The 60,948-nt window shown below is 43.0% G+C and overlaps 1 protein-coding gene and 1 pseudogene across 1 annotated transcript; one reads left to right on the top strand and one right to left on the bottom strand.

Moving 5' to 3' along the window:
- Window positions 1-541: 541 nt before the first annotated feature.
- ATP12A (ATPase H+/K+ transporting non-gastric alpha2 subunit) lies at window positions 542-34,357 on the bottom strand. The gene is made up of 22 exons (XM_087813746.1): window positions 34,124-34,357; window positions 31,465-31,524; window positions 28,782-28,985; window positions 27,876-27,989; window positions 26,461-26,595; window positions 25,908-26,025; window positions 25,394-25,701; window positions 23,830-24,028; window positions 23,554-23,663; window positions 21,445-21,579; window positions 18,217-18,409; window positions 16,280-16,455; window positions 14,787-14,923; window positions 5,203-5,353; window positions 3,894-4,062; window positions 3,650-3,804; window positions 2,288-2,411; window positions 1,975-2,120; window positions 1,406-1,539; window positions 1,173-1,274; window positions 653-744; window positions 542-570 (listed from the first exon to the last, which is right to left on the bottom strand). Exons 1-22 carry the CDS (start codon window positions 34,355-34,357, stop codon window positions 542-544), a joined length of 3,225 nt encoding a protein of 1,074 aa, XP_087669872.1.
- A 24,626-nt stretch (window positions 34,358-58,983) lies between these two features.
- On the top strand, window positions 58,984-59,962 carry LOC107529937 (archaemetzincin-2-like; annotated as a pseudogene).
- Window positions 59,963-60,948: the final 986 nt, after the last annotated feature.

Here is a 60,948-nt window from a genome sequence, read left to right as displayed (position 1 = left end):
TGAGGTGGTGCAGCTAGGTACCCGATGGAGGAACTTTCAGAAGGACATCTCAGAGTCAAAACAGACGTTGTCTGTGTTGCAAACCTTCAGTGGCACTGGCCTCTTTTGAACAAGGTAACTATGAAAATATAAGTTTTCTAGGAATTCAAAGAAATCTTTGGGAGGTCGTTGAACTTTTAACATGGTGTGGGATGGAGGTCAGAGGAATCCTGTGGGAGCTTAGGGAGAAGGGAGACCCCAGGAGATGTCTGGATTACACAAGCCTATTTCACGTGAGTGAGATTTATATACACATAAATACATCAGTTTTCCCTAAACATTACCTTGAAATTCACATCTTTTTATATAAGGAGGTGTATATAGAGAAGGAAATCATATATAAACAGTCAAATCTCTGCTTTAAAGTATAAAACATCCGGTAGTGTCTTTCCTACAGTTTTCTGCCTTCTCCCGAATGTGTTCTGATGATATCCCTGCTGCAGCCAGGAGATGGAGAGGAATGTCCCGATGCGCAGGTGGGAGGCTTGGGAAGTAGGTGGGCTTAATAATACATATTCTTATCCCACCAGCCTGCAGAGGTAGAAAGTGAATTAGAAATGGATAGTCTGTTGAAGTGGATTGGCTGAGTCTCAAAGATCATCTTACAACTTACTTCCAGGGTATAGTCTGATGAAAAGTTTCCGCAACTCATCATATACCCAGATGAGAATAGCATGGGGCACAGCCACAAACCAGTGCTGAGGCCTGGAAGCAGAAGGGAGAGGTGAGCCCAAATGCACTGAAGGGAGGGCCCAGCCCTTGCCATGGGGCAGAGGATTCCCCATTCATTTCCCTGCCTCCTTGGAAAGAACAACAGATCCACTGGGTCACACAACATGAAACTGGAAAGTTTCTTACTTAACCTGGATTGTGACCACTAGAAGTAGCATCTGCCTTTGAGGTGATCTGTGGGATGAGGGTAGAGATGGGATGGTGAGGTGTGGAAAACCCATTTCTACTTCAGGAAAACTAGTAGGTCAAAGCCTCTGACTCATATGGAACCGACTCAATTTTGTCTCTTTTGAAAGACTAGAGGGGAACCCCACCCCTCCCCCCAAGTCCTAATGTTTATTTAGGCTGTGACAGCTCAGAGCAGGACTGACCCTTTCCTCTCCACTGTTGAAGGAACTCACCAAAGCATGGTGAAATTCAGGGCTGTGATGCTTCCAAGGCCATAGGAGAGGATCAGAGCGATGATAATCTGAGAGGCGATCCCTACCCAGATGACTTTATTTCTATAAGAAACATGAAGATTGAAGATTCTGAATGCCCATGGCCCAGTACCACATGCCCAGCACCCAGGGGAGTCAGTGCTCTCATGGTATGCTGCCTCATCATCCAGGGGTGAGGTGGGATGCAGGAGTACCTGAAGAGACCCTGCTGGAAGATGGAATTCCTCCGGGTTTTCCTGATGATCAGATCTGCTATTTGCTGGACCATGATGCCAACAAAGAAAGCCGTGTAGCCTGTCCATTCTAGGTATTTCCTCTGGTAACGCGTCTGTCAGTGGACAGAGAGGAGACCATGAGAGCCCACAGGGAAAACTTCAGGGAGATTTCCAGGCAGTCCTGTGAAGCTCTATTCTCTCCACCTCCCTGAGATTGAGAGAGGATCACCTCCTTGTGTTTGGAAAGAAACATAGTTTTTTGTTGTTGTTGTTGTTTTTAACCAGGTGAGCAGGAAAAGATGCTAATTTAATTGATTTTGCCCAAATGTGGACATTGTTGGACTGGCTACTCTTCCCTAAAAAAATGGCGTCTAGGCATTGCATTCGAGAGATGAGGTGAGTCCCAGCAGCCCTGTTAACTTAGAAAACTTTCGCCTTCTCTAGGTCATTAAGGCCACCCAGGGAAACTTAAGTTCCATGTCAGCCTGAGCAGGGCAGCGACAGGAGGGAAGGAGCAGGAAGATGGTGAACGCAGAGCCCCTCCTTACCCATTCTTGTCCATAGCTATCTTCCAGGTCGTTCACAGAGTCCTGCTCCCATTCCACCCGGAGGTTAATGAGGGTGCTGGGCCTAAAGCCCTCTTGTGCATACACGGTGAAGTACACAAGAAAAGCTCCCAGGGACTGCATGAGGCCTGAGGGAATAAGAGTAAGGTGCAGGTTCCACAGTGACTTCAGAACTGCCTGTCCCCATCCTCCTCATGGTTTCTTCTCCCACCCCACCCCTGCCCCATAAGGAAAAACACAGCTTCTGACTGTGACTGGGTGGTCCCCTGGGTGACAGGACATGCCCTGATCATACCGATGTGCAGATAAGAGTACACGGCAAGTGGCTTGTTCACCAGTCGATCCTTCTTCTTGTGGCGAGGCTTCCTATTCATAATGTCACTTTCAGCTTTCTCATAAGCCAAGGCGATGGATGGAACCTGGAGGGGAAAGTCTGTGAAGCCCACCCCTTGAACACTGTACTCGACCTACAGGATGACAGTAGGGGTACAGTGTGGGGCTTGGGGAAGGTCGGGGGGCCGGTGGAAGGTGGTGGTGGGCTATGGAACTGGGCTATCCAGGGTAAAGGCAAGGAGGTAGGTGTATTGTCTGCAGAGAATTTAAGAACAGTTGGCTTTAAAAAGCAATCTACCCCCCATCATCACCATTTGCACGCAGTTCTATACAATGTGAGTTACAAGTCTGGGGTGGGTTTCTCTTACTAAACCCTCTTTTGTTGGTATGACCCTGGATCACAGTGATTCTCTGGTCCTTTGTCCTGGAGGGCCTGTTAAAAGACACATTACCTCTCCACTCCACCCTGCCCCTCACCCCCTTCCTTCAGACTTTCTGATCCACAAGGTCCTGGCTAGGGCCAGAGACTGCATTTCCAGCAAGTTCCCAGGTGACACCTGGGTTACACTGGAAGAACCTCTGCAGTGGAGAAAAATGAGCAAGCCTAAAGGGCTGGAAATGATCTGACTGTTACCTTTGGGGATCCCAATTCCCCTCTGAGGTAGAGCTATCTCTAGTCTCCCTACAATGTGGAGACTGTGTAAAGCAAGAGAGGGGCAAGGAGGCAATTTGCCGGGCTGTTGTCCTCACTTGGAATTCAGACTGCTCCATGTTGCCTTTTCTCCTTTGCCCGTGTAAGCCAGAGACACTGGCATAATGTTACAAAGATTCTTACACAGACACGAACTAGCAGAGGGGAGGGTTTAGTTAACAGCACTGTAGGTCAATGTGAGGCTTTATAACTGCGGCTTTTTATTCTGTTGAGGTGAGGGGCCTCCAGATCACAGATCCTTTTATTTAACAAGGGGCTACTATGGGTTATCACTTTAACCACTGGGCCCCCAGCAGCACAGGGACTATCTTGGTGACAGCTGCATCTTCTCAAAAGAAAAGAAGGCTGAACCTGACCAATGGAACTTTTGAAGAACTCACATTTGAAAGGCTCTTATATAAAGTGAGGTGGTTTTAATTTCCAAACATTTGACAGATGGCTCTAGTATTGGCATCATGAAAGAGCTCATTAGAAAGCCAAAGCTTCAGGCTCTGTCATGGCAAAGTTTGACAAGCATTGATTTATTCTATTTCCTTGCTCTTGAAGGCAATGACTCTGAAGTTTACATGACCTGAGCAGTTATTAGACCCTGTTCCCTGTAGTGCTACTTACGATGTCCGTGCCTAAGTCAATGAACAAGATGGTGATGGTGCCTATGGGCAGAGGCACCCCAATGATGATGTAGATCAGAAAGGGGCACAACTCAGCGATGTTCTTGGTCAGGGTGTATGCAATGGTCTTCTTGAGGTTGTCAAAGATCAGGCGACCTAAGCAAAGATGTTTCTCCTTATAGAACTGGCTTTTCTCCCAGGCGACCCCAGTTTTCAGGAAGACCACTTGGAGGAAGACTACGCACCTTCCTCCACCCCAGTGACTATGGATGCGAAGTTGTCATCCAACAAGACCATGTCAGCTGCATTTTTGGCTGCATCTGAACCTGCTATCCCCATGGCAATCCCAATATCTGCCTTCTTTAGAGCAGGAGAGTCATTCACTCCATCCCCGGTCACAGCAACGACTGCATCCTATGCAAAGGGACACAGTGAAAAAATGGGAGTGAGCAGGACTATGGGGTCTCAGGTCTGGCAAGAACACTGTCTCCCTGTTGTCTTGAGGATGGAGACAACTGGAGTGGAGACAAAGGGCCCGGTTTGGATTTTGGGGAAAAGATAAAGATGGGAAATCCCAGATGCCAGATAATGAGCTCCAAAAAAGACATGTTTAAATAATTAAAACCAATGTGTATGGCAGGTGAGAGGGATACCTTTGGCACTCCGTAGCCACAGTCTTCCCATCTGAAGATTCAACCAAGGATTGAAAATACTTGGAAAAAGTAAACCCCAGAAAGTTCCAAAGAGTGAAACTTGAATTTGCCACATGCTGAATGCTATGCTGATGCCACAAAAATTAAGTGATGTGTGGGCACACCCTGCTGTAGCCTCTGTTCAAATGTAGGTAATGTGAAAATGTTGGTTATAGGTAAATATAGGTTATAGGTAAATATAGGTTATAGGTAAATATAGGTTATAGGTAAATATAGGTTATATGCAAATAACACTCCATTTTATATAAGGGGCTTGAGCATCCATGGGTTTTGGTGCTGAGGGGAGGTGTCTTGGAACTGATCCTCTGAGGATACTGAGGGATAACTGTATATTTTATATCTTACATCTTTATATTTTTGTTCTCTATCTTACATTTTATTTTTTTATATATTTTTATTGATTTCAGAGAGAGGAAAGGAGAGGGAGAGAGAGAGAGAAACACCAATGATGAGAGAGTCATTCGAGATCGAGCCTTCAACCCGGGCATGTGCCCTGACCACGAATCGAACCTCAATCTCCTGGATCCTAGGTCAATGCTCAACTGCTGAGCCAGACCCGGCCAGGCTCTATCTTACATTTTAAATCGTTCTATACCCACACCTACCGTAGTACCAGATGCTTCACTGTCAGAACGTCCTTTAGAGAGTATGCAGCTGTGTGTGGGAGGGTCTCTAAGTAAGAAAGAATGTCAGCCTGAGAGGTGGCAATGTGAGGTGATGAGAATGGGAAAGGAACTGTCTCTAGAGGCTGAAAAGGCACCAAACCTTGACTTGGGATCTGAATCTCAGCCCTGCAGTTCCCTGCACGACGGAGGTACTCTGGGCACTGCTGCCCACCCACCTGCCTCTGACAGCCCTCTACAATAATCAGCTTCTGCTGGGGGGATGTTCGGGCGAACACAATCTCTGGGTAGCTGGTTAAGACCTCATCCAGCTGGTCTGCGTTCATGTCCTTCAGCTCCATGCCAGTCACCACTGCAGCTTTAGCATCCCTAGAAGGGCCAGAAGGAAGTGGGTGAGGCCAAAGGTCAGATCTTTTGCGGAAACACTGTTCTGGGCAGGATATGAGCTGAAGCCTCTTTGACTTCACTTGGGAACCCAATGTCCCTGACATCCAATACTCTAGTGGGATGACAGGGATTTTGAGTATTGGGGACACTTTGGTCTCCATTTCGAGACAGTAAACTGAGGCTAAAAAACGAGGCCACTTTTTCCCAGTAGGAATAACCAAGTAGCCTTTTCCTGACAGGAATGGGTGAGAAGTGATACTTCCTGGGCAATGTTTTACTTACTAAGTGAATGGAGAAATAAAAAAACCCTGTCTCTTTATATGTTTTGGGTCCTAGAATTCAGATATGCCAAAACATGGGTAACAATTTCTGTTGTTGTTTATTTCAGATTTATGGAGTATCAACAATGCAATGAGCTACGTAGGAAAAAATGTATTGAGGTCTTCTTTGAGGAAAACTATTGTCTGCTGATTCTAAAAGGAAGGTTCTAGAAACTCTGATTATTCAGATCTGATTGTGTTGTCTCCTGCTAAGATTATGAGGCTTTCTTTCCATTACACTTAGAGCAGATCTCAGGTGCAGCTGCTTAGTCTCATCTCATGTCCCCTATGGTTTGGTTCTAAGCCCACACACCCTTCACAGCCCAAAGGCCCTCACAGGTCTTGCTGTCTCACCTTCCCTTGAATAACACTCCACTTTTCAGTCTTCAAATCTCTCAGCTTAAACACTCTGTACAAAGCACTACATGCCTTTTTCTTTACATTTTTAAGGCTTTGACCTTTTTTGGGTCTGTTTTTCCCTGCTGTTGCTAAATATTGAAATTCTAACACTTGACTAAAATCACAAGTCTTGCCCTGGCCAGCTTGGCTTAGTGGTTAGAGCATTGGCTGGTGCACTGAAGGGTCCTGGGTTCGATCCTGGCTAAGGGCACATACCTTGGTTGCAGGCTAGATCATCAGACCTGACAGAGTGGGTGTGGGAGGCAACCAATCAGTGTGCCTCTCTTGCATTGATATTTCTCTCTCTCTCCCTTCCACTCTCACTGAAAAGCAATGGAAAAAATATCCTCAGGTGAAGATTAAAAATAAATAAATAAATAAATAAATAAATAAATAAAATAAAATAAAATAAAATAAATAAAATCACAAGTCTTGATAATTTGGTGATGTCGGAGGAATGGCAGTAGGAGAGAGCTCCTTGACCTCTCCCCAAGAAATTTCAACAGGTTAACTAACTATAATTTAACAAAGAATTCCGTACTCAATACAGAGGAACACTGAGAGACATTCCCATTGAAACATCTAAAGGTGGGCACCTGTGAATAAGCGGGAAGACAAGAAGGGAGGAAAGCTCAGATGGCCTGAAGATGGCCCAGAGATGCAGCTCTGCAGCTGGGCACTCAGGAGATCTCTGTGTGGCTGGGAAAGGGGAGGAAGCCAGTGACAGCATGCGCTTCCTTCAGCTGGGAGGAACAGAAAGCTGCAGGGACAGTACAGCAGGGCAAGCAGAGTGAACAGTGACTGAGCCAGCAGATGCCTATAAGAGCACAGAGTTCTGCCTCATGGCTATCCACTGTCAGATGGGGGTGATTCTGACAAAGAAATGGTACCACAGAGCTCTGCTACCCCTTGGACTCCCCAAACTTGGTGCCCTTGGTGTTAAGTTGAGAAACATTTTACCTGTAAACCAAGAACTATTGCTGTTTCCCTCTGTGACTGATCTCCAGGTTTGGTGCTTGGGACTGGACCTCATGGAGGTCCAGGGTCTGGGGTCACCATTATGGTGAGGGCAAAACAAACCCCACCCCCAAGCAGTACAGCTATACTCTCTTACGGAAGCTGTGGAAGTCAAGTCTGGGAGATCACAGAGGTAAAAAAGTCTTGTGATTCAGAGCCATCTACTGGAAAATAGTAGAAAGACCTCTTCAGGGAATGCTGCTATGGAAGGGACATTTATGCCTAGACAAAGAAGAGGAGCAAATATTATGAACAACCACGGTAAGGAGGATGATCAGAAAGCAAATGAAAAATCCCCAGAAAGAAAGCTGGAAATAACTGATATAAATGACAGAGATTTCAAGACTGCCATTTTGAAAATACTCAATGAGATGCGAGCAAATACAGAAAGGGAATTCAGTGCACTCAGAAAACCAATCAATGAACAAATCAAGTACTTTACCAAAGAAATTGAAACCTTAAAAAAGAACCAATCAGAAATCCTGGAAATGAAGCATGCAATTAAGGAGATTAGGAATGAGCTACTGAGCATAGAGCACAGAGCCAACCAGATGGAGGAAAGAATTAGTGATATTGAAGATAGGAATCTAGAAATGACAGAGAGGAAAGAGAGAGACCTGAGCATAAAGAAAAATGAAAAAGCTCTATGAGAACCATCAGAAAGAGCAATATTAGAATAACAGGCATTCTGGAAGAAGAAGAGAAGGAGAAGGGAATGGAGAGTCTATTCAAACAAATAGTAGATAAGAACTTCCCAAACCTTTGGAAAGAGCTAGATCCTCAAATCCAAGAATCAAACAGAACACCTAGTTACCTCAATCCACAGAGGCCCTCTCCAAGGCATATTATATTAAAACCGTCAAAAATTAATGACAAAGAAAAAATTCTCAAAGCAGCCAGATAAAAGAAGGAAGTGACCTACAAAGGAAAACCCATCAGAATTTTATCCAACTTCTCAGCAGAAACCCTACAAGCCAGAAGAGAGTGGAACTAAACATTGAAATGTGTGAAAGACAGAAATGACAAGCCATGAATAATATATCTAGCAAAATTATCCTTTAAATATGAAGGAGAAACAAAGACATTTCCAGACATACAGAAGCTGAGAGATTTTATCAACAGGAAACCTCCACTGCAGGAAATACTCAAGGGAGTTATTCTACCTGAAATAAATAACATAAGGTCACAATACTACGAGTAAGATCACCAGGTAACTTACAGCATAAACTGGGATAATTTGTCTCAACAAAAACATAAAAGGGGAAGGAGTAAAGGTCTGAACTGGCAAAGGAGGATGAACATCAGATGCACTCAAAAGAAAAAAAACACTATTGTATACACGCAACTTTATTTTTTATAAGCCTAATGATTACCACACACAAAAATCACCAAACCAGGACACATCGCTTAAAAAAAGAGGACACAGAGGAAAGAAGTATGAAACATCATCAAACAAAAACAAGAGACAAAGTACAAAGGAAAAGAACCAATGGAGGCACAGAGCTATAAGAAAATACAAGATAAAATGACTATAGGAAATCCTCATATATCAATAACAACCCTAAAGGTAAATGGTCTGAATTCACCAATAAAGAGGCACAGAGTAGTAGAGTGGGTCAAAAAACAAAACCCAGCCATAGCCAGTTTGGCTCAGTGGTTAGAGTGTTGGCCTGCTGACTGAAGGGTCCCAGGCTCAGTTCCAGCCAAGGGCACATACCTTGGTTGCAGGCTAGATCCCCAGCCCTGGTCAGAGCACGTGAGGAAGGCAACCAATTGATGTGTCTCTCTCATATTGATGTTTCTCTTTCTCTCTCTCTCTCTCTCTCTCTCTCTCTATCTGTGAAAAGCAATGGAAAAAATATCAATTTTTACAATTTTAATTTGTTTTTAAACACAAACAAAACAAACAAAAAACAAAACAAACAAAACCAAAACTCAGCCATATGCTGCCTACAAGAGACACATCTAAGCTGCAAAGACAAAGGTAGATTCAAAGTAAAAGGGTGGAAAATGATTCTCCAAGCAAATAACAGCCACCAAAAAGCAGGTGTATCCACACTTATACCTAACAAAATAGATTTCAAGGCAACAAAGATAACAAGAGACAAAGATGGACACTTTATAATGATAAAGGGGACACTATATCAAGAAAACACAACACTTCTTAATATATATGCACCCAACCAGGGTGCACCAAAATATACAAAGCAATTACTCACAGAACTAAAGAGAAATAGATTAAAACACAATCATAGTTGGGGACCTTAACAGCTTTAGATAGAGCAACCAAACAGAAAATCAATAAAGAAATATCATCTTTAAATGAAATGCTAGACCAAACGGACATAATTGACATTTATGAATATTAGATTATACATTTTTCTCCAGTGCACATGGACCATTCTCAAGGATAGAGCACATGCTGAGTCACAGAACTAGCATCAACAAATTCAAGAAGATTGAAATTATACCAAACATCATCTCTGACCACGATGCCTTGAAATTAGAAATCAACTGCTAAAAGGAAGTAAAGAAACCCACAAATACATGGAAATTAAACAACATAGTAAAAAATGATTGGGTCAAAGAAGAAATAAAAGATGAGATCAAAAGATATATAGACAAATGAGAATGAAAATATAACATATTAAAACTTCTGGCCTGGCAAGCATGGCTCAGTAGTTGAGCACTGACCTATGATCAAGGAGATCGAAGTCTGATTCCTGGTCAGGGCACATACCTGGGTTGCAGGCTCTATCCACAGTGGGGGGCACGCAGGAGGTAGCCCATCAATGACTCTCTCATCATTGATGTCTCTATCTCTCTCTCTCCTCCCTTTCTCTCACTGAAATCAATAAAGACATATTTTTAAAAAACAACTTCTGGATATAGCAAAAGCAGAAATAAGTGGGAAGTTTATATCACTACAGGCCTATCTCAAGAAACAAGAGAAATCCTACGTAAACAACCTAACATCACATCTTAAAGAACTAAAAAAAGAAGAACAAAAGCAACCCAAAGTCAGCAGAAGAAAGGAAATCATAAAAATTAGAGCAGAACTGAATGAAATAGAAAACAAAAAGACTATACAAAAAATTAATAGAACAAAGAGCTGGTCTTTGAAAAGATTAATAAAGTTGACAAGCCCCTGGCTAGACTCACTAAGGAAAAAAGGGAAATGACCAATATAAACAAAATCAGAAATGAAAGAGAAGTCACCACAGACATCACAGATATACAAAGGATCATACTAGAATATTATGAAAGACTATATGCCACCAAATTCAATAACCTAGGAGAAATGGATAAGTTCCTAGAAATATATAACTTCTTAGACTAAATCATGAAGAACTGGAAAATCTAAATAGACTGATCTGCAGCAAGGAAATTGAAGCAATCATCAAAAACCTCCCAAAAAATAAAAGTCCAAGACCATATGGCTTTACAAGTGAATTCTACCAAACATTCAAAGAAGATTTAAAACCTATCCTTTTCAAACACTTCCAAAAAAACACATTTTATGAGGCCAATATAACCTGGATACTAAAACCTGGCAAAGGTAACACACACACAAAAAACTACAGACCAATATCTCTGATGAATATAGATGCAAAATTCCTAAATGAAATACTAGCAATTCAAATACAGCAGTACATCAAAAAAATAATACATCACGATCAAGTGGGGTTCATTCCAGGGGCACAACGATGGTTCAACATATGTAAATCAATCACTGTAATACACCACATTAACAAAACAAAGGATAAAAGTCACATGATCTTATCCATAGAGGCAGAAAAAGCATTTGATAAGATACAACATCAATTTATGATTAAAACACTCAATAAAATAGGACTAGAAGGAAAGTATCTTAACATAATAAAGGCCATATATGATAAACCCTCAGCTAATATCATACTCAATGGTGAAAAACTGAAAGCTTTTCCTCTAAGATCAGTAACAAGACAAGGGTGTCCACTCTCACCACTATTATTCAACATAGTTCTGGAAGTCCTAGCAATAAGGCAAGAGTAATAAATAAAAGATATCCAAATAGGGAAGGAAGAAGTAAAGCTGTCACTTTTTGCGGACTACATGATTCTGTATATAGAAATTCCTAAAGACTTCACCAAAAAGCTATTAGAAACAATAAACAAATACAGTAAAGTTGCAGGATACAAAATCAATGTACAAAAATCCATTGCCTTCCTGTATACTAACAACAAAACTTCAGAAAAAGAAGTGAAAAAACACACAACACACCAATTCCTTTTGCAATTGCAACCAAAAGAATAAAATACCTAGGAATAAACTTAACAAAGAACATGAAAGACCTATATACTGAAAATTAAAAAGTATTATTATTATTATTATTATTATTTTTAATACTCACTAGAGGACTTTTTTTCTATTGCTTCTCAGAGACAAAGGGAGGGGGAGGGAGAGAGAGAGAGAGGGAGACACACCGATGTGAGAGAGACACATGGATCGGTTGCCTCCTGCACGAGCCCCGACCAAGGCAGGGCACCGAGCCTGCAACCAAGGTATGTGCCCTTGGCCAGAATTGAGCCTGGGACCCTTCAGTCTGTGGGCCGATGCTCTAACCATTGAGCCAAGCTGTCTAAGGCTACAAAGCATTATTAAAAGAGATTAAAAAAGACACAACAAAATGGAAAAAGTGTTCATGGATTAGAAGAATCAACAGAGTTAACACGGCCATATTACCCAAAGCAATATACAGATTTAATGCAATCCCCATCAAAATACCAATGTCATTTTTTAAAGAAATAGAATGAGAAATCATCAGATTTGTATGGAACCATAAAAGACCCTGATTAGCCAAAGCAATTTTGAGAAAAAAAGAACGAAGCTAGAGGTATCACACTACTTGACTTCAAATTATATTACAGAGCTATGATAATCAAAACAGCATGGCACTGGCAGAAAAACAGACACACAGGTCAATGGAACAGAATTGAGAGTCTAGATATTAAACCACATGTATGTGTGCTAATAATGTTTGACAAATGAGCCAGAAACAGACAATGGAGAAAGGAAAGCCTCCTCAATAAATGGTGCTGGGAAAACTGGAAAGCCACATGCAAAAGAATGAAACTGGATTACAGTTTGTCCCCATGCACAAAAATTAATCGAAGGTGGATTAAATACCTAAATATAATATCTGAAACAATAAATTACATAGAAGAAAACATAGGTACCAAACTTATGGACCTTGGTCATGGAGAAGACTTTATGAACTTGACCCCAAAGGCAAGGGAAGTAAAGGCAAAAATAAATGAATGGGACTATATCAAACTAAAAAGCTTCTGCACAGCAAAGGAAACTGACAATAAAACAAAGACGCAGCCACCCAGATGGGAGGTGATATTTGCAAACAGTAGCTCTGACAAAGGCTTAATTTCCAAAATATATAAAGAACTCACAAAACTCAACACCAAACAAACAACCCAATCAAAAAGTGGGCAGAGGACCTGAACAGCCACCTCTCCCAAGAAGACATATGAACAGCCAATAGATATATGATAAGATGTTTGACCTCACTAGCAATTAGGGAAACACAAATCAAAACTACAATGAGATACCACCTCACACCTGTTAGAGTGGCTATTATCAACAAGACAAACAATAAAAGTGCTGGAGAGGGTGTGGAAAAAAGGGAACCCTCATTCACTCCTGGTGGGAATGTAGACCGGTACAGTCACTATGGAAAGCAGTCTGACAATTCCTCAAAATTTAAGAATAGAGCTACCATATGACCCAGCAATCCCTCTCCTGGGTATATACCCAAAAACTCAAAACATGTATTCACAAAGATATATGCACCCTCCCCTATGTTCATTGCAGCATTATTCGTGGTGGGCAAGACATGGAAACAACCAAAGTGCCCTTCGACAGTGGACTGGATAAAGAAGATGTGGTAAATGTACAAAATGGAATACTACTCAGCCATAAGAAAGGATGAAATACTGCCATTTGCAACAACGTGGATGACCCTTGAGGATATTATGCTAAGTGAAATAAGTGTCAGAAAAAGCTAAGAACCATATGATTTCACTCATATGTGGGATATAAAACTGAAACGTGTGGATACAAACAGCAGTGTGATGGTTGCCAGAGGGGAGGGGGTGGGAGTGAAGGGGGTCCTACTATATGGGAACAGGAGAAGATATGACTTTGGGTGGTGGGCACACAGTGCAATATACGGAGCTTGTAACATAGAAGCCCACACCTGAAACCTATATATTCATATTAACCATTGTCATCCCAATAAATTTAATAAAAAATAAAAATAAAATCAAATCACAATCTTCCTAAGTTTTAGTAAGAAAATATAAAAGTAAGACAAGAAGAAAAGGGTGGTTCCTCTCCCCACTCCAGCTGCAAAAATCCACTCATTATATGAGCATGAAGCTAGAGCTGATAAAGGAGATAATTGAAACCATTCACAAAAGTAGCCACCCCACTTTCTTGTTCAGTGTGGTGACTTGTATGAAAATGTATAATCCTACTATTTTAAAAACCAAAACGAATAAACAAAAGCTCTAAACCTGTTTCCATAGATGACTGTTATTTTCACGAAGGAGAAGACACTTAGCTTTCACATACCATTGTACCCAGAGGCTGTAACTCTGTTTGGTTGTTTTAATTAGTAATTTGTTGGCCTGGTGATAATTTATTACCTGACAGCTGTGTATTCCTAAAAGGCATGAATGCTTGAATAAACTAGAAGAGATTCACTGGGCTTTTCCTGTTTCTCCCACATGCATGAATGTATAATAAAGCCAATGACATTTATTTTCACAGTGAGACCTGGAGTCTTTAATCATTTAAATTATCAGCTGACTCTCCCCATACTACCTCCTCCTCAGTCCAATGTATCTCCTTCATTGTACTCATCATAACATAGTTTTCTGCCCCTTTGGTTAGATAGAAAGAAAGCTCCCTCGGGCTGGGGATGGTGTCCGGTCTGTTTGCTTCTGTAGTTCCAGTGTCTAGTAAGGTGCCTGGTACATAGTTGGTACTCAACAACAGATAGTGGAAAGAATTAATACCAGAAAAACCGAGTCTTTCCTTAGGAAGCTTCCATTATATTTAGTTCCAAAAAGAAAAGAAAGAGAAGAGAAGAGAAGAGAAGAGAAGAGAAGAGAAGAGAAGAGAAGAGAAGAGAAGAGAAGAGAAGAGAAGAGAAGAGAAGAGAAGAGAAGAGAAGAAAAGAAAAGAAAAGAAAAGAAAAGAAAAGAAAAGAAAAGAAAAGAAAAGAAAAAGACATGCACAAAACCCAGAGGGTTCTTAATAGTTCAGATTATACAACTGGATCACTGGCAAGTAATTTCTTATCAACTCTTTGTTTCAGATTTTCTCACTCTAAATTAGGCACTTAAGTTTTTAGATCTACTTTATTGGGTTTTGAAATTTCATACAAGGAATACATAAGGGATAATTTTTGTGGTACTAATATAGTGCCTGGCACATATTAGGTGCTCAATAAAATTATGAGTGAAAGAATGAATATATGAGTTATAGAGGAAATCAGCCTAGCGTCATTCTAAGAGAGTGTTTGGCAAAAAGGAGATTTGCTCCAAATAGCACAGCTCTTTAGAACCAACAGTGTCCCACTAAACTTGAGTTTCTGCAACTCTGGTTCTGTGCTTACTTACCGTTTGTTAACTTGCTCCACAGCAATGTTGAGGCGTTTTGCAATGTCTTCCACAGTCTCACTGTTGGCTGAAATGATACCTACACTCTTGGCAATAGCTTTAGCTGTAATTGGATGATCGCCTGTAACCATAATAACCTAGAACACAAATATGAAGAAAGGCATGGGAATAATGAGGAACTGGCTGGCCAGAGTAGGGGGAGTTCTGTATCACCTACTCTACCATGACCTAGTAGAACATGGTTAGTGTTGACTGCCGTCTGCCCTTACAGACAGTTCTTGATCTTTAGATGAAAGACACAACTGCCTGTGAAGGACACGCTGATACCACTGGATTTATCCTTGCTCCTAAGCTTTTTGTATTTCCTCCTCTGATTAGAGGAAGACCTTTCCCTTTGATGTTGTTGTATTTGTGAAAGGGCTGGTAGCTGTCTACCTGGGACAGCCTCATGTGGCTTCAACAGCCTTGATATTAACATGGTAATGGAATAAAGATTTTGGTTTTGATATCATGAAGGCAAATGGATTACAGAGGCTGAAACTCAAGATTTAGTAATAAAACCTTTTATTGTCTATTAAAGTCTAGTGCAAAATATGGCTACTTCATGGCACAGGGAGTTAGCTTTCTTCTCACTGCAGTTACCATTGTGGTTTATTCCATACAGACACAATCATTTTGCTTTTATTGCAGTTATGGAAAGTTCAGTGTAGTGAAAATAGAGATTTTTAAATAGGAATTAAATCACTGGCCAGTATGGCTCAGTTGGTTGAGTGTCGTCCCATGCACCAAAAGGTCATGTGCTCAATTCCAGGTCTGGGTGCAATACATACCCAGGGTGTATGCAGGAGGCAACCGATAGATGTTTCTCGCCCTCGCCCTTTCTCTCTCTCCAAAAGAAAGAAAAGAGGGTGGAGGATTAGGTGTTTACTTGAAGAGACCTAAATACTGACTATCTCTTCTGACAAATGTTCTTAGGAAGGGATGCAACATACATGGAGGGCTTCTTTTTTTTGTTTTTGTTTTTTGTTAATCCTCACCAGAGAATATTTTTTCCACTGATTTTTAGAGAGAGTGAAAGGGAGGGAGGGGGGAGGAAGAGAGAGAGAGGAAGATAGATAGATAGATGGTAGATAGATGATGATAGATAGATAGATAGATAGATAGATAGATAGATAGATAGATAGATAGATGATAGATAGATAGATAGATGATAGATAGATGATGATGATAGATGATAGATAGATAGATAGATATAGATAGATAGAGATAGATAGATAGATAGATAGATAGATAGATAGATAGATAGATAGATAGATAGATGATAGATAGTCATCGATGCAAAAGAGAAAATCAATTGGTTGCCTTTTGCACATGCTCTGATGGGGGCTGGGGATCAAACCTGCAACCCAGGAGCCCTTGACTGGGAATTGAACCTGAGACCCATACCTGCCAGGGCCATGGAGGATTTCTTAAGTCAGGAAGATAACTCCCACCTTGATCCCTGCGCTCCGGCATTTGGTGACTGCATCCGGGACAGTGGATCGAGGGGGATCAATCATTGACAAGAGTCCCACAAAACAGAGATTGGACATGGGAAAGTTCATGGCATCGACATCAAATGAATAGGTTTCTGGAAACTCGTCTGCTGGCAGGTAGAGATGACAGAAACCTGGAATGGGCACGAATCTGGGAGTCAGTAAAACTAGACTATGGAATGACACAAGAAAAGGAGGAACATTTTCATACACTCACAGTCCTTTATTCTTTTACCAATAAAGTCTACCAGAATTCATTCTTTCAATTCCATAATGCATATTGTTTTTAGCAAAGAAATAGTTCATCCAAAAATAATTCATGTGCACATTAGGTTCTCTGTTATGTTCTAGGGCTATGAAGATCAGAGTGGACAGCCTTTACTTCTGAAGATGTCCCAGTTGAGTGTGGGGACAGAGACATAAAGAAATAAGCATAATGGAGCATGGTGAGTGTTATTGAAGGGTGCTACAGTCCAGCCACCTGGGGAGTCAGGAAAGACTTCACCAAGAAGGTCGTATGTGAGCTGACTCTTGAGAGAGGCATTAGGGAGGACTGGGGGGTGGGAAAACCATTTAGGCAGACAAAACAGCATGTGCTACTGCACAAATGGGAGAAAGGATCTGGGGGATCAGGGGAATGGTACAAAGCTTGAGCTTTAATCAAGGTAAGTATGAGAGAAAGGCCACCAGGAGTGGAGCAGAACCATTTGTTATTCAGACAGTGTCTGGCTCTCACAGGTTGAGGTGAAGGGATTCCTGTGTATGGTGGGACTTCCAAGATCATATGACTTTCTCATCTGGTGCTGTGGGCTATGTGAGGCATGCTTAAAGCATTATCACCTCATTTATATATTTTATTTGTTTTACAAACTCAAATATCTTTTAGAAACACATGTTCCACAGATTCCATCTCTACTGGCAAGAACTGTCATAATGTCTAATGAGCCTTATCATTGACCATGAACTTGTTACCTTGAATGTACCATTCTGTAGTTCAGAGGTGCCACTCTGTCAACCCAAGATTCTAATAACAAGATATACTTTGTTATATCACTGAAGTGACCACAATTCGGCTCCTGCCACAGTGGTTAAATTTCTATAGTTCCTTCTACTTCTAATGTTCCCTATCTCTGTGTCTGGTAATAACATTTAAAAAAACTTACTTTTCTCCTTTCATTGGTTGATAAGTCTTACCGATTCTGCCTCTAAGAAATCTCTGGTATCTGACCTCTCCTTCATGTTCCTATGGCCTTGGATCAAATTCCTACCCTCTGTCACCTGAACAAGAGCAGCTACCTCCTCCTGAGACCCAAGTCTGTCTGCTCCCTGATGCTGCCAAGAATGATCTTTTAGAAAACACTGACTCTGGTCAGTTTACTTGCTGCAGAGTCTCCAGTGGCTCTGCCTTGACTGCAGAATGAAACCCAGTTCCTTACCCACATAAAGCACTCCATACCTTGACCTCCAGTCTATCTTCCCAGCCCTACCTCCCAGGATGACGTTGTCTCTTCAGTTCTGCAACACTCCACAATGAGTGGTTTCCTGACAGTGCTCATACCCTGTCCCCCCTTCTACCTCTGAGCCTTGGCCTATGTTGTTCCCTTCACCGTGAATCCGATCCCCCACTTCCCTTCAAATATTGCCATTCAAGGCCCAGTTTAAATGTAACTCCTTCTATATAATCTTCCTAGATTTCCCTGACCTGGCAGCAACCTCACCCTCCTTGCTGCCTTCATGTGGTATTCTCTTAATCTGTCTACCATTCTTCTTATGAGTCCTGTGGATGCCACAGCTACTCTGCTGGATGGTCAGCCTGTCTCATCTTGTTCCCTCATGCAGCACAAAGCCTTGCACCAAACAGGTGACACATAAGGGTTCTGCCACAAAAAGCTCACCTAGCACACGCTCCCCTAGACCTCCCAGCTCCATGTACGCAGTGTGGAAGGCCTCAGCTGTTCTCTTGTCCAGAGGCTGCTCCTGGCCATTGACCATGATGGTGTTGCACTTCTCTAAGATCTTCTCAGGGGCCCCTTTCATCACCATGAGGAAGCGCTTGTCAATGGGGTCGTCTGTCTTGTGTATGGAGAGCTGGGAGGGAAGGAAGTGAGCATAAGTACAGCATGCTAGTAAATCATGACACTGTCTCCATTACTGAGGGCCTGAACTATATCAACCTTTTAATTAGCAACATGACAAGATGCAAAGCAGCCCTTTCTCTCGTTGGGCTACTGATTATCCTTGAAATGTAAAGGAGGAATTCTACACATGGGTTCTCTCCTTTTCATTTTCTAGCCAAGTGATATGTAAGAGATCTGGACTCAGCCATCTAGTCCCAGCCCAGCTTTAGGGGGGCCAGATGTAGCTGTCAGCTTGGGACATCTTATTCTGCCTTGAACAAGATCTATAGGGGTGCCCATGGGAGTTAGGGGCTGTAAGCCACCTCGTCTCAAGTCCCATCTCTACCTCCCCATTGTGAGCATCAGCCTTTCAGACTGGAGCTCTTCTGAGCTCAGAGGCATGAGGGCAGCAGGCCTTTCTGTACCTCTTCATCTCCACATAGATCCTGATTTTACTACCTGCATATGAGGGAAAATGCTAGGGTGTGAGGAAGTGGGCAGGCTCGCATCCAGGCTTTCAGGAGAACAGTTAAATTACAAGTATCACAATTCTAACACCAATATCCTTTGACCAGTAATTCTACTTCTAGACTCATCCTAATAAGATAATTGGAAAAAGTGGTAAAAAGTGTATAGACAATAATAAATGGCTAAGTCTTACATAGCCCTTATTGTATACCAGATACTCTTAAGCCCTCAAAAAGAATTTCAAGAAGCTGGAGTATTTGAAAGAGAATGAATGAGTTTCAGAGAAAAATTCTACCATTTTGGGACCATCGGTTGATTCTAAGACTTTTGGATATCAGAGATGAGTACAATAAAAAAAATAAATAGAGTGCAAGCATAGGTTTGCCAGCTTTTTCTGTTAATGGTCATGTAAAAGACATTAGAAAGCAACTAGCCAACCAAACCCAAACCCAAACCAAGAGCAAACCAAACAGAAAACCTCCCATCTACTAATGCCATCATTTTCTCAAAGGTAGAGCATTTTGACATTTAAAAAGTAGGAATAATAAATACTTATATAGAGTGTGCTGTTCTAAGTGCTCACACAGTTACTCATGTAAGTCTCAAAACTGCCTTAAGGATATGGGTATTCTTATCACTGTTTACAAGTCAGGAAACACAGGTGCAGAAAGGTTAAATGATTCATGCAAGGTCACACACTAACAGGTAGCTGAGCTGGGGTTTAATTCAGGCTGGCAGGTGCGAGGCCCTGCCCTGATCACAGAGGATAAAAAGGATAATCGTTTATATGAAACACATTCATCTTTATATAAAAACTTAGAAAATATAGTCCTAAAAATCCCATTTGCCATAAACTACTGAAAATCTCTTCATGGACTAGCCTCAGTTTGGGGAATTGCTATTTTAAGGCCAATAAGACATGGACTTTCCACTTTGTTTCCTTCAGTTGACCGAAACCCACAACCTTCCAAGGTCACAACATCTAACACTTCTTGTTCAGGGCTAACTGTTGCTCAAGTGTAGAGTTACAATGGCACCAACAACATCCAAAGAGGTGCTTTGGCCTTGTCAGCAGGAACATACACAGGCCCTCTCTCCATTCTTGTCCTAACTCGGGGTAGCCCATTTTCTCCCTGCACTTTTGGTATATGAGACCTCACGGGACCTGCTCTTTCTCATTTCTCACGTGCTGAAGGAAGTTTTTACTGGAGTAAATGAAGGATTCTGAGCCTAGTCTAGTCTGTAAGACCACAGACTTGCTGGGTCTGTGTGAGTCCTGGCTTGGCCTTCGCCAGCTATATGATAAAGTTCTGTGCCTCACTCTACCTTACAGAGCTGTGGTGAGAATTGAGTGATTTAATACATGTGGAAATTAGCATGATTACTATTGTTATTTTAGAATTGTGACTCATTCTATTTTCACTTAAGTTTTGGATGAGAGATCTGATTTCTTGGCTTTAATATTTGACATCACACACTTTTGTCTGTTGTGTATTTGGCTAACCGCAATTCTTCATTGGCCCATTATCCACAAAGATGTTTGCAACAAAAGTTCTTTTCCATCCAAACAAAATGATAGGGTAGTCACCAGAAACTTTGGCACAAACATGGCTATCCTATTTATACACTTAACTGTTGATGCAAAGGCCAAATCATAATGCCCATTCTCAATTCTGGAGTCTACTGAAAAGCCCATCAGCAGCAGGACCTTGGGTTACACACTGTCATTTGTCCAAACACTGGGAGGACCGCAGGGTGTTTGGTTGTTGGCCACCCTTGAAATGAGGGGAGACAACTAGGCAAGGACATTTCTCTTCCTGAGAAATGAGTGGAAAGAGGATTTCTGTGGGGCCGGAATGAAAAGGCACTTGGCTGGTCATCAGAGAGACTTCTCACCGGTTTCAAAAAGGGCAAGGCTTCCTCACATGGCCTAAGTGAAACTGTTCTGCCTCTGACTTGTAGATGGGGTAGAAAAAACATGTGCTCAGGAGTCAAACAGATCTGTGAAAATTGGTGATGCCACTTCGATGCTTGAGTGAGTCTGGTGACATCAACACATTCAGGGGCCTGTTTCCATACCTAGAAATTGGGGTTAATTAGTCCCATTTCATATGCTTATTGTGAGAATCAATGAGACAACATATGTGAAGCACCTGACACAGACTGAGGGTGCAGTTAGCTCTACCCCTTCCTCCACCTTTCATTTACCCTTTGGGCTCTGGCCGTTGCCCCTCACTTGTGCAAGTCATCCCATAGGGGTGTGTGTGCATGAGTGAGGGTGTTTGTGTGTCTGTAATAGAGATAGATTATCTAGGAGAAGCTGGGCTGACAAGATTCTTTTTCTCTATCTGCCTCAGGCAGAGGAAGGAGGCCAGCAAGGGAAAACCTGTTCTGGGTTCACTAGATACCCAGGCCATCCATCTTGGAGGACTATTTTTTAAGTCAAGTATCATTTAAAATCTGTATTAACCTAAGGGTACTTACAGTAGAAATGACGTTCTTGAGATAACAGAGATTCAGTTGTGAGGAACAACTCACCTGAAATTTGTTGGTTGAGTTAAAAGGGATTTCTGCTACTTTGTGGTTTCTTTTTCTAATTTCCATCACGTCACCCAAAACCACCTCTGAGAATTTCAAAAGAGCAGTTTCTGAGGCATCTCCAACCACAACTCTCTGAGAATCAAAAGAGATAAAAATAAATATTTGCAGCACATAATCTGGTTCTTTGGGGATTGTTTTCAATGAATGAACATGTCACCTGACTAAGCTTACTATCTAGCTGGACAAACAAAACAATAACACAAAACTGTGACTGAGTTAAGACCATGGTAAAACTGTTAAAGTGAGTAATGCCACCTACTGGCAGCAGCAAAGCCCAAAGTTAGAGCTCTGAGAGCTGAAGGGTTTCATGAAAAAAGCGGTTATGGCCCGGCTGGTGTGGTTCAGTGGTTGGGCATCAACCCATGAACCATGAGGTCAACAGTTCAATTCCTGGTCGGGGCACATGCCCAGGTTTTGGGCTTGATCCCAGGTGGGGGGTATGCAGGAGGCAGCCAATTGATGTTTCTTTCTCTTTGATGTTTCTATCTCTATCTCTCTATCTCTCTCCCTTCCTCTCTCTCTAAAAATCAACAAAAACATTTAAAAAGCATAACTGAACTAGATCTTGAAAGACGGTTACAAAGAGAGGAGAAGCCAGAATGCCATGAATGAAGGTGAGAAGTAGAAGACTTCTGTCCTAAGTGGTGGGAGTACAGATGGACCTGAAATGCAGGCTGAGGCCTAGATTTGAGAAGCAGAAAACAGAGAAGCAAAGGAAGTTTTGAGCAAAGTTAGGTAACATACTTCATCTAATGCAGATTTTAAGGAAAATTAGTGCCATGTAAGAAAGACTAGGGGAGGGATAAACTAGAGTCAATTAAGAGGGTACAGTTATTTAGATGCAAGGTATTGGTGATAATAGAAGTGTAAGATTATAGATATTTTGAAGAAAGAATGATGGACTTGGTGAGGAGAAAGTAAAGATGACTTTTAAAAGTTTTGGCCCAGAAGACAAGTAACATGGTGATGTCACAGAAAAAGAGAAAAATTGGTACAAGATCTTGATTTGAAGCCAGGTTGGGTACAGGTAGAAGGTGACAAGTCATAGAATTAGTTGAGAGTCTAACAGTCAAAACTTCCAAGTGGGAACACACAGCTAGCTAGAGATACATGGAGCTGGAGTAAGAAATTAGAACCGGACATAAGGATTTGAAAGACAGAGAAGCGACTGGCCAAAAAGAGAATTGATGAGCTGTTAGAGAAAGAAACACAAATAAAAAATATATGAAAGAGAAAGTGTCAATAAAGAAAACAAATGGCAAATAGAAAAGCCAGGGGGACATAGGCTCAGTGACTCATTGGGAGGTAGAAGAAGAGAGAAAGAGGGTGAGAGGGAGAAAGGAAGGGAAGGGAAAGAAAGGGGGCAAAAGGGAGTTAGTTTATTGCATATTCCAATATTTAAGGACCCCTTAGGGCACCTGCTGCCAAGAAAATGTGTTTTAAGATCAGTCCTTCATTTCCATCTAATTATATTTTATTTTAATTTTAATCCTCACTTGAGGATATATTTTTTCCCATGCTTTTCAGAGAGAGTGGAAGGGAGAGAGAAACATCGATGTGAGAGAGACACATCGATTGGTTGCCTTCCACACGCACTCTGCCGGGGGCTGGGGATTGAGCCTGCAACTGAGGTACATACCCTTGGTCGGAATCGAACCTGGGACCCATCAGTTTGCTCTAACCACTGAGTCAAACCGGCTAGGGCCCAATTATATTTTAAACTTCAGTGAATGACATTTATGCAATAAATTTTTAAAATTATATCTACTTAATCTAATCAAGAAGTTAGGGAAGTAACATAAGGACACATTCATTTTATGGAATAAGAAAATTTTCAAATGACTCAGATCAATTTGAGACCTTAAGACATCTTTGTGATGTTGCAAAGCTAGTTACAATGAAGGAAATCTCCTGCAGGTCTTGGGAGCCAGACTTGCTCTTACTAGTACAAGCTTTCCTGTGTTGGAGGGATTAAATCTAACACCAAATCAGAACAGGGAAAGTGACTTCAAACTGGTTTAAGACTGACCAATGCAGACACTTTACCTTCATGATGGGGACTCTTTCCTGTCCTGGTCTGAACTCAGCTCGGTTACACAATGCAATTATCTTTGATAAGGAGGCCCAGGTTCCAGAGCTTTGATCAAAGGTTTGCTCTGGAAAACAGAAAGCACAGGGGATGCTATGGGTGTGGGGCCTGCTTGCCACAAACCATACTATTCACACAATTCTGAGACTGCACACCAACCCTGCCACGTTTGCCTGTGTCCCTCTGCTGAAGTCCACAGCTTTGGCCCAGACTGAATGCTCCAGAAGACTTACTCAAATGGTCTTCACTGGTGTCAGCCACAAAGATCTGATTGTCGAACCACAGATGGGCCACAGTCATTCTGTTCTGAGTCAGAGTCCCCGTCTTGTCTGAGCAAATGATGGAGGTGGAACCTAGTGTTTCCACTGCCTCCAGGTTCTTCACCAGGCAGTTCTTCTTGGCCATCCGTTTTGCTGTCAGTGACAGAGACACCTAGACAGAAGAGAGAGAGAAAAATCCATTTGAATGCAGATACAATAACATAAAAGTAGCTAGGGCCAGACTAGTTTCAGGACAGAACTATAGTTACAGAAGCAGTGGCTGATAAACCCTATATGCTATGATCCTTTCTTATTAAATATGGAATATTTCTTTTGTCCCTTTACACCTTAAAGAAAATGATCCCGAGGAAGTCACAGGTAACAAAGCCAAGCAAAGTTGCCATGGTCCATACTCGTGTGTAATCATGGAGGAGCTTTGATTGCCCAGCTCCTGTCGGACAAAAGAGTGAATGCATAAGGTTTGTGCCAAAGAACTTGTCCCAAAGGTTTGCTTGTTGCTTTGGCAAATCAAGAAGCACTTGTATTTCATTATAAGAGGTCCAGATTTTATTTTATTTTTAAAATATATTTTTACTGATTTCAGAGAGAGGGAAGGAGAGGGAGAGAGAGAGAGATAGAAACATCAATGATGAGAATCACTGATCGAGCCCGCAACCCGGGCATGTGCCCTGACTGGGAATCGAACCCTGATTGCCTGGATCCTAGGTTGATGCTCAACCACTGAGCCACGCCCGGCTGGGTGAGGTCCGATTTTAAAGGTTTTTAGCTTTCTCTTTTAAGCCCCCAGATCTCAAAGGGTTCTTTGGGATCAGTTTCTTCAAATTACTACCTGCTGGGGTCAGAAAGGACCTAGAATTCAGATACTTCTGTCCATCTTTGCTGAGGACAACAGCAGATCAATGATCTGAGATCATCTTTATATGTTAGCTGGAACCACTCCTCCACCCCACAGGGCTCCATAGCAGAGATTTGAGGAGGGAGTTGTTTAAGGATGAATTGGATGGGCCCTACAAAGGGAGACCCAAAGCAGAATTTGGGGGAAGGTGCAGGAAAGGGCTGAATTTCTCTGCAGAGAAAAGAGGAGTTTGTGCACCTGTGTGTGTCTGAGCGAAGAGAAGTTAGGTAAACAATATGCCTAAGTTCTTCAGCTGTAGAAACTGCCAAGGAAGTTGTGGAAATGTGAGGAAGATATCCAGCTGCTCGAAATCTGTAAATGGTGGTTCGAGTCTGTCGTATCTAGATCTTAAGGGGCAAATTTACACATGTGATTCCAGATAGATCTCCTAAATGAAAATATAAAGTTTTCAAGGACAGTGCATTCAGATATGAACAACCTCACAATTCCTCTGTCCCTCTAAGAAATATTCAATTCAGAATTCCTCCTGGTTGTCCCTGACAGGGAGGGAGTATTGCTCTGAGGAGGAGACCTGTAGTTTTTGGTGGAAGCTTCCTCAGGCTAACAGGGTGGCATTATTAACAGGGTCAGGGGACAGGCCACCTGGCAGCATGGACTCACAGTGACAGTGGCCAGGAGGCCCTCAGGCACATTGGCCACAATGATGCCAATGAGGAAGATGATGGAGTCGAGGACACGATACTTCATGGACACCGCAATGATGAAGAAAAGGACGCCAATGGAGATAGCCACTCCTGCCACAATGTGAACAAAGTGCTCGATTTCGGTGGCAATGGGTGTCTTCTCATTCCCAACTCGTGAAGCCAGTGAGGCAATCTGACCAATGATGGTGCGGTCACCTGTGTTGATGACCATGCCAGTTGCTGTGCCTACAGATGAAGTGGATATTTTATTAAAGGAGTCCTCAGCTGGGAGAGGACCACAGACTGCTCAGTTTGGTGGCTTATGTGATCAATTAGCACATGACATTACAAAGGCCAACATTAGTTCTCTAGGCCCTGCAATTCCAGGTTTTCTCTTGGACAAGCTTTGTACAAGAGATGGAAAGAGATAAAAACATAGAGCCTGAAGGGGCACAGTGGTGTGGGCGGTCCTGAGAGCTGTCAAGACTTACCTTCCAGACAGGTTGTGGAATAGAAGCCCATGTTCTTTGTCTCCAGGGGGTTGTCATGGGTGAACTCACAGGAACGGGGCTGGGGCTCAGACTCCCCAGTGAGAGATGAGTTGTCGACCTAGAAGAAATTGTGAAAAAGTTCAAGATGAGCCCTGACTGGCATGGGTCAGTGGCTGGAGCATTGGCCTGTGCACTGGAGGGTTGCGGGTTTGATTCTGGTCAAGGGCACATACCTGGGTTGCAGGTTCGATCCCTGGCCCTGGTTGGGGCACATGAGGGAGGCAACCAACCTATGTGTCTCTCATATCAATGTTTCTCACTCTCTCTCCCTCCTTTCTCTCTCTCTCTTCCCCTCCCCCCTTCTTTCCTCTCTCTGAGAATCAATGGAAAAAATATCCTCAGGTGAGGATTAATAAAAAAATTTTTTAAAAATTAAAAAGAAAAGTTCAAGATGAGGCACTGTGTCCCTTGCTGCAATTACAGTGAGACCTGGAAGGACCACAGAATGCCAGCCAGTTACCAGCCTGATCCTTGGGGTGCCCACGACACTTACCTTGCACCCCTGGGCAAACAGCAGCCTGATGTCTGCAGGGATCTGGTCCCCTCCTTTAATCTCCACTATGTCCCCCACCACAAGCTGCTCTGCAGGAATTATTTTCTTCTCTGAATCTCGAATGACAAGCGCTTGCTGCAAAAGAAAATGTGGCAGATGCTTCAGATCCTGGAATGACGCTGATGCTCCTCCATCCATACCTTACCAAAACTCAGACAGCAAAACTCAGAATGGCAAAAGATGAAACAAAGACCTTGTCTTGGGCCTGAAGACCCTAAGAACTACTTTTTCTCAAGGAGGAACTACTAGTGATATTCTTAGACCCAGAAAATGTATTGTGGGCAGATATGGCAAAGGATAGCCCTGGGCCTGACTGAAAGGAATGAGTACTCCTGGCTGCGATGTCAGGGAAGAATCCTAAAGGCTGAACCCAAGGATTTAATAATCTTGCTCAGGTCAGGAAAATCTTAATGGAGGAGGAGGTGGATCTCCCATTCATTAGCACAAAAGATCCCCAGAGTCCCTTCTAGCTGGAAGCTCTGGGATAAGATGGTATTCCCACTGTGCTGACAGTGGTACACTGTTGGGAGCTGGTGATGTGTCTGGACATGGTCCATGCCACCTGAGGGTCTGGAGTCAGGGACTCAACCCTCCCCGCAGGTTCCTGTGGGGAGCCGAAATGAAGATAGTTACAGAGGTCTGAGTTCATGCAGGAGACAGGATGTTTATGCTGAAAGTGTGTTTGTGCAGCCATGAAAGAACTACTTCGTATCACCTTCGCTTCCTTACCAGTTGTTTGTTACTCACTATATAATAAAGGCGTTGAAGCCATTTGAGGCTGCTGCACCTCATTGGAGGGCAGCCCTGCCCATCCCATAACTGTGTTTGTCTCTTTAATTCCCACCGCTCGAACTCAGGTTTGTCCGTCCTTCAGGCTGGTTCCTGACAGTACACAGTCTCCCTAGAGGATACCTACCAGGGGTCCCTGTAGAGACATGGGAGCAGTGGGCCCCCCACACTGAGTATTCTGGGGCAACATGCAGTGAAGCTCAGAAGTGGCAGCCAAGATGGTCACAGATAAAAAATCATGGGTTGATGTCCTTGGCTATGAGACCACCTGAATGATTTTTGTCTCAACAGTTCACCAACACTTCTAAGCAGTAACAGAAGATATTGTGCAATGACTAATGCTTCCATCCTGCTATGCTCTTGACTAAGCATTTTCCTGTCTCTTGCCTCACTGCTCATCTCAAACCCCTAAGGAAATGGGGATTCATGGAGATTAGGTCACTTGACTAAGACTTCTCATACAGAAAAGAATGGGCCTGGGCCTGACCACAGATCCTGTGCCTCCAAGGCCCCACTCTCCTCACCTGAAGTCATGCAGAGATGGGAGAGGGACAGCTGCCACTCACCTGTGGAATCATCTTACTGAAGCTGGCCATGATGTTGGTGCTCTTGGCCTCTTGGTAGTAAGCAAAGATCCCCGTTAAGATGACAACCAGGGCGAGCACTGTGCCCAAATACACCTAGGTCAAGAGGAGAGGCATCAGTCAGAAAAACCAGCCTCAGAGTGGGCCAGATCCTAAGGCTAGAGCTCTTCATGGGAAGGCCAGAGAGATGGCAGTTGTGTCCTGGTGTAATTTACAGGCCACAAAACATATCCATTTTAAGTCTATAATTCAATGATTTTTAAAACATTTACACAGTTGTTTATTGAATTTGCAACAATTGCCAAAATCCAGTTATAGGGCATTTCTGTCCTTCCAGTAAGACCCCTTGTGCCCACTGGCAAGTCTCCCTGCTCCCACCCCCAGCCCTAGCAGCCACTGATCTGCTTTGTCTCCAGAATGTGCCTGTTCTGGGCATTTCATACCAACGGAATCATATGGTATGTGGAGCTTTGCATCTGGCTTCTTTCTCTCAGTCTTATGTTGGCCAGTGTGGTTTTGTGGTTTTGGTGCCCAGTTAGCAGGCACACATGCTCCCACGTTAAAAGGAGAGAATTAGCTTTCAGGAGAGAGAACCCCCAAATACTTCACATACATATACTTTTTTTTTCTTTTTACTTAGGAACTTATAATGTTTCTCTCTCTTGCTAAAATTCATGCTCATACTGCCTCTGAGTCATCAGGGAGTCAGATATAATTACTGTTTTACAGCTGGGGAAATGATTGATTTTCCCAAACCGATGCAGCAAGTGGTCAATGGAAGACTCTTGATTCCACCCAGGGCTCTACCCATGAGAGGCTTCATTTTATAGCTCTGTTCTTCCCTGTTAGTAATTCAGTAAAACCAGGCAGGAGGCCCCAGTGCCTTACATTGTCTAGCGATGAGGACTTGTCGTTAGAGTACTGGATCCCATATGCAATCCAGCACAGGATGGCTCCCACCCACAGAAGGATGGAGAAGCCTCCCACCATTTGCTTCAGGAATTTGATAATCTCCGGTGTTTCCTTGGGAGGGGAGAGGGCGTTGGGCCCATCTCGAGCAAGGAGCTCAGCAGCTTGGGTGCTGGAGAGACCCTGAGAAAGTTGAACAAAAACAAATAGAATTATGAAGTACAAATTGGCAGTTGCAAAACAGTCACAGGGATATAAAGTATAACATAGGGAATACAGTCAATAATTTTGAAATAATTATGTATGGTGATAGGTGGGTACTAGACTTATTGGGGGGAATCACTTTGTAAGTTGTTTAAATGTTTAACCACTATGCTATACATGTGAAACTAATATAATATTGACTGTCAACTATAATTTAAAAAATTAAAACTAAAACAATAAAAAACAAACAAAGAAACAAAAAAACCCCAAACAGAATTAGACATTTTTCCTGCCTTGGGTTGGATATCATATTTCCGCAGGTTGTGGAAAGGGGTTACCATGCTCAGGGAGCGCCTGGATAAAGCGGGTGATGCCTCATCCCCCCACCTTTTAAAAGGAATATTTAATGCTTAATGTCAGCCAAGCAGTATTCTCCATATATTTACTCATTTTATTTTTCAAAATAACCTTCTGAAGAAGGGACTATTATTATCCTTATCTTACAGACATGGAATTTGAGGCATATGGTGGTTGAGTCACCAGGATTTGACCAGGCGTTTGGACCTAGAGCTGCTATATTCTGTCTGCTAAGGTGGTCCAGTTTCTTAGAGATTTACCCAGAGATAGCAGCAATCTGGCTAAGGAGGATTTGAAATACAGAAGCTAGTCACCAGGGTTAAGGGCAAGGCAGTTACATCCAGAAAACACTCTCTCTTCTGGAACTTCAATATGGTACATGGCTGATTTTTCATCCTTACGTCTGGTGCTTTTCTGCTTTTCTAGATATTGGCCCTAAGCTCTAAGTTCTCGTTCATCTTAGGAGTTATAAGTCCTACCAACCCGAGGCCCACATGGCCATTCACTTCTTGCCAGAAGCCCTCCATCCACAGGTGCATGGAGGCCCCCTGAAATCTTGAACTGTCATCCATAGGGTGACCCCCCTCCGCTCAAACTACCTTTTACATAACTTCTCTTCCTAATTAGGCTGTAAGCCAGTTAAAGGTAAGGAGCCTATCTTTGTTCATTTTTGTGTCTTTTATAGGATCTATTGCTTTTTCTGTAGTAGAGGCTCAAACAGTTGTTGAATAACTGGATTCGGAATCAGAAACTGGATATCATCACCTCCCATTTGCAATACCTTTTCTGAACCTCAGACTCACCACGACTCCTCCCTCCCACTGCCTCACATACTGCCCTGGGGCCCAGCCTGCCACCTGACCCCCTGCCCACATCTCCTCTTCCTGCTGGATTAGGGATTTGTTCAAAAGCTTCAGTGTCTCTTGAATCTGCCCCTCTCTCCTGTCTTACTGCTGCTGCCGAACTAGGGCAGCAGTTCACATGCTCATCTTACAGCCCTACATTCTTCTAGACCCTGCCATCTCCCACTTAAAAATAAAATGTATATATATATGTACCTATCTCTCTCTCTATGTGTCTCCTCCCAGAATTGCCTTTTGAAAACCAATCTTACCAAATTGCTTCCTTGTTTAGAAATTATGCTCTTTATATAACTAATATAGTCCTTATTCCTTAGTTTAATGTGAAAGTGCTGAACAGTTCCACTGCAATTACCTCTCCCCAGCCTGATTTTCTACCTTACCTCCCTGTCATCAATTCCGTGTACTCTGTCATTCCTGCCCCTTGGGTACTCTGGCAACTTAAGTCGAAGCCATTGTCCTACATCCTAATTCAAACACCTCCACTGGTCAGAATTCATCTCTCACTATGTGCTGTAGACCTCTCGGCTGCCCTCTAAGTGGAACGGAGTGGATGATATGATACTTTTCCCATGTATCTGGCCACCTGCCAAACTGCTTACTGCATAAGGCCAGGGGTGCCTGTTTCTCTGTGCCCCTCTCACTGCTGGTCCAGTGCATCACACACAGTGGATATTTTTGTTGACTTGAACAGATGTAGCCAAATCTCCTGATGTCAAGACACCAAAGCTTTTGAAATTTGAGTTGAGTGTGAATTCACAGAAGGAAGCAGTACCTCTGTGGTGGGAGAGTTGGGAGCTACCTGAGACCACTGCTCCTTCTCAGAGGAGGTGACAGTGAACAAGCAGGGTCTAAGGCTGTCACTCCAGACCCTGGCTTCTTAACACTGGTTCTACCCATTCTTTGATAAGGCCATCATACGTCTTAGACACCGGGATTAAAACAATCTTTGACCATGACAATGAGCAAGCATCTCAACCTTTTAGGGGAGACCATAGCTTTCTGAAGCCACAGTCAAAAGAACTGTATAGTTAGCATACAGCTCAGCCAAAGAGCTTGACCAGGGTCATGGTCCACAATGCCACTTCCTGATGTCAGTCACCCTCAGTCATCCACTAGGGCATTCTCAACATTGGAGCTATAAGTCACTCATCCTAAAGGTACCATCAACTTTCCTAAACACCCTTCTCCTTTATAGTCCCAAGGCTGCTCCTCTGGATCTGAGTTCCCTCATGACTTACCGTAACAATGTTTGTGTGATATTTATCTTCCAATTCCTTATTGCTGAGCTTGTGGTCATCCTGAAGTCCATGAAAAGAAGAACAGAGTGAATTAGATAATTCCAAAAGACTCAAGCTGGAAGCCTGACAAACCCCATGGAGGCTGAGTAGCACAGGTGATGGGAGAGGGGCCAGAAAGTGTGGGAGTAAGAGACAGAGCCATAGGTGCCAGGTGGCTACTGCAGAGAAGGAGGGTCCTGCCACAGGAGAGGCTTGTCCTGATTCAGGGGACTTTCTGGCCACCCCAGGAAAAGTTCAGACTTAACTTGCCATTTACCACATAGTTTTTATAAACAAAGCAATGCATTCTACCTGTCTGAGCTCTAACACATGCAAGTCTGAGCCTACTTGGTGTCCAGGTGCTAACTTAGATGCGAATGTGGGACCAATGGAAGGTGACCAGCAATACCAAGCAGTCCCATTTCACATGTCCTGACAACTCGGTACCCATGAAGCCCTTGCTGGGAAGGCAGTCTTTGGGAGAGGGAACCGTGGCTTTTCTTATTCAAGTACTTGAGACTCAGGCAGGTTACAGAAAGCCTGGACTTTAAAAACCTGCCATATAATACCATTATGGCCCACGCACTAATTTTGCCACAGGGTCATTACTCAAGCATCGTTTCTCAATCTGGGTATCATTGACATTGTGGGCCGATCACTGTTTTAAAGAATTCTACCCACTAACACCTTCCCTCAGACCCAGGACAGAGTCTTTATGCTCTGACTGTCCAGAACAAAGATTTATACTTTGATTGGGACCAGAGCCACCTCTTCTCTTAAGTACATGCAAAAAACGTCATATTAAGAGATTAGACTTTACAAATAAATAATATTTTTTGCCTTTCCATCAGCCAGAACCTGCTTTGTTCAGTCTTTCATGTTAATAGAAGATGACATTGCCAAGGGTTCAAAGGGTTAAGACACACTTCTGTGCACTGTGTGCTAATTCTAGGCAGGTACGAGGAAGAGGGGATGGGTGAGAAAAGCCACTGTTTCCATAGACGGACCTGGGTTTTAACAGGCTGCGCTCGGAGGCAGAGACCTGTCCTCCCCTTGGCCTTAGTTTGGGGATAAGGATGCAGAAGGGCTGTGGGCTGGGCTCCCTCTGCTGATCAGAACTGGAATAGCACAGGGCAGCACAGGGCTGGGCTTGGGTGGATTCAAAAGCCAAGAGTGCTTTAGCTCTCATCAAGGTTCTGATTTGCTGGACACGTCAGGGTGCAAGAGCATCCAGGCACATTGTCCAAATTACAGGATTCTTGGGAAGCAGGGGAACATTGGTTAATCCCATGGAAATTATTTTTCAGTATTACACATCTTCACAAAGTGCTCAAAAAGGAATATTCTCATCCTAATAGGCAAATGACAGAATGGATATACTTTCATGTTGTACGTAGCAATTTCTAGGAAAACTAGCAATTTCAATCCTGAATGCTAGAGACACATAGGCAATAAGAATAACTGTCTATTATCTGGTGCTGTTCTAAGTCTTCCTCCTGCTGTATTTCACTGGAACCTCTTAACAAGTCTAAGGGGCAGGAATCATTTTTCATTTCTATTTTCTCAAAATAGGAAACTGAGCTTCAGTCAAAGTGGGATTTGAGTTTAGATCAGTCCAATTTCAGGGCTGTGTTCTTAAATGTCTATCAGGATATATACAGACAAATGTCTAGTGTGCTGCTCAAAGTTTCACAAGCTCTCCAGGAGAGACAGAAAACGCTGATGTGTAGCATCTGACCATTTTTCACCACAGCCAAATTTCAAGCTACTAACGCAATGCTGAGATGTGGGTCAGCTTGTTAAATTCCTGAATATTTAACCACTGGCTCTCTATCCCCCAGGAGCTTATACCACTACTGTTTGCTCAGACAATCATAGAGCTTTAAAGTCTGCAATGAACTTGCGTGTAGAAGCTTCCCCTTTGGCAGTGCTGAGATGAAATGTCATATTTCATCAGTTCTGAGGCAGTCCTTTTCCATGGCGGCCAAAGTCCTTCCTCAACTGTAATAATATTGAGCTTCCATAAAGCACTTTAATTACAAAATACTTAACTCTTTTCTCACTTTCCCCATCACAGACCCATGCAAATTGTTTCCTTCCCAGTTTACCTAAAGAAAATGGAGCTTCAGTGAAGCTAGGTAGTTGTCCCCAGTTACAAGTAGAACTTCAATGGGATGTAAGGTCATCTGACTCCAAGCCCAACAGTCTTATCACCTTCTCATGGGGCATATATGCCCAGAAACAGTAAATCTCAAAGAATTTCAGTTTATCAGCTAGAAACTGATTACTTATATTTCACTGAAGCAGCCCGAAGGAGAGCGGTGTTGGCCAAGCGTGTGGTGACTGGAATCCCAGAGACTTCCCTGACTGCCACCTGCCTGCAACCAGAATGCAAGAATCCTGCCGAGGCCTGACCCCTGGCCGACATTATCATACCTTTTTCCTTTTTTTTCTTTTCTTTTTTTTTAAGCAAGGAAACAATCTTAGGAGGAATTCAAACCCTTCAGACTGCTTTTTCTTTTGGAAAAGGAAGGGTATAAGGTCAGGTTCCCTATAAGCTTCCCAGGGGGCAGGGCAGCACTCAGTGGGCCCCTTTGACTTCAGGGCCCAATGCACTGACCAGATCAATTTCTTTTGTCAGATCCTCTTTGTGGTGATTCTTTCTGAGTTCCAAGCAGTTGTCCCACAGGCCCCTGTACTTCTCCTTGCCATCCTCCTTGTCTGTTTGCTTCATGTCTTTAGCTCCACTGAGCTCCACAGAGTAAATTCTGGGTGTTTTCTGAAGGAGAAGCAGAAGTGCAGTATTAGGTCCAGATTGGTTTTCTGACTTGCCCTGGGGGTCAGGGACCACCATCTCCCGGTCATCCCCTCCCCTGGGGAGTGAGAGGAGCAGGATTGTGGGGAGGTCCCCCACTTTCAAACAGCAGCTCCCTAGCCTTCTCTTCTCTCACCTTCCCTCTCCTCATGTGTGGAGGCAGGCTAGGGTAACACCTCCTGGGTGGAGGGGAAGGTGGGATGTGATTTCCCCACCTAGAAAGAGCACCCCTCCAAGGAGCCACGGGGCCTCTCTACGACCTTGTTCCCCATTTCACGGGTAGAGGGTGCTCACTGTCCCCCCATTTATTGGGTGGAGGGTGCCTGCTACTCCTCCGTTTCTTGGGTTGGTGGGACCGGGGGCAGGGCGCTGCCCAATGAGCTCGTGAACCTCAGCCCCATGCAGGGCGCACCTGACCACCATGGTGCATCCATGTAAGCGCATCCCGGTGCTACCCTTGGAAAAGGGGCTGCGCTCGGACCTCGGCCCCCCTCCGAGTCTGGGTCGGGGTCCTCGCCCAGGGTCTCCAGCTCAGACTGAGGACTTGGGACAGGGCGGGGAGAGAAGCGGCGCAGAGGCCGGAGAACGCGAGATGCGGGCGGCCCTCCACATCCCCGCACCTCCTGACCCGCCCGCGGCCCGGTTGCACGCACCTGGCCCATGATGCGGCGGCGGCGGCGGCGGCGGACTGGCCCTGCGCGTACCTGGGCGGCCGAGGGCAGCCGCTGACCCGGGAGGCGGCGGCGCCTTAAATGCTGCTCGCCCCACCCCCGCCTGCCGCCGCCTGCAAGTGCGACTCGCTTACCAATAAAGGAACTGATACAGATATACCATTAGTATAGCGCATACGCGGCCGCTCCGGCGACGCCTAAGCTCTAAGGTGCCCTTTAGAAACCGAAGGCTGCTCTCGGACCGTAGGCACAGGTGCGTCTCCGAGGGAATTTGGGGACAACCTCTGGGGAGCTTCTGGGGAGCAGCTGAATTACTTTGCAGGGTCCAGATAGGAATCTGGAGTTGGAAACAATTTGGGAAGGAGAGAGTGGAGAGGAGACATGGGGGTTCAGCGCCAGCCCGAGGGGCTGTGGGATCTGAGGACCTGGACCTGGTAGCCGGGGCGCGGGACTGAGGGTGTCGCTGCGCGGCCCTCCGCCCGCCCCGGTGGGGACTGAGCGCCCTCGCTCCCGGAGCCGCGCGCACTTCCAGCCTCCGAGCCTCCCTCCTTTCTCCCCTCCCTCCCTTTCTTCTTTTCTTTCCAGAATGACAGAATTTAAAGCCTAATCCCCTCTCCCCCTGCACAGAAGAGCAATACCAATGAATCAGTCCCTATCTAAGTTAAATCTAAACGAAATCGGAAGGCACAGGGAGGCTCCGCGGGCGACACCTGGTTACGGATACACATCACAGGTTCTTTAGAGCGTGTGGGGGGATTAAATTCTTGTCCAAATTTAAGCATCAGTGGACTCCGGGGGAAGTCTGTGCTGTGTCCTTCCTCTCTTCGTCCCCTGCAGAACGCCCTTCAAGGAAAGATTTGAAGATAAAGGGAAGGAGATAGAAGATTTGTGTGAAACTGATGTTGCCACCGTTTGCTGGGAGTCCGGGAGGAGGGGGTTTGCAGGCACGAGAGGCTGCCATTCACCTTCACCCGTTCACCTGCTCTGTATTTCTGGACAGGCGTGGAACAGACAAGCAGGATGCCAGTAGAGATGCAGCTGACCCCAAGTCCAGTGCAAGCTTCAAGAGCAAACCCCCATTCATACTGACTTGATTGGGGAGAGGTGGGCTCACACAGGGGTGATGGCATAGGTTAAACATTAGAAAACTGCAACAAGTTCCCTTGGAGAATGTTTTCTCTTGTTGGTGCCAAGTTTGGAAAAGTGTTAGTTATGACCAAACTGAACAAAGTAGAACATTGTCAGATTCTCTAGCATCTCTAAGGTCCTGCAGGGTGCCAGTCCTAGCCACTGCCACTGTGGCACATGTGGCAGCCTCTAAGGCCATCAGGTGTCCTGGAGTGCAACCTCTACCAAAAAGGACAAATAGAGCCACTCTCCCCACACCCGCCCTGACTCCAGAGTTATTGCTTTGCTGTCACCAGTCATCCTGTCCCAGGGTCCAGGCATCCCATTATTCCTTGAGGGGAATTGCCTCCAGGTGTCTGTGATAAACTGGATTTCCTCTGAGACACACAGACTCACCTCTTTTTGGCTCCAGGAGCTACCACCAAGCTCCACCCAATTCTAGTGACCTCTCTCCTGAGCTGCCCATAAAACCTAGGGTACAGCCAGGGACACCTCCTCAGTCCTCATACTTTAGAAGCACCATCTGCATGAGGCTGGGTTTTCCTGTCTTTCAGAAGAAGCCTATGCATGCCAAGAGTCTCTTCTAGAAATGTTCCGATCAACAAATATTACATATTTGGGACAGGCTGTCATATTCCTAGCTCATTTTAATACACTTAAAGTTAATACATGTAATTACATCAAAATTGTACTAGACATAAGAGGTGGTGGGGAGAAATGGTACTAAAGTTATATCATTCTCTGACCTCAAGGAAGTTATACTTGACCCATTGGAGGGGAAAAATTAATGAATAAACAATACGTGACCCAAGGCAGAAAATAATTTAACACCAAATGGTATAGGCTCTTAAGTGCTTTAAGAGTTGGAAAGAAAGATGGGAGAGATGGAAAGACTTTATTCCTTAGAATTAGTTATTCAGATTTTTTTTCTACCTCTTTGTACTCCCTACCAAAGGCGGGAGAGAGACAGAAAGGGGGGTTGGGTCAAGGCCTGATGTCTATTGCTGTCGGTGCCCTGAAAGGCCCCCTGCTGCAGAGTCCTGGGTAAAGGGGCATCCACCAGCTGGCTCATAGGAGGAAATGTGAGGATTCAAGTACAGAGAAGGAAGAAGGTCTTGGTGACAATGGGAAGAGGAAGGTCCCCTTCCAGCCTCACATCTGGCTCAGCCGGTGCCTCTGCCCACTGTCCGCTTCCTCTCCCAAATTCCTCTCCCACACACACGGGCAGTCTCCACACACCTGTGTCCACTTGTCATGCCTGGGTATGGCTAGGCAGTGTTTCTCCACCAAGGAGGGCCTCCTGGAGTTGGAGTCAGAATGAAAAAACACAAACAAAGCTTCAGCCAGGCACATTTCTGCACTGTTTCCTCATTGCATCATGTAAAAGAAACCCTGGGACTGGTGTAGGAACGTCCTGCAGAGAGGACAACCTGCTTTCAGACATAGTACATGTGCTGTGGTGATGGCCCTGCCTGGGGCTCTTAACCAGAGTAGCTGGTGCTGCTCTCAGAACAGATAAAGGCCCACAGAAGGCTCACCAGGCCACGGGGACAAGTGAAACCTGTTTTCTCCTTATGTGGATACAGCATCCAAAAATGTTAGCTCACCACAGAGTTCATTTTCTGTGACTCATTTGGAGTAATAAGATTGTTTTTTAGAAAATTGCTATTTCTCTTTTAATAGGTGATTGAAAGTAATTGACTGCATGCTGAAGTTTTAAAATTTATTTTATTTTAATTTTTAATGATTTTTGTTTTTTAATCTTATATTTCCCCCCACTTGAATGATCTTTATCTTTTGATATATGTGTAACATATATGACATGAAGGATATTATTCACACAAACATGCTTGGTAAACTTTGCAGGAACTTTTCTCTTCTGGTGAATGAGATGATACTTTCTTGGTCATCAGCTCCCACATTCTCAGTCAGGGATCCCAAAGCAGACACTCCAACGTTTATCCCTGAAATATGTATTGGAAGCTTGTGTTAGGTGTGTAGCACCATACCAGGTCTTTCCTCTGAAGGAGCTCTCAACCCAGTTAAGGAGATCAGCTATGTCACCCAATTAGAATGTTAACATAAGACATGTTGAAGGCTGCACATGGTCCAGCACTAGGCGGGAGCAGACACCAGGGTTCCAGAGGTGTCAAGGGAGGTGGGAGCTCTGTGCAATGGAGTGATGGGTGCTTCTTGAAGTGGGTCAAGTGCACATGGAGTTTGAAGGCTAGGTAACCTGCAAGAAGTAGAGAGGAGCAAGGAGAGGAAGGTATTGGCTGCTGCAAAGACACAGCTGGTAGAAATGACAATGGCAGTGTATCAGGAGAACAAGGGGCCTGGTAGCCAGAGAGGACAGGCTCTCTCAGGAATGGGCAGGAGGTCTGGCTGTCAGGGTGGGACTGTGCAGACACTGGGCCTTACTCTAGGTCTTGGGAGCCCTTGAGAATGACAGTAGCATAATAGAAACAACATTTTGGGGAATATGAGAGGTTCTCTAGCAAAACCTGAGAGCCCTCCTGACTCTGTGAAGTTGTGGGTGTACTGTAAGAGCTCCAACCCCAGGACCACGATACTGTTTTTTGCTAGTCCTAAAAAAACCACATGGGGGAAAAGACATAGCTGTTATTACTTACACAGTGGGGAATACCCAGGGGTGGCCAGCAGGTCGGGTGAGTTTCCAGGGTTGAGCAAGGGATTATCTAGCAACTAGCAGAGGGGAGGAGGAGGGAGCAGTGCTGGGAATGGCCTGCATGCCAAGGCCAAACAGAGGGTCTGGTGAAGCTTGTTAGCTGTCAAGGATGTGGGAAACACTCAGAATGGCTTCTCTGCTCCTTTGGCCGCTGGCCAGGCAGACACCTTTCCACTGACTGGGGGCGGGGGAGGATTGGACTATATCTTTGATTTACACTACAGTGGGCTTGCAGTCCCAATGTGAGACTTGAACGCAGTTCCCTATGTTTTAATTATTTTTAATCTTTTTTAAAAAAAATTTTATTTCAGAGAGAGGAAGGGAGATGGCGAGAGAGCGAGAGAAACATCAATGCTGAGAAAGTCATCATTGATCGGCTGCCTCCTGCACACCTCCCAACGGGGATCGTGCCCACAACCCAGGCATGTGCCCTGACTGGGAATTGAACCTCAATCTCCTGAATCCTAGGTCGATGCTCAACTGCTGAGCCACGCCTGGCCGGGCAAGTTCCCTATATTTTAGGTTCCTGTCGCTGAGCAGCTTGTCAATGAGGCAACTTGCTCCTTTTGTCATTTATACTTTAGCACCCCAATGCCCCAGCATGTCTAGTCTGTAAGCAACTGTCAGTTCAGATATCATTGATTTGTTCTGTCAAGTGCTTTTGAAATGAAACCTCTAAGGGCAAATAATAGTCATCTAAGTTAGATAGTCACAGTCTAAGTGAGAAAAGTTTATAGGATTCTCCCCTCTCCATATCCCAGTAGATATATATTTATCCTGTGTTTCCAGGGTGAACTGATTTGTTCTAAGAGCTATGTAGGGGAGGGGAGCTATGGAATGGAAGAATATCTCTAAGAGACAGGGTTGTTTTATCCACAAAGATCAGCTTCCATCTCTTAATAGTGGTGGAGTGGGGTCATTCTTTATGATGACCTGAGTTAATAAAGGAAGTAGAGTTAGATCTTTTTCCAGTGATGCTAATAGAGCTGTGTTCATCTCCCTCAGTTTTCAAGACTGATCTGTCCCTTACAAGATGCTTGGTTCTGTTTTGGGGTGCCTGAGAAGAATGACCTCATCCTTATAGGGTCAGTGTTCCATGTGAGCCAGGAGCAGTTACCTTGGTTGTCACTCTCTTTCTCTCAGATGTACTTTTAATAATTGTCTGGGGTAACCCAACATCTTAAGTCAGAATACAGTAAGATAGTCTAACTCTATGAGCACATCTATCCTTGGTCAGCACTTCAAAATTATACAGATTCACTCTGGAAGCAAATGGGGAGAAAGGGAAAGGAACATAGCCTGAATTCCTGGTCTCCATCACAACTGAGCCACTTAGCTCTTGCTGATCCAGAAAAATACCCGGCTACAGACCAAGTCAAGAATTCAAAACACTGCTAGAGACTTGAGGAAATAAAAAGCAAGGAAAGGAAATGAGAAACTGCTTTCAAGGGACAATTGAGAGAAAACTGGCAGCTGCTTGGCTGCAAATCCTACTGGGAAGTTTTGCTAAGAGGTGAGTGGTGAGTGAAGGTTCTGAAGTTTTGCCTGTTGTCCTGTCACCCAGGGGTCAGCCCTGCTCCTAGAGGGCATCAGGGAGCTGGGGGAGAAATGGGAAAGGCAGGAGGAAGCATTTGGTACTTTTATAGGGGATCTTATTGTGGCTGCCCAAGTATGCCCTTAGGAAATAAAGCCACCCACTGGTGAAGCACAAGATGTCTTAACTAACCTGCCTCCTGCATGATTACAGCCTGGGAATCAGGGTCTCGGTGGGGCTGGTTGTTATCTCAGGTGTAATGGCTCAACTGCACCAGCTTCCAGCTACTACTCCATTTGAGCAGTATTCATCCAAGAGCCTGCTCACATTCTGGCCTGATCTTTCTCCTCACCTCAGTCTCTTTTTACTTCCTCTGAGGGCTGCCAGGTAAAATATAGGGCTCCCATTAGAGTTGCATTTCAGCTAAACAATGAATAATTTTTTAGTATGTCTTAAATATTTCATGGGATATACTTATACTAAAAAAAGTATTACTTAGCTGAAATGCAGATTTAACTGAATATTTTTGTTTGCTAACTCTGGCAATACCACTTCCTTTAGATACTTTGGGAGTCAGTCCTTTATTGCTGGTCAGCAGGCACATCTGAGAACATTGACCTAAGCTCTCCTTGTCTTCTCATTGCTAAGCCAAACATGGAAATAAAAACATATTCAGATTTTCTCTTTTTGCTGTGCCAGTCTCTCCCAAGAGCCACATGAGCTGGATTTATTTTAACTTGAGTGAGTGTGGAGTAAGATTTTATTTTAATATAATAGCTCTTCAGCCAGAAAATTGTTTCCACCATGCAGAAGTCACATTCTTGAATCTGAGAAGAGCCTGTGGGAATACAATGCCATCTCTAAACCAATATTCAGTGTTAGAGGGAACCAGCAGAGGGGGCACATTCTATAGCCACACCAGGCTCAAGTACCAGGGTGACATCATCACTGTCAAGGCCACCTGGAATCACTCAGGCACCAAGAATTTATAGAATGCCTGTGGGCTTTGCAACTGCTTGCCAAAGACTTCATTTCTGATGGAGCAAAAGACAACTTGGGTAAAAGACAAACCAGAAAAAAACAACAACAGAAAACACCCACCAGTAAGAGAAAACAACAAAAAACCCAAACCAAACAAATAAACAAAAAACAACCAAAAAACTCCAGTACTTGTTAGCATGAAGAAACAGTTAAGTGCAAGATTATAAGACAAATTGTGAATGTTTTCCTGTTCCTAGGGCTGGATGGGATTGAGAAACATCATATTCAGCCTTTGGAAATGTGCTTCTTCTGTGAGGCATTCCAAAGGGCTAAGGGGTTCATAGTCTTGGCCTTACAGCCCCTGATTGCTTCCTGTCACTTGTCTCCTCCTCACCAAGGATATATGCTCTTTGATGCTAGGTCTTACACTTTTTCTATGGGTCTCTCAAAGACATTGTCATAGTGATTGGCTCATAGCTGGTGCCAATTTAGAGAAATGAAAGAATATCTCTAAAATATTCTGGGGTGAAATTGGTCATTGGAGAGATAAAGGGACATCTGTAGTATTTTAAATAAAAATAAATAAATAAATAAATAAATAAATAAATAAATAAATAAATAAATAAAATATTTTAAAAGGAGAGCCCACCATCTCCCTTCATCACCCTTGATTTTAGTGACTGACTCTTACAATTAGGAAAGTTTTTCTTATAAATTACTGAAAAAATTTCATTTTGCAGCTGGAGTTTATTTCTAGATGTGAGGAGGTCCTAATGAAATAGAAAGAAAAACATACTTTAAATTTCTTTTTTGTTTTTAAATTTATCTTTATTGTTGAAAGTATTACAGGTGTCCCATTTTTTCCCCGCAATTGACTCCCTCCACCTCGCTCCCACCCCCTTTCCAGGCCTTCACCCCGTTATTGACTGTGTCCATGGGTTATGCATATATGCATATAAATTCTTTGGTTAATCTCTTCCCACCCTCCACCCCCCTTTCCTCTTTCCTTTGAAATATGATTGTCTATTGCATGCATCAATGTCTCTGGATCTATTTTGTTCATTAGCTTCTTCTTAAAGAAGACCCTTCAACATTTCCTGTAGTACTGTCTGGTGGTGATGAATTCCTTTAGCTTTTTCTTATCTGTGAAGCTCTTTATCTGACCTTCAGTTCTAAATGATAGCTTTGCTAGGTAGAGTAATCTTGGTTGTAGTTCCATGTTTTTCACCACTTTGAATATTTCTTGCCACTCCCTTCTGGCTTGCAAGGTTTCTGTTGAGAAATCAGCTGACAGTCATACAGGTGCTCCCTTGTAGGTAATCAACTGCCTTTCTCTTGCTGCTTTTAAGATTCTCTCTTGCCTGGCCGGGTGTGGCTCAGCGATTGAGCATCGACCTAGGATCCAGGTGATTGGGGTTCGATTCCCGGTGAGGACACATGCCCGGGTTGTGGGCTGCAGCTGATCAATGACTCTCTCATCATTGATGTTTCTATCGCTCTCTCTCCCTCTCCTTTCCTCTCTCTGAAATCAATAAAGATATATATATATAAAATTCTCTCTTTGTCTTTAACCTTTGGCGTTTTAATTATGATGTATCTTGCTGTGAGCCTCTTTGGGTTCCTCTTATTTGGGACCCTCTGTGCTTCCTGGACTTGTAAGTCTATTTCTTTCCCCAGGTAGGGGAAGTTTTTTGTAATTATTTTTTCAAATAGGTTTTCAATTTCTTGCTCTCTTTCCTCTCTTTCTGGCACCCCAATAATATGAATGTTGTGCCTCTTGAAGTTGTCCCAGAGGCTCCTTATGCTATCTTCATATTTCTGGATTCTTTTTTCTTTTTGCTCTTCTGGTTGGGTGCTTTCTGTTTCCTCATGTTCCAAATTGCTGATTTGATTCTCAGTGTCCTCTACTCTACTGTTGATTCCCTGTAAATTATTCTTCATTTCAGATTGTGTAGCCTTCTTTTCTGATAGGTACTTTATTAGGTCTTCGGTTTTCTCAGTTGTTTTTGTAATACTCTACTAATATGGTTGAGCATCCTTATAAACAAAATTCTGGACTCTGTATCTGTTAGCTTGGTTGGATCTATTTCATTTAGTTCCTCTTCTAGAGATTTCTTCTGTTCTTTCCTTTGTCACATGTTCCTTTGCCTACACATTTTGGCTTCTTCCAGATGTTTTTTTCTATGTATTCGGTAGAGCTGCTATGTCTCCTGGAATTTGTAGAGTGGCTTTGTGTAGTAGGTGTCCTGTAGGGGCCAGTGGCTCAGCCTCCCCAGTCACCTGAATTGGGCCTTCTACAGCCAAAGAGCTGCTGTACTGGAGACACCCCTATGGAGCAGGATTTACTTCAGTGGAGCTTTGGTGGTCACCAAGTGCACCTCCTGAGGGTGTCACTCGTGGATGTGGTAGGATTGTAATCCAACGTGATTGAGTCTGACCATCAGGTGCACTGTCTCTGGGGCCTCCTGGGAGGTGCAAAGTCAACCTCTGCCAATGCCTTGCCCAGAGCCACCCAGCATGAGCTACACAGCAAACCATAGTTGGCTGCTACTTGTGCTGGGCTTGGAGGTGTCCAGGAGAGGCCAAGCGATGAGCCAATGCAGGTTGCCACTAGTGCCAGGCCTGGGGCCACTTATCAAGACGTATGGGGCACGCTGCTGCTTGTTTGAGAGGTTTTAGGAAAGTCCTAAGCATAGGGCTCGAGAGGCCACTTGCCCAGAAAAGCCCCTGGAAATGGCCTGGATGAGCTGCAGGTGGGGAGGGGCGGGGCCTCTGGGAATCACCTGGGTGGGGCCAAAGGTGAGTCAGGTGCTGGAGACTTAAATATGGGGCCTGCCTGCCGGCTCTGTGCAGTGAGGGCTTGCCAAAGGAGCAGTGGCATCTGCCAGCTCTTCTGCCTGGGAAAAAGCTGCCCTTCCAGCTCTCGCCCCAATTCCAGGCAGGTTAGTTCCTCCCCGAGTGTCCCAGGTCCTTTCCAGCTGCTCCCTGGCGCTGGGCTCAGAGGGAGCGCGTCTGAGTGAGTCCATGCGCCGGCTCTTTAAGAGGAGCTGCTGGGGCTCCCGCAGCCTCTGAGACCCTCAGGGACAGTCCCTGCTGGTTTCACAGCCCGGAGTTGTGGGTATTTCTCTTCCCAGCCCTGGAACCCTAGGCTGGGGTCCCCATGTGGGGCTGGGGCCCTTACTCCTCCGGGAAACCTCCTCTGCTGAGATTCCCTCCCGGGTTTCAACCACGGCACCAGCTGTGGGCCCGTGGCTGCCTCTTCACGATTCAGCCCCGATCCACCCGCGTCTTCTCCCTTCCTCCCGGTCTCGGTGCTTCTTCAGCTCCCTGGTTGTAGGGCTTCTGTTCAGCCAGATTTCAGGAGGCTCTGAGCGATGGTGGTTCTGTATTTTAGTTGTAAGTTTGGTGTCGTTGCGGGAGGCAGTGGCCTTAGCTGTTACCTACGCTCCCGTCTTGTTTCCTCTCCTAAATTTCTTATGAAATGTAAAACATAAACATTTCTTTCCAGCTTGAGGGACTTAATTTTAATAGTCAATAGTTTTAATAGTTAATAGTTCCTTCATAAGTAATGTAGAATGGGGACTCTGTAGACCCAAGTTCTAGTTCTGCCTTTCTTGTTTGCTTACCATATTTGCTGGGGCAAGACATGTAACAACTCTGTAATTAGTGGTTCCCAAGCCTGACTGAACACAGAATCTCCTGGGAGTTTTAAAAAATTCCCTGGACTCCACACACAAATAAGTCTGGGGTAAGTCCTAGAAGTTTATTTATTTTTTATTATTTTAATATTTTTAGAGAGAGGAGAAGGGTGAGAGAGAGAGATTGGGAGAGAAATGATGTAAGAGAGAAACACTGATCAGTTGCCTCCCACACATGCCCCAACCAGGGATCAAACCTGAAACTTAGGTATGTGCCCTGATCGAGAATCAAACCCATAACCTTTTTGGTGTACAGGACAATGCTCCAACAAACTAAACCAACTGGCCAGGGCCTGGAAGTTTATTTTTATAAAGCCCTCCCCGGGTGATTCTTATAACCTGTGAGCTTGAGGACCACTGGACCAGGTTACTACTGGTCCTCAACCTACCGTACTGATTCCTGGACCAGCACAAGGGAACACCAGTGAGTGGTGTGAACTGAGATTGAACTGCTTCCAGTGGTTCAAATGTGCAGTCAAGGTGAAGGACCCTGATGTTGGACACCGTTCAGGCTCCAGCTAGAAGCCCTGTCATGCCTGCAATGTGTTCCTTTCCATGTGTGAACACGTACACACATCAAGATTTTTAAAGATCCCTCTGATTCTAACATTTTATGGTGTGAGAACCTTTACTTTCCTTTATAAGTACTTATGTGGTAGTTTTACTGCATTTAATTAGAATGGGAGGTTTCCTCTTACAGCTCAGATCTGTAGACTAAAGGGCAAATGTCTCATAGCCACCCCTGGAAAAAGGGGCACTTTATTCACAGAAGGAAGGGACTTGTGAGTATATGTGAATCAGCACAAGCCAGTTCCACTGTAAAGGGCACAACCTGAAGTGCACATCCACCAATAGTAAATTGTGTGTCCCAGCCATGTGCTGGCTTCTGGTTATGTGTCAGTATTATTGACATTTGTACAGCACTTTTCATAAACAGGGATGTAGATTCATTCTACAAAATCATATTGTGATTACACCAAAATAACCACATTTCAAATTATTTCTATATTTTTTAATGTAGAAATATATCTCTATAAATGCTGATGTGTGTGTGAACTGAAAAATGAACTGAAAAATGTCCACACAAAGGTAGAGGAATACATTGCAAGCACAACAGGGTTTCCAGCTTGAGCCTAAGTGGGATCTAACATCAGGATCTGATTGGGTATGTCTGGGTAACTGGCAGGGAAGAGCAAAAGGAAGGAGGTGGAGTGGAGGAGCCTCCTTGCAGGGAAATAGGAGCCAGGTATGCACAGGTCAGTCCAGTACAAAAATCTGAGGCACTGGAAGGACAGTTGCAGAGTGTTGTCATTCTGATTTGTCTCATGGTCCAATTCATGGATGCATCTCTGGCCTGTGGAAGAGAGGACTGATGGTAAGAGCCCAGGAGCCTTTCATAGATCTCTACAAATGCCGAGGTTTGGCCACCTGCAGGCTCAGTGCCTTGACAATGGCAATGCCTCAGGAAGTGGTGATGAAACTTGGTGTCTGGAGGATGGAGAGTTAGCAGTGGACTGTGACCAGGGCTGGAGCAGAGGAAGAGAAGGAGGGAGACTTGACGTCTCCTGGCATCCTAGGACTGCTGGAGGACCTCTATAAATGCCCGGGTTCTGGATTAGCAGAGGGAACAAGGACCAGCAGAACACAGCTCACACCCGTGTTGTCAGTTTCCAGTTCCCAGAGGCCCAGCCTAGGATCTAAGGCCCCATGATCTCTTCAGGACATTTTTCAGTTCAACTCAGCAAACAGGTTTTTTTGATTGTTCTCCACTCCTCTATGATGAGTTATGTGGTCTTGGTGCCAGCATAAAGAGTGTGTAAGAGCTGAGTCATCTGCAGTGACAATAGCATTGCTCCTGTGGTGAGTGAGTGACTGGAAATCCCACTAGTCTAGGTGACGGCTATTGGGATCTCCAATACCAGCCATGTCTTCTCACTGAACTTCTAGGAAAGTTTATCAGCACCCATGTGGTGACTTAGTGGCATCTTTCTTCTCCTCTTTCCCTCCCTACATGAGCAGGAAGAACTAGCTGCAGTTGGTTTTAGGCTAGAGGAGCCAGACTGTGGGCTGTGCCCTGGAACCCCCACCTTTCCCAGGGGCTGGGCCTGACACTGGTTGGGAACTAGATCCTCTGCCAGGAGCAGGGATCAGCTCCACTTCAGCAAGCATTGAAAGGCATATCACGGAAACAAAAAAGCTGGTCTCAGTTCAGTCATGCCATCTTCTGAGACAACTTTTCAGCTTCTAGAAAATTCTGGAACTTGCTGTTGACACTTTATGTGTTAATTTGCCTGGGCCATGCAACCCAGTTTTTAGTCAAACACCAGTCTAGCTGTTGTGGCGAAGGTATTTTTTTGAAATGTGATCAATGGTTAAATCAGTAGACTTAGTGTGTATGGGCCTTATCCAACCAACCGAAGGACTTACAAGAAAACAGGTTGTGGTCCCCAGGGAAAAGGGAGTTCTGCCTCCAGACTGCCTTTGGACTCCAGCTGCAGCATCAAGTTGTCCCTGTGTCTCCTCCTGCCTGCCAGCCTGCTCTGCAAATCTTGGATTTGCCAGCTCTACAAGTCCTTTAAAATAAATCCTTAATCCTTATCCCTAAGTCCTAATTAATCTCTCTCTACTTAAACAGCTTATTGGTTCTTGGTCTCTGAAGAATCCTGAGCTAATATAAGCTCCTTACATTCATCAGCCCAGAAAACCACGTAGAGAACTTTTAACATATAGAAATCAAACATCAAAGGCAGTTCTCAGTTATTAGCTACCATCTAAGGGAGACCTACCTGTATGATTGATGGCCTTTTAGGACAGAGTTTATATGAAAGAGCTATTGATGTTATCATAACCAGATATTATCACCCTCTGCTACATTTTAATAAATACTATTTTAGAACCAGATTTCCTTGTGGTTTGCTCCATGGCCATTTTTCTCATCTTGGGGTGTCTGGAGACAGTGTGTGTGTGGAGTACACAATGAGCACTCAGCTTCATGTGAGAGAAGCACAGAGCATAGGTTCCAGTTATAAATTATTTGAGAGGCTGCAAAGAGGGATTTGATTCTTAGTTTTCCTAGGAACTCAGAGAGGCCAAGATACTTCTGCTAAAAAAAATTTTTTTTTTTAACCTTCTAATGAATAGCCAACATGTAGGCAACTAGATATTCTAATTTCTTCCCAGAGGAGTATAGAACTTAAATACACATTTGAGAGTCATCAGTTTTTAGGTAGTATTTTTTTTAGGTAGTGTTTAATTAAAGCCATGGGACTAGATGAAATTTCTTAGAGAATGTATAGACATACACAGATACATTTTGTTATAATTGATCTTTTTTTTAAATTGAATGCTCCTTTTGATCCCAGAGTCTAAGCTTAAGTGGTTGTGCCTGAGCCACATGAAGGTTTAATAAATTCTGGTGTTTGTGCAGGGGAGACACACAGCACCATCAGTTAATTACTTAACAGTCTGGGCATTTAACACCTTCTCCTTTACCTTTGCTGAGCTCCCACTTGGAGAGAGAACCTTTGCTTACTTAAGGGTAATCTGCTTGTTTCCACCAGGACAGCTTTATGAGGAAGAGTGCTAATTCCCAGAAAACACCTTCTCACAGCCAAGGATAGTCAAGTGAAAAGCTGGTTCCATTTTCCCCAGAGAGTGACAGTCTATTTAATTCCAGCAATTAACTGGATTCCAGGGGGAAAGGACTGGTTGAGTGGTCTGTGTCAATTACATTGTGATTATGAAATTCATGGTATGACTCATTCAGTGGCCAAACCTGTGATTACCTGACTTAACCAAGGATGTACAGGGTAACAGCCTCTTTGCTTCTTGTTAGAGAGAATTCAGTCTTTGTCTGTGCTACACTACAGGTGACTTCTCTCCTTTCCTATATCTCCTCTTTCTATAAAAGAATAAAATCTATAAAATGGTTTCTGAATTAAACTCAGTGTTCTGGAAGCCATATAGGCTACTTACCACGAACAGCTGAAGGCTTGGGAATTCCAATGTATTTTTGTATATAATTTGAAGTATTGTAAAGGCCTTTGACCTTGAAGCCTTCCCTTTAGTAATTTGAATATCCTTGTCTATACTTAGCACCTATGATTAAAGGACAAGCCATTGTAACATGCCTGCAACTTCCCAAAGCATTCTTTCTTTCATTATTTTTGGACATTTTATAATTTCTCTTATCTTAGGAATACTTTGTGAATGGTAACTAAAGCCCATTTATAACAAGCACCTATATACATCTGGGTTTTAAAAATAAGGAAGCAAAAATTATTCCCCAAACTCTGAGGTTACTGAAGTCTAACAGTCTCTGAATGTTTGTCATCGACCAGCCCCTTTCAGATAAAAATGTCTGTTCAGATAAAAATGGCTCTTAAAGAACTTGGGAGATGAACCCATTTTACTGCTGCTCACCTTCAAAGTGCTGGTACTGGTGAGCTGATGACTGGAGCAAGTAGCCACACTGAGGTGTCAAGGGAGACTTGACCAGCAGTATCACAAGAATAGGTGGCAAGAAGGGATTCAAGGTGAACAGGCAATTATATCTAAGCAAACTCACTTCCCATTTCATAGTCACACAAGAATCATTGCCCACAGTCTATGTACTTGACTGGGTTGAAGACAGCAGAAGTAGGAGGGAGGATTGCAGAACACTTCCTCAGAGGAAAAATGTAGGATTCTTTTCTTGGAGACCTGGAAAAACTCATTTACTCTAGAGACAGGGAGATACAGAAGAAAGTCTTGGAAAATTCCTCCCAGGAAAAATGCATTTGTATGTAATGAGCTACAAAATTCATCCTCCCAGTTTAGAAGGATAGCTCCTCCCAAACTAGATAAAACTGGGCATCAAAAGGGAGACAATGGCTCCCAAAATATATAGGGGTGTCCCCCCAACATGTATACACATACTTTGAATAATTATAAAGGCAGGTGTTTATTAAAATACATTTCATTTTCATTTAACAGTTATCATCTGTTAAAGTGTATACTTTTTTGGGGACACCTGTATTTACTTAGAATTAAAATTTGTAGTTTCTGTACGAGCTCATAAAGGCTGTTTAAATATGGATTCTAATATAGGTTGGAAAATTACACATTCATGGCCAGATGTATGATTTGCATAGAAGATTGTTTCCTCAAGTAATCCCCTCACTTGGGGAGAAAGGGACCAGAAAGGATGATGGAAAGAAGTTCTCTTCTTCTCTTTTTGAAGTGCTAATTATAGCAGCAGAAGAAACTGAGTCACTTTTGTTTTATTGAGGATATAGGGGAAGTCTGTGCAGGTCAATATTATTGAGCCTATGATGTAACTTTTAAAGTAAAACACAGCTGAACAACCATTTAAGTGGTGTTACTTTCCTGAATGGTCTTGGAAGACCTCTAGATAATTCCATGATTCTCTAATTCATTTTATGGCATGGTAATTGGCATGATCATCCTCCCTTTAAAAAGGACAATTTAGCCATGGACGGTTTGGTTCAGTGGTTAGAATGTCGGCCTGAGGACCAAAGGGTCCTGGGCTCGATTTCCAGTGAAGGGCACGTACCTCGGTTGCAGGTTTTGATCCTGAGCCTTGGTCAGGGCTCATGTGGAAGGCAACCAATCGATGAGTGTCTCTCACATTGATGTTTCTCTCTCTCTCTCCTCCTTCCAGTCTCTCTGAAAAGCAATGGAAAAAATATCCTTGGATTAAGAAAAATAAATAAAACACAGTGGTATTGAATCAAAACTAAACAAATGGAATAGAAATCAAATACATGTTTATATGAGAACTTGATATAAGATAGCAGAGGTATTATAATTAGTGGAGAAATGATATTATATGTAAAAAAATGAAATTAGATTCCTACCTCATACCATATACAAGCAAAGAAAAAAATAGGAAATCTGATAATCTTGAGATAGGGAAGGATAGAAGTAATGGAAGAAACTACACCAAAAAAAAATCAATAGATTTGTTTATAAAAATTTTTAAATTTCTTAATATCAAACAAATGAAAATATATGCACAATATTGAAAGAGAAAGTATTAAAATTATTAATATTGAAAGAACCCTTTTATTATTAAAAAATTTTTTTTTGTTAATCCTCACCAGAGGATATTTTTTTCCATTGCTTTTTCAGAGAGAGAAGAAGGGAGGGAGGGAGAGAGAGAGAAACATCCGTGTGAGAGAGATACATAAACTGATTGCCTCCAGGACATGCCCCCACGGGGGGCTGGGAGCAAACGGGCAACCCAGGTACGTGCCCTTGACTGAGAACCAAACCCGTGACCCTTCAGTGTATGGGGGCCCATGCTCAAACCACTGAGCAACACAGGCCAGGGCTAAAGAACTCTTTTAAATCAATGAAATGAACATAAACACTTTGACATAGGAAAAAGACTGAGCACAAAAGAAATACAAGTTGGAAATTAGCAAATGAAGAAATGTATTATTTAATTAGCAATCAAATTTATGCAAATTAAAAGATGTTATTTTTACTGACACCCCCCCATGTTAATCAATACTGATGAGGGTATGTTGATACAAGTATACTCATCCATTGCTGGTAGGAGTGTATATTGGCAAAAATTTCTGGAAAACAGCTTGGCAATAGGTATCATGACTTTAAAAAATTTGTACCTATTACATTATAACTTATAATAGATAAAATTGAAAATTTGAATGTTTAAAAATATTAAGCCAATAAAGGCATACATATTATAGACTACTGTGCAGCTAGTGGAAATCATATATATATATATATATATATATATATATATATATATATATATATATATGATTATATATATATGTGTGTGTGTGTATGTGTGTATGTATATTTTCTGACCACAATGGAATTAAATTAGAAATAAATAATGGAAATTGTATTTTGAAGATATATTTTGTTGTCATGAGGAAACTATTCAATATTAATGTTAAGTGGAAAAAGCAGCCTACAAATTTTTAAAAGATATAATTCTAATTTATTAAACAAAATATATGCATACTCTAAAAACAGTATTAAAAGTAAATTAACAAAATTTTAACAGTGATTATCTTTGAGTACTAAAATTATGGAAGATTTATATTTTCTTCTTATATTTTCAACTTTTCTACAAGAAGCATGAATTAATTTTGCAAAGAAACATTTTATAAACATCAGAAAGAACAAAGAGACATATGTACGAGGCACCTCAAATAAATGACTTATTGAGAATTTAAAATAAATGTGGGGTTATTTAGTTTTATTCATTTAAGGATATGGAAGCCAAAACAAAAGGCAAGTCTCCAGGTGTGAGGAGATCAGGACTGAGCAGCAAGGCAGGACGGGAGAGGTGCACAGTCTAGGAGACAGGAAGCACTTGAACATCAGAAGCAATGGCCTCTGTCAGTTAGTGGATGGTGCTGCTGTGGGCCCACCCTCTCCTCTGTAGGGACCATGGAGTGATACTCAGGACTGATAGTAAACATATGTAGCAATACAGAAGGGGTGCCAACCAACCCTATGAGGCAGAACCAGTGCGCCATGTCAACAGTGAGTCCCACTGAGTGACAGCCCTGGGAACTCAGCTGTCCACTCTGGCAGACAAAGACATTAGTTTGCAAAGAGACTGGTGTGTTTGCTATCTACCTATTCAGTTCCAAATCACTGAGCATTAACCCTAAGAGATAATAAAAGCCACTTTATTAGAATTCACTAATTTAGGCACAGGGAGAGTCCACCTTGACAAACAACCCACAGAGGTATGCCTTCTAGAACCTACCCTTGGGCACACCTGCACCCACCCCAGGTACACATGTCAGCACAAACCACAGAGACATTTGTCAGGAACCCCTCCCCTTTCTCTCACTGTCAGGCCTCTTTCAGCACCTCACTTCTAGATGACAGTCACATTCATGTTGCTTCCCCATTCCACCCACTTCAGGGCTCAGGAGGTGAGACATTTGCACAGCGTCACAGAATAATTATTTACCAGAGGTGTTTTCCTTCCCCAGTTCTCACCCACTTAAATCTACAGCAGAACAGACTCTTTTGTGCATTACTCTACTCTCAAGTTTTATAAAAAGAGCTTGAAACCCAAGGAAGGGCCATTGAGTAGAAAACTATTCATATCAGCTTATCTTCACATCTGAGTTGACCCAGGTTGCTGTGCAATGCTCCCTGCAGGGGAGGAAATTGTGTAGATATCCTGTACCAGGCTGCCCAGCCTTTAAGTCAGTTTAATAACTGCAATTATCCTTGTTGAGGGAACAGAATAGAACTGGTGGATTTCCCCATAGGGGCTGCCATGCTTCCTGGCTTTTAGGCTTGACTTAAGCAATAGCAATCTCCAATTTTCAGCATTTTCTTTCTGTGTGCTCTGAGGCAGCCAGGTCCACATTACCCCTCTCAGTTCAATCCTGTAGACCCATGCAGAACTCAGATGTGTGAGGGAAATTCCCAAAGACTGCTCACAAGACAGAAGGGGTGAGTTATCTCATGCATAATCCTCATCTCAATGAAATACTCCAGTGTGCAGTGTGATGGGCAGGAGTCTAAAGTACTTTCTAGATCCTTTGTATTTTTCTGCATATTAACTCTTTCTAGCCCTAAATGATTAAGATACAGATTGGAACAGTATTTTCCATGCTTTATGAAGAGGTGGTATGGAGTGGGGTTCCCAGCCACCTTCCCAGAAGACCTTAATTTCCTCACCTGTAGAATGGGGCCAACATACTTCCCAGAAATGTATTGGCACAGGTTGTGCTATGTAGTAAGCACTTGTCAAGGTGGTTATTATTGTGTCTTTTAAAGAATAGAAGCCTCTATTAAACATACTTTAATATAAGATGCATGGAAGGTATTATTGGTAATATGTACATCTCAAGAGATTTGTGGGTCAAAATGGCAGTAATTCCTTTATATATGAAAGTGATCTTAACAATTTGTTAATTGATTTCAGAAAGAAATGCTTTGTCTTACTGAAATCCTTGTGATATAAATGAGAATACATGTATGTGGAGTCATTTAAACATGATTAAAGAATAAGGACAATGCTATATCTATAGTCTTGTTTTTTTACTTTAGGACCAAAGCTAGAGACACTTTGAAATATATACTTATTACTTTTGTTAAATGAGCAAAAGTTGATATTGGAATAGAACATATAAAATCAAAGCCTTGAGTGAGGAGAATATTTCTTTGATTCATTTTGTTGAACTCCTGATTTTCAGTATAGTGTTTCCACAGTCATAAAATGGGGGTATATTTGATATTTGAAAATGTTGAAAGGGCTACTCAAGGCTTTACTGATGATCTGCTCCAGGGGTCTTTTAAGGAGGATTAAGAAGCCTGCACCCTTTAAGCGATTATGTAACAGTCATGCTCAAGGTCCTTTTCAGCTCTAAAGTATGTCTATATTCCTCTGAGATAATAACTAGGTCAAATTTAAGAATAACTTTTTAATTCTTTATTCCAGAAATATGAATCTTTATTACTTTTCAGTGCAAACCACTTCTTGACTAAATAGTTGTCTAAGACTGGCACACTTTGGCGGGGAAAAGGTGAAAAAAATTTTGGTAATGTGTGGATAAATTTGAATGTGAAAAATTGCCCCTGTGTTCATGATCCAAACAGGAGAAATGACATAACGATGACAAATAGCTGTGCCCACATGTACTTTCTGTGGGAAATCATGCTGGTGGAATGATAAAAAAGCTTGAGTGAAAGCAGCTACACTTTGTCCAATGTGAAGCGTGGATGCAAAATGAGGGTGGGGCAATCGCTCAGTTTCTCCCTACAGAAAGGTAGGAATAAAGACCATTACTAACCAAAATAGGAACACGGTGAGTATGGCATAGAAGAAAGCCACTTCCCCAGTAATAAAGATTTGTTAAATGCTAATGAAAACTCACTCTTAATTTTCATTAAACCATGGTCCTTTTCCCTAGTGTGTCCCCACCTGATACATGGCATTATTCTTTCCTTACACCAGCCTCAGCAGATCCTTCAGAGAAGGCCCTCCCTGGACTCAGAGAAGCCGGACCCTTTCCTCTAACATCTTCCCTCCACCAGGCCACACCTTCTTACCTTCCTTTTCTACCCTCTTCTTCCATCCTGTCTGCCTTCAGGAAGCTTCCCTCCACTCAAATTTCCCACTCCTTGCCAGTTCTGTTACTTTCAAACTATGTCCTGTGGAAGACAGAAAGGAAATTTATCTTTAGTGCATTACCAAGGAGACACATCTGATCCATAACATGGTCTATGGCGATTTTAAAGCGTGCCAATTGCAATTCAAAATGGGCTTCCTCTTTTCTTCACTTTTTAGTCGATTAAAAACTTTGGATTTCTATTGATTTATACCTTTCAGGATTTCAACTTTTTGAATATGAAGATGTAAATAATGATCTGCTCATATCTGCTTCTTTTCACCCATTAGCATGATGTATTTTCTGCTGGTTTCCATGTCTCTGAGTTTCCATGCACACATTTGATCTCTTTATCTCAGATACACCTTTCAGTTCTACCAGATCTCTCTTGCACTGTTATATATTCTGTTATTTCACCCTTTTATGGAACTTCCAATTAAAGTACTATATAATTTTCGTTTCTGAAAGTTCTATTTGGTAGTTTGCACCCCCCCCCTTTTATTTTTAAATAGGAGCTTGCTTTTTTTTTTAAGAAATTTGCTTCATTCTTTTGTATTTTTACATGGTTCAGCATTCTTTTCCATTCTTTTCATATGGTCATTTTATCATCTCAAATACTTACAGCTTGAATTTTGACTCGCATTCTGTTTTTGGACTTTTGCTAGCAGTGAGCTGTTTCCTCCTGTCAGTTTGATTACAAGCCTGTGTTTAGTAGGGCTTGCTTCATTCGTGAGAACCACCCATGGTTTCATTGTGAAAGTCCTTACACACCCGTTTGGCAGCCAATTTTATGAATATATTGTGGCTGGGGGATGCGAAGGTGATGTAAACTCAAGCTCCACCTCTACGAAGAGAAGGCCTAGAGTTCTGAATTCTTGGGGGAATTCTTTCCCTCTTGCCTAAAGCAGACCAACCTCCTTTCAATAGCCTGTGTATTCAATGGGTGAGTTTTTCCTAACCCACCAGGTTATGTACAGAGGGGTTTTGGAATTAAGCATTGCATTTAGGCTTGTTCTCTGTTCCAATTAAACTCCTTGTGAGAATTCAAAGTCTTGTTTCCAGTTCAAGCTCCCAATTAAGGGGATTGGGACCACCCTTGTCCCAGGACATCACTCAAACACGGTGCCAGCATTCAGGTTCTCTCTAGTTTATGGCTCTTGGCAATTATTCTTCCCCTCCTTGCCTCACATCTCCTTCTGTTTAAAGATTAGCCTTATGTTAAAAAAGTTGGTTTTAGCAATCCTAAGGATTTTAGGCAATTTAAATCAGCCTTATTGCCAGAAAGAGAAACAATCATTGACAGAATCAGCTAAGTGTCAGTAGGCACGGTTGTTTCTGCTCATCAGTGGTGATTGGACCAGGTTGAGCTGCTGGTGTGAACAAGCACGTCTGTATCAGCCTACGCTATACTTGCTCATCCAGAGATGAGCTGCCACACCCACAGTTCAGAGCACAAGCTTCCACATTCTCCACACCTGGGTTTCAGTCCCAGCTCCGTCACCCATCTTGCAGTGAGGTCATGGGCTGGTTGACTTCTAAACTTCAGTCTTCCCATATATAACACAGGGACAATAACGACTGCCTTACCTGAGTACAATAAGGATTAAATGAGATTCTGCACATAAAGTGCTTAGAATCTAGTGCTTGGAACATGGTAACTATCACCAATAAATAGTAAGTATTCTTGTCATTGCCCCCTAAGAATAGTCATCAAACCATTTCCAAGCTCACTGACGCCTCTGTTTTGAGCCAGCTTTGTGACGCTCCTCTTTTTTCATGTCATCTGAATCATCCAGGGTGGATGAGTATGGGAGAACCAGGAGGTCCCAGGGTCTTGGGTCCAAATCCCATTCTTCTGCTTGTTGGCCATGGTAGGTGACAGCTTCTCTAAAACTCACATCCTTTGCTGTAAAATGGGGATATGAACACCTTATTTAGGAGGTGATGGTGCAGGATGAATGTGAAAATGCCCAGAGTGGCACATGATGGCCTCAGCTTCCCTCCAAGTCCAGGCCTATGCGGTCTGTTCCTTCAGGTATCTCTTGCTCACTGCACTGTCTACTCTGCGCATGCTGGGCTGAATGGAATGAATGAAACCAGGAAGAAGAAATGCAACAACCATAGAGGAGGGCAGGAAACAGCAGCTCCATGTGTGGCCATAGGAAGTCAGAGCCCAAGCTTGTGTTTTAGCTGTAGGAGTTTTGCTGTGTGTGTATCTGAAACAGGGACATTGTCTCCACCTTTCTTATCTTTCCGTAGAGCCCAGAACCGGCTGCACCAGGGACTTCATCAAGTCAGTAATGCTGAAGCCCAGACTCAAGGCCCACCCCAGATGGGTGGAGATGCCCATAGGGAAGCTGAATCACTCTTGGCTGATTATGGATAAGGCCCGTTTCTGCCAGAGGAGCTGCCAAAGTGTGTGGGGCCATTGAAAGCCTGACAGGATTCTCTCCCTACTTTGCATAACAATCTCGAACTTGACATTTCTACGTCCATGGGAGGGGGAAATATAGAAGAGTTCTGAAGGATAACACAAATCTTCCTTCTCCAGTGGCTCAAGAGTTTCATGTGAGCAGTAGACAGAACCAGAACGTTCATATAAAATCAGGACAAGCTCACCTGGACATTGACTTGGAGCTCTAAAAATCATTTGCAACATCAAGTGATCACTCAGATTCCCCAACTGGGCAATGTCTGTGTCCATCTATCACCTTTTCCATGTTTCCTCCTCTTCCTCATAACTGCCAATGTGCCCCAGAATGTGCTAGGTGCTTTGTGTTCCCATTCATCCACCTAACTTCTCTGCATTATTGTTTTAACATGCCCACTTTTATAGATGGGAAGTGAGGGTCAGAGAAATGAAGGGATTGAAGAGGAGACAGCAACATGTACCTGGCTCCAAAGTTGGCTTCATCCATTACCTCATGTGCCCACCCCAGCATCCTGCACTGGGTCCCGCTCCTCGTCATCTGGGAAAGCCCAATCAGGAGATCAGTGCTCCAGGCTCTTCTCCTCCCACTCACAAACTGTAAGCTCCAGGGAAGTCCCTTCCTCCATTAGGGCTTGGCTTCTTCATCTATAAAATGAAAGGTGTAATTAGATAACCTCTAGGGCTTCAAGGATTCTTCTGGCCAAGTTTTAGGAGAACACAGATTTCTGCCAGACCATCACAGAATCTCTTCACTTCACAAACCCTCATGTGAAAGTCTCAAGATAGAATGCAGGAACTAGTATTTATTAAGAACTGACTTTGACAGCGGGGGCAGAGGTATCTCCAGGAAGGAAGGCCCAGCCTGTGAAAAGACAGAGCACGAGCCCCTGGGGAAATCCCAGAGGCTACCCCCAGTAGGGACCTGCTGGGCCTGCTAGGAGCCAGTTGCTATAGGCAACCAGCTCTGAACCAACTCGTACTTGTTGCGGGGGATGTGCTGGTTTTAGCACTCACAGGACTGTAAGCCCACAGCCCACCGGGGGTGAAGAGGCCTGGCACAACACCTTCCAGACCAGGCCCAGATATGTCTGTCCTTGTGAAGGAAAAACTTTAATGAGAGTCTTCCTTCCTAAAGCCTCGTGGTGTAATAGCTGTTTGACCCATTCAGATGGAAGGATGAAAGCTCTACCTAAAGACACGATGTGAATGGAAGAGACCTGTCATTGTACCCTCCCCAAGAAATTGACTGGAAATAGGGAAAGCAAACTGTAGTTTTATGTGGCCCCTCTAAGGCATAAATAGTCAGACATTCCATTTCAGGAGAAATCAGAGATGTATGTGGAGGATAGGTAGATTAATGTCTCCAGTGTGGATATACATTTCATATTTGACTAGCTGTGTCTTCTTGGTATATGAAAACAGTACAGCACTCGGAACAGACTTAGAACAGCTCTCATCTCAAAGAACCCAGCGCTTGTGTCCCAGTATGAGAAGTTTGATACTGCAGAATGGCGTTTGATGAATGAAGCCAGTGATCTCTTTGCACTCATTACCTTGCATTCTCAATCAGATTGGACCATTTCCCATCCTGAGCCTCCCCAAGACTTTGAACAGTTTTTCGATGTTCCTTCTAGAAAGACACCCTCTCCAGAAAAACACATTATTTGTATCCAGTGCATTGGTATATATTGTAATGTGCTGGATTTGATTTGCTTGTGCACTGGTATAATTGCCAGGGATAGTTTGGCCTGTTAATCTCATCCAATGGTGGAAGTTTTTAGCCAAACTGCCTTAAAAGGGGACATTTTTGTTTCTTTCTAATTCATATCCATATTAATGAATTATAAAGGTGTTTTGAAAATTTAGAGTTGGTTTGTTTCTAATTCTAAATTTATAATTATAGACTGAGGTAAAGACTGAATACTTTAATCATCCTAACGTCTGTCTTTAAATCTTCTTCCATATTGTAGGATCTCTAGAAAACACCAGAATTATCAGTGAAGAATATGTTAAATGGCTCAAGGGCTATTGTGAAGCATTTTTCTATGGCTTGACAGTACAACTCCTAGAACCGGTTCCTGTCTCTTCGACAAGGTGTTCCTTTAGAATCAATGATAACACAAAGAACCTACAAATACATGCAGGTGAATTAAATAATTTTACAATTTTAATTGAGTAAAGGATGTGGAGATACACACACATACACACACATATGTAAAACACACAAGTACATGTCTTTTTGAATAGGGAACCTCCCTGATGTTCTTAAAAAAGAAAAAACCTAAAGATGCCTGCTTTACTGTGGGGATAACAATGATTGATCTTTACCCAAGAGACTCCTGGAATTTTGTCTTTGGACAGGCCTCTTTGACAGATGGTATTCCTTTTTGACATTGTTTGTAGAAACTTTTCTCAACTCAAGAGTGCTTGAAGATGTTGAAAGATGAAAAAAATTTCATTATAATTTTGATACTTAAAATTGTTTATTTCTGGTGCAGCATCATGCCATATTGGGACATGTACTGTTTATACACTCCAGTGATCTGGGTTCCTCCCCAAGTTGGCCATTCACTACCTATATGACCTTGAAACTAATAATGCCCATTTCACAGGGTCATCTTGAGATAATTTACATAGAAGTGCTGATGCATAAAAAGTGTGTATATATGCCTGGCACATATGCAGGCTCTCAGAGCAAAAAATGGAAAATGTAAGTAATTCAGTAGCAAGGTGAATTACAGAAATTAAGGATCTTTGATTAATTAATGACAATTAATCTTGCTAATTGTTTTTAACTCTTTTTGTAGTCATCTTGCATAGGTGGAATAGACACAGACTGCTTTATAAGTGTATGCTTACCCTGTGTGTTATTTTATTCTAAAAGTAAATAATTTGTTGTTTTATTTTAAAAGGTAAACTTCAATGTTTGATTTGAGATATAATAAACTTTGAGTCATTAAAAAAAAGGAAAAAAAAAAGAGCTGACTTTGCACCAGAATTGTGCTAGGTGCCATCAGCCAAAGTTCCTGATTTTCATTAGGCCTGATACTAATCTCCTTTAAATTGATTCTGGTATTTATAACTCTTCCTCACTTCTGTGATTTATTGTCTTTCTGCTTCTCTATGCCTTCTTCCTGTCCCCTCCCTGCCAGAGAACTCGAGCAAGAACCATTTACTTTGGATAGCACCCCATAGGAATGTCCTACTATGCTGATTTTGGGTAAAGAGCTAGAGAGAAGGAAGATTGACTTAACAAGAATGAGCACGGATGACTTTTCTCTAAAGGGCTGAACATGATGTTCTGACTTCTCATTAATCTGGACCTTTTGGGGGACCTCCAGGGCCATGAAACCTTGATTCCTTTTGTGGACAGGGGT

The sequence above is a fragment of the Miniopterus natalensis genome, chromosome 2 (genome assembly GCF_054644295.1).
Source record: "Miniopterus natalensis isolate mMinNat1 chromosome 2, mMinNat1.hap1, whole genome shotgun sequence".
Lineage (NCBI taxonomy): Eukaryota > Metazoa > Chordata > Mammalia > Chiroptera > Miniopteridae > Miniopterus > Miniopterus natalensis.
The sequence above is the reverse complement of the archived record's forward strand: the minus strand, read 5'-3'. Positions and strand labels throughout refer to the sequence as shown.

What these genes read in the sequence shown, in the direction of transcription:
- ATP12A (XM_087813746.1), bottom strand. Translation starts at nt 34,357, where the DNA reads ATGGTGGTCCCTGACCCCCAGGGCAAGTCAGAAAACCAATCTGGACCT. An exon ending in AGTCCTCATCGCTAGACAAT is followed by an intron (nt 27,990 to 28,781) that starts GTAAGGCACTGG and finishes CTCTTGACCTAG; the next exon opens with GTGTATTTGGGCACAGTGCT. An exon ending in CACCAGTGAAGACCATTTGA is followed by an intron (nt 23,664 to 23,829) that starts GTAAGTCTTCTG and finishes TCTGTTTTCCAG; the next exon opens with AGCAAACCTTTGATCAAAGC.